Source organism: Oculina patagonica, chromosome 14, assembly GCF_052425735.1.
Source record: "Oculina patagonica isolate OP01 chromosome 14, crgOcupat, whole genome shotgun sequence".
Taxonomy (NCBI): domain Eukaryota; kingdom Metazoa; phylum Cnidaria; class Anthozoa; order Scleractinia; family Oculinidae; genus Oculina; species Oculina patagonica.
In genome coordinates this window covers 4887046-4959134 of record NC_135771.1, presented here as the reverse complement: position 1 = coordinate 4959134, position 72089 = coordinate 4887046, and the positions used below count along the sequence as shown (strand labels likewise).

Below are 72089 nucleotides of genomic sequence, written 5' to 3'. Positions count from 1 at the left end.
GGGTGTTAGTTTACTTACTTGTCACATATCATATGGGGGTATGGTACCATTTCTCTGTGTCTGCCGCCTTCATGCTGCCAGACACTGACCCAACCTCTCCTCTTCTTTTGCTCACCATTCTCTTGCAAGTATATTTCGGTCTACAAACACCTCTTCTCCAATTTGTTGTCCAGCCCAGCGCTACGGGACAATCATTTTCGTTCTCAAACTTGAACACATGTACGATCTCAATTGTCATTTACACCATTAAACAGTAACTCCTTTTTGTTTTTTTCCAATAGGTTCTTGCCGTACACGCTCGTCAACTGGTAACTGCTGTGTATTCCCGTTCATCTATCGTGGCAAACGATACAACCGCTGTACCAGAGTTAGGTCTAAACGCCCCTGGTGCGCCATTACTCCAAACTATGATCATGATAAACTGTATGGCTGGTGTGGAGGACGAAAACGTAAGAAAACATTTATCATATGTTTCTAAGAGGACACTACCGCAATTACTGCATTTATTATATGCTTCTTTTCATTTTGAAATAAAAAATCTCTAATTAACTTTGAGCTTTTTTTTTTTCGTTTACTCAGCGGTGCGTCCCATCAGAATTTCGACATCAATAACACGTAAGTATTTAAAATGTTTACATTTATTTTAAAATTTCTTTCTTTATCTTCATTAACTGACAGTGAGATTGTCAAAATTAGGCAAACGCACGTAAATTTACCAGACATGCTGTCCATGGATGCAGTCCAAAGAATTTGTAGCTACATGTAGAGATATATCGTACAGTGCTTCACAAAACATTTCTGTGTAAGAATTCGGAAAAAGTACCCAACTGCCTTTGTGAAAATCACTAGTGGTGCTGCTCAGTTGAAAATGTGAACTATATTGTTGAAAACCAAGTAAAAGTAATTTTTATTTTGGTAAATAAGATATTTACTGCTTTTTTATGCAATATAGGTAAACGTGTAAGGTCAATAATGGCTTTTCAACAAATTTGTATGTCTAATCTTACGTCAAAGTTCACCCAAGTCACGAAAGGCGCTAAAAAACTACTTTGGAGCGTTTGTACTGTAATGATGATAATAAATATTCTGATTAAACAAAAAAAACTATTTACAGCCACTACAAGAGGAAAAGAACAAACGATAAAACTGTTCCAATGTTTTTTTTTGTTAATCGGGGCACAACTAATTTTTCTTCTGATTTTTGTTTTCAGTCCAAAGAATCGGTTGCTTTAAAGACACCGCCCGCCGAGCCATCCCATTACTTGAAGGAAAAAATCCTTTCTTAAGAGGAAACTACAAGCGAAGAAAATTCGCCATCCAAAAATGTGCCTTGGTGGCTGTTAAACGTGGGTACACATATATAGGAGTCCAAGACGGCGGCCACTGTGCATCAGGACCGCGGGCGCCACGAACATATGCAAAGTATGGCCGATCAAACAGATGTAGGAACGGCAAAGGAGGACCATGGGCAAATGATGTCTACAGAGTGACAGGTGCTTAGACCACTCGGTTACATTCTTGTGTAATGTCTGTTTTAGCGGTCACACACCATTATCTTTTACACGAAGCATCCGAAGAGAACTACTTTAGGAATGGCGAATATTGTTGTTCGTAATCAGACCGTCCCAATTTTTTCAGGTCTAAACCATCTTTGTTCCTCTTTTACGTTTTACTACCTTCGTAAACTATTATGTTGAGGATTTTTTCAACTTAAAGATATTTTCTACAGCTTAAAATATAGCGTTAAATTGTATACTGTGACATAGCTCGTTTATTGAAGTCTTGATAAAGCGATCCTCAAGGTCTTAACAGAGTTGGGTGATTTTTGGTAAAAATATCCGAACCAGGGGGGGGGGGGAAGAAACTTCCCATACATTCTCTTATATGAAATCTGAGCGATGCTCTCACAACTTGCAAAGCAATCATCGGGGCGGTAGTCAGCGGATGTCTCTAAGGCGCATGAGCAGCTCCTTTCTTTGTGAACTTGCCAAAACAAAAACAACATGGGACCAGTGAGAGAGTTCGATTTTTTTATATATGTAGTAATAAAAAAGAATTTCTAAGTTTTGTCTTTAAAGCAGCGAAAATTTCTCCGGAAAGGTTCTTGGTGTCAATATGTGGTGTTTGTTATGAAATAAAACCATCACGGGAATGGTAATGAAAACGTGTCGATCGAATATTCCCGCGCTGGTCGGAGCTATTGTTCTTGCTCTATTGTTTGAGGTTGTTTGTTGACTTGGTCTTTCTTTGTTTTACTTCATTTACAATCCCCATGTGGGCCAGTTGAAAATCGTGGTACAAACATGTCAAACATTTGCATTTCAGCACTGAAAAGTAGCACGGCATCACAAAATTCTGCGACGATGACGAAATTTTCGGATTTAAACACGCTGCTTTTAGATTTTTAGTTAAGAGAATTGAACCCCTTTATAATAAGTGATTCCACGACAGCAGCTTCCATTTCGCGGGAAAAGATTGCCTGTTGCATCATCGTCCAAAAACCGCTGACTACATCGTGAATTGATCGCTTTGCAAGTTGTGAGAGCATCGCTACTCGGTCCCAGACCTCGTTTCTTCCCCCCCCCCCCCCCCCCCGATCCGAACTGTTTGTCAACGTTTTAAAGAAATTTGCATACAGTACTACGGTCGATTCGCATACTAATTTTTTTCCCTTTTTTTCAGGAAAATGCAAACAGCAAACAGTTCAAGGAAATTGCTGTGTGTTCCCGTTCAGGTATGGCGGCCGAACATACAGGTCGTGCACAGCGCGTGGAAGCCGATTGAGAAGGCCCTGGTGCGCAACCGTCCCAGGCTACCGCAAAGGACAGGCATGGGGTTACTGCAGAGGAAAACGATGTAAGGAATCAGTTCTCTCTTACGAATTTTGGTATAAATGGGAAGTAAAATGGACATACGTGAAATCAGGAACACTTTCACACGCATTTTGTAAAAAAATCTGGCTTGGGAAGATAGTTCTTCTGAAGACAAATCACGAGCTGTTTTTTGGTTTTGTTTTGTTTCGTTTTGGTTTTGATTTTTTTTGTTTTGCTGTTCTTTCACCGAGTTGCCTTGTCAACGAAACAGTATTAGGTTTCAGACTTGTTTTCAGGGTTGAATGGGTTTTCGCCTCCTCCTACGCTGTAATCGGTAAGGCCTACTCTGGGACCCAAAGTCGCCGTAACTTTGGGCGACTTTAGGCGACTTTAGGCGATTTTAGCTTATTTTGTCCAAAATTACGGGCGATTTTGGGCGATTTAAGGCGATTTTGGGCGACTTTAGGCGCTTTTGGGCGATTTTGAGCGACTTTAGGCAATTTTAGGTGACCTTTTAGGCAATTTTAGGTGACCGGCCTAAGTACAGTTGTGGTATACATGTACATGGGAATCGTCATGGTACACCATAAAGCATTGTTACAGAAAATATCTATACTATTTAAAGCGACTTAGAGCGACTTAAGGCGACTTAAGGCGATTTTGGGCGACTTTAGGCGATTTTGGGCGACTTTGGGTCCCAGAGTAGGCTTTCGGTACTTCAGAATTTGTTTGTGTACTTCACAAAATTCAAAGAAGAAAAAAGAAAAAAATGATTAACACACATCGCTTTCAGCCCTTTTAAGGCAAATAACTAGGAACATGAGAATTTCATGTGCAATATACAACAAAGTACCTTTTACACACTGATTGGACCTCTTTATTTATTTTCCAACAGCTCCAGCTATACGAATTACAAGTGGAGTAGCCAGTAAGTTATGCTTCCTGCTCGTTTCTTATTTATTTGTTTTGTTTTTTTCCTTAAAGGTACTGTGTCATGAATTTTGGCTAAATTTGGCTAAATTTAGACATACGAAAATGGCCATCAAATTGAGTGAAATTTAAAAATAACCACTCAAAACATCGAAGGAAAATTTTAATAACACTCCCACTAGAAAAGAAGGTACGGATGGACATAAATTCAAGAGATCGAAACGGATTGTGATATGGGTTTTTTGAAATTTTATTAGGCTGATTATAACGCTCGGTAGGCATATTTGTTCGTTATGAAGCTATGGTTTGTCATATAGGTACATAGGAGTGATTTTTTCGCCAACATTATGTTTTACAGCGAGTATTTGGCGAATCTTAATAAAAAAGAATAAACGTAGCCGTGACCCAGTCCCTTTAATGTAAAAATTTTTACTCGCTTTCCAAATATACCAGCTCGTCTCTCATTTACTTTTACTTACTTTACATCCTTCTCAACGAACTGTTTGTATTTTTATCTTTACAACTCACTTACAGTCAAACCAATTGGATGCTTCAAAGACACTGGTCGTCGAGCTATCCCAGGAGTTGATGGTCGTTACCCAATAGTTAAAGGATACTACCGAAGAAGAAAGGACGCCATTAAGAAATGTGCCCTGGTTGCCCTGATGCTTCGTGCCTCAGTGTTTGCTGTTCAACACCAGGGATGGTGTGCCACTGGTCGAAGAGCTCACGTGACTTACCGGAAGTATGGACGATCCAATCGATGTAGGAACGGCAAAGGAGGACCATGGGCAAATGACGTGTACAGAGTGCATGGTGAGTTAATTAGTTACTCTTTTCAATGACTGTTGACTCTTTGTTAAAGTAGAAGTATCACGGGGACCTTGTGTAATTTCAAAAACTAAGAAACATTTCAGTGTGTACGGAAACCTTTAAAGCTGATTTCCAGTCCGTACTGCGCAGACTCGGGGTTTGTTTTCGTTTTTGTTTTGAATTCGTTGAAACGTTACACTTCGGTGACAGCATACATGAAGTTTTTTAGTCCGCCATTACAGTTCGTTTCTTTCGCGATCAAGAATTCCCGATGAGCTGAAACGTCGGTTTGAAATAGCGTCAAGGTTCTTCTACTCGTTATTATTTGTTCTGCAAGGATATCTGGCGTAAATAATGAAGAAAAAGGTAAGTTTGTCACGGAATTTTAAGTTTTGCTTGTAAACATTACTTCGTGTGAGGCTCACAAACATTGCAGGCGGAGATTGCGCAGTACGGACTGGAATTCAACTTTAAATAATGGTCCAGGTTCATTATAAATTACCACCTAGCTAGTGTACTGAAACTGTCAAGGAGAATCTCTGGCCATAGATTGAATGGAAATGAATTACAACTTTAAAATTTCCGGAGGAAGTTTTCAAGTTCTTACATTTTTGTTTCCATAATACGCTAGAAACGATTATGATTTGTTCTCTTTTCAAGAAATCGGTTGATATATTTCTCTTGGTGTTCTAGGATTATTTTGCAAACCAATAGGGGTATTAAAACACAGTTTCGACGAAAAACAATGAAAATCCCCGTGCCATATTTTCCCTTAAGGCCAGACCAAATGAAGTCGCAAGTAGACGCGAGTTTTCTATTTGAGACTCCGTTTGGCCAAAACTTGCGAGCAGTTGCGATGACTTGCGTTCACGTTGGCCGAATTTTTTTTTTTTTTACTGTTAAGTTACCCATCGCAATTCAACGCAAGTTGATCGCACGTTGTTCGTTACGTCTTGGCCACGCGGGACTAAGCCCGTAGCCCGTAAATGGCTAATTTTTGCAACTAGCGTGCACTTGTGGCTAATGCCACCAAACGCAAGTCTGTACTCAAGTTAAGCGTGCAACTACTTGCGTCTCCGTCTGGCCAGGCCTTTACAGATACAGAGCGATCTTGTTGGACAAGCGCTGAATTGTGACAAGTTCGTTTTTTGGTCCACATGGGAATTTAGTTATGGCTATTTTTTGCTTACAGGTCGTTGCGGAGCAAAAACAACAAAAAGATATTGCTGTTCGCTTCCGTTCATCTACAAAGGCCGTCGTTATAACAGTTGTACAAGGACCCGTCACAATCGACCATGGTGTGCTCTTACACCCAACTTTGACCGAGACAAGAAGTGGGCCAACTGTGCTAGTAAGACAATGTTTAAGTATTTTCGCTAAGAAATAGTAACACTGAAAAGTGGTTTATAATTAGTGTTGCATTGATCAAGTTAATTTTTGTTTTCACTTTTCTTTGTAGCACGTAAACCTGTTCGCCCTGTCAAGCCTGTCGTCCGTCCTCCAAGAGGTCAGTTGTAAGCTTTTTGTGCTTTTGTAGAGCAAAGAACCAGCGGCTGTTATGACTGTTATGGGTTTGGAATACCCAGTTCTGGGGGGGTGGGGGCATGTTCTCCGTCTCCCCTCGCTCAATTTTCCTTCAAGCTTAAGGGAACGGGACCTCAATCATGATAATTGTTTGCCTTTGTAAAAGATCACAAAAGAAATAATAATAAACTAAATAAAAACAATGATGGATAATTTTGAGAAAGATTGAAACAGATTGTGAACTTCGAAATGTTATGAAATCTCTTCCTGTATAAGGTGCTCCCTCTGTGGCGTAGATCGTTAAACATTCATTTGAGAGGTGGCGCTCGACATGATATTTTCGAATTTCCTCCTGACTGACTGGTTTTTTCCCCTTTTTCTTTATTACAGCACGCGTTGTTCAAATCAGCATTGGATTGAAGGGTAAGTGTGACATATCAGTGAATATTAGATCTAGTTCTTCAGATGGTTACTGAACTTGATTTTGAAAAAAAAAAAAAACAATATTAAAAACCAAACCGTGAACATCGCTAAGGGTGTTCAGCCTAGATGCCTCAAGTTGATTGAGTCAAATTGCCAAAATGAATAAAGCAACAAGTATCTATTATTTATTGTTTGCCGTTTGGGGCTGGATGGAAAATAATTTATTTGTCAGTTACTGGCAGTTGACAATCAAGACATGTAGCATTTTGTCAGGATTTTGGGGCGTGGTATGGCATGTCTCGGCTCCCATAATGGTGCATCCAAAAATGAGATTTTTCTCCTGTGGGAAATTAGACCTTTTTCGACGCAATCTCTGTTATATTTTAGGGAATGTGTGGACGCCGTAAAAGCTAGTCAATACCACTGATTTAACTGTTTTATCCACTTCTAGCAATTCCCATCGGTTGCTACAGAGACACTGGCCGACGAGCCATATCAACCATGGAAGGCAGAAGTCGTCTTCTAAAAGGACACTACCGCCGAAGACGATATGCCATCCAGAAATGTGCCGTCGCTGCAAACAGACGAGGTTATAGAGTGTTCGCAGTGCAACATGGAGGATGGTGTGCGTCATCGAAATATGCTTATCGAACGTATCGAAAATACGGGAAGTCTAGGAAATGTAGGAACGGAAAGGGAGGACCTTGGGCCAATAGCGTTTATATTTTGAGAGGTAAGGATTTGCTTTGACCATGATGTTTTCATAACTTGTGGCCAGTTTTTTTGTCAGTGCAGTCTGGTTTGGCAAGTGATCTGTGCTATGGTACTTTGAATTAAGGTTATTTCTCTGTGGTATAGTTATCTTTTTAAAATGCCTGCGTACGATCCATTTTCTTTGACTGTAGTTGGAATGGGCAACTAAGAAAGGCCTTTGACGTTTATGTTCTGAGAAAAAATACCGTTTGAATACTGTTTGACTCATAATAACTCATAATGCACCGTTCAAAAGACTTGCACTTTCAGAATCACTGGGTTTAAAATACCTTCCAAGCGTCCTAAAGTTCTTTTTTACGGTGTAATAATTTTCTGAAGTTTATATTTTTGCTATTCAGCAGATCTTTTGTGTTATTTCATTTTCTGTTTTATTGTTTTCATGTTTGACTGTCTGCTGTAAATTTTCCTTAGATTATTCCTTTGGCTAAGAGTATCTACAATCGAGGGAAATTCTGAAGCCGGTTGTTGAGAAAAATTAACCACTGCAATAAATTTGAGAGCTGATATTTCGAGCTTTTTCTCTCCGTCTGTTCGAGATTGTCTGATATGAAATTACCTCTTTGATAATAAGCCTTATATTTGAAAGACATACGCTTGTGAAGTCCTCCTTGTCGATTGTTCCAAGTACACAAAACTCACCCCTATAACTATCAACTGAAGTTATTTGCTAAATGGCTGGACTATTTCATACCACTTCCGCAGGCTCCTGTCGTGCACGAACTACTCGCAACAACTGCTGTGTGTTCCCGTTCATCTATCGCGGCAGACGGTACACCAGCTGTACCACAGTGAGATCCAGAGGACGGCCGTGGTGTGCACTTACTCCAAACTATGATCAGGATAAACTGTGGGGTCGCTGCCGCGGAAAGGGAGGTGAGGAATAAACATTCCTAATAATAAGCCGGGCCCGGGGGGGGGTACTCCCTATAATGGCCTATACAGGAAGGCTCCGCCCGAAAGGGGTACCTTTTTCAGGCTTCAGGTATATAAAAGGGTAGGGACTTCACAAGTTTAGGTATACGAAAGGGTATAGAAATCTGTCATTTAGGTTTTTGAAAGAGCTTTTAATTTAAATATTTCGAACAGATGCAATTTATAGCTGTATTATTTCAATTTATTAAGCGCTACTTGAAAATGACAAGAAAACGTCATGTTTTAAGTCTATACCGTGACTTTCAGGTATATGAAAGGGGTACCTTTTTCATTAATAAGTATATGAAAGGAGTACAATTTCTGGCAAAATGGTATATAAAAGGGTAAGGGGTAAGAATTCGGGGCGGAGCCTCCCCCTACAAAACTTTTTTGAGTACTCCCCCCCCCCACCCCGGAAAGTCGGGCCACTAAAAAAGGACACTGTCACCAGTTTCACTTCAAAAACTCGAGAGCCTAAAGACATATGTAAACTACGAATAGTGGTCCAATTTTGTTACAAATCACCATCCAGCGATAAACAAGTGATATTATTGTGGTGCCATCAGGAACTTTAGATCTCATCTTGAAAAAGTCAGGCTGATTTTTTTAAGTTTTGTAATTGTGGACAGGAAAAACACCTAAAATTTTATTATGGCTCACTTCTTCCTTCAACAGTAATTTACTTGATATCTCCATCTTGATGTACTAGGTGCATTTCATGTACGAGAAGACCTATTCCCCCATTTTAGTACTTTTTACCGAAAAGCATTAAAATCCCCGTGACAGTTTAACGCCCATGGACGTGAGGAAATATATTTGTATTGTTTCGGCTGGTAGAAATGAGGACAGTTTTTTTTCTTTTTTGTGTTTTGTGAGCTGCAGTATTCACATCGCCTTGGCATCCTAAACGTTATACATTTTTTGTCAGGTTCATGTAGATCTACAGGGCCCCTCTTGGATACCAGCCAAGTTGCTGACTGGGCCACCCTGGCTAAATAAAGTTTACTCACTAACTGACTTGCTAACAAATACTTGCTACGAAAAATTAAAGACTAAGGAGTTTTTCTTTACATGTGTATTCTAAACATTTGTTTGTTTGTTTGTTTTGTTGTTTATAGCGCGTCCAATAAAGATCACTCCATCTATTCGCAGTAAGTATTGCTTCTGCTTGTTTGTCTGTTTTTGTGTACGCTCTTTAGTCCTGAAAAAGGAAGAAAAAAATCTTATAGAATTTTCCAGGCGTAATTTTTCTATTGGTCTAGTCTGTTCTTTTGATGAGTTTTTTTTCCAACGACATATTGGACGTTTTTGCCAATTTGCTTTTTGGCGAAAATATTTCATTTCATAAAGTAGTTGGGTGTCCCCTTTTAGCAGAGGGAGAACCCTCTGCTAGCTTTTTATATGCGAAAGCATTTTCAAAGGACCCGTTTAAAAAACGGTGTATGTGTTTTCTCGCAAATTTTCCTAGTTCAAAGAATCGGCTGTTTCAAGGATACATCTCGCAGAGCTATTAGACAACTGGATGGGAGATTGCCGCTTGTCAGAGGAAACTACCAACGACGAAGGCAAGCCATTGCTAAATGCGCATTGGCGGCCGCAAGATATGGTTATGCAGTGTTTGGTGTCCAACATGGCGGCTGGTGTGCATCAGGACCGCGGGCTCACAAAACGTATGCAAAGTATGGACGATCTAACAGATGCAGGAGAGGCAAGGGAGGACCATGGGCTAATGATGTCTACAGAGTGTCAGGTTTGATTTCGTTCTTTCTTTTGTGATTCTTCTTAGTTCCACGGTGAGTTGCAAATTTTAAATAACATGGAAGTAGTCGTTCACTAATATAATTAAATCTGACGACATAACGCAAAGCATTTATTCTGAACGTGGTAAACTTCGTTGTAATACAAGTGATCCAAAGTTTAGTTTAATACAAGCGAGTTTTTTTTTTAATTCCTATAGACCGAATGCATAAATGGCTGGCAATTTAAAATTCTTTTGTATGCATTTAAATTAGCCTGACTAACCTCGTTTTTGAGTTGATAATTCGAAAGAATTTTTGCTCTAGAGCGAGGTTAGTCAGGCTAATTTAAATGCATACAAAAGAATTTTAAATTGGCAGCCATTTATGCATTCGGTGTATAGCCTTTTAAGTAGAAGATATTGTGTAGTCATAGCAACTGGTTATAGAGGTGGTTCAATTTTACCCATGGTACAATCTGCAGCTAAGGAGGCGCGATGGCCTAATGGTTAGCGCGCTGGACTCCGGAGTCCGGATCAAGTGGTCCGGGTTCGATGCCTGGCCAGGGTCATCGTGTTGTGTTCTTGGGAAAGACAGTTTACTCTCATAAGGCCTCTCTCCACCCAGGTGTATAAATGTGTACCGGCGAATTTACTGCCGGGGGGGGGGGGGGTAACCCTGCGATGGACAAGCATCCCATTCAGGTGGACTATAAATATTCCTAGCCGCTTCAGTAATGCTACTGCCAACGAGGCTTCCCCAATCTGCAGCTGGTATCTACCATACATCAGAACAAAGCAAATTACTGAATTGTACCAAGGGTAAAATTGAACCACAACATAGCTCTTCCATCAATTCATATTGTCCATTCATATCCATTTCTGCTTCTTACACACGCTGTCGCCTTTTTAGGGAAATGCCGACTTCGCACTACAACCGGTTACTGCTGTGTACCGTTCACGTATCGCAGGCGCAGGTACAACGGCTGCGCCACGAATCGACGAGGCCAGAAATGGTGCGCGATCACTCCAGACTACAACAGGAACAAACTGTGGGGGTACTGCAGGGGAGGAAGCAGGCGTAAGTTAGATTAAATTTGTTTTCTTTCTGTCTGTCTGTCTACCTGTCGGTCTGTCTGTCTGTCCGTCTGTCCGTCTGTTTTTTTTTCTGTTTGACAGTCCGTCTGTTGCCTGTCTGTCTGTTCGTCCGTCTGTCCGTCTGTTGTATGTCTTTCTTTCTGTCTGATTGTCTGTCTGCCCCTTTGTTTATCAGTTTGTTTCTATTTCTGTCTGACCGTCAGTGTTTGTTCTTTCTTTTGCTTGTGGTTCTTTACTTTTATTGCGTTTTGTGATAAATTTTAAGCTTTTCAAAGTTGTATAAAATCTTCATTTTTTTTTTCAGCTAAGCCAATAAGAGTGACCACTGGAGTGATAGGTAAAGAATCTGAGTTTTTTATCATAACTAGCTCGTTATGGATAGTTGAGATAGTTGAACGGTCTCTCTCCGGTCTCTTACAAATATTAGCCAGATTCAATGCACCACTTCACGAAAATGAGCTTTGGCTATATAACGTCTCCGTCACTGAACGTCCCAGCTTTAACCCAAGTACCACGGAATGCCATGAATGTTAATAAAGCATTCAGTATGTAGAATAACTCGTATTTTCACGCAATATATCAAACACGAGAGACAGTGTTTCATCGGGATATTCAAACACCGAGAAGAGAAATGAAAATAATAATAATAATTTTTTTCTAGCGCAATACATTAAAAAATCTCAATGCTCTTACAAGAAATATATTTATATAAGGAAACAATAACGAAACAATATTAAGAGAAGTAGATAAGATATTTAAATTACAATAGGATAAAATAATAAATTCATTAAAATACTAAAACTCATTATAAAATTCTAAAGCGGAGTATATTTAACGAAATTCGAGTTGTTTGGATACCAAATAAACACTGTCTCGAGTGTTTGATATATCTTCTCAATCGGAACAAAACTACGGAGTAAACGGAGAAATAAAATCGTAAAAGTCTGTGCCCACAAGACCGAGTATCCAAACCTCCTTCACGGTTATGATTTTCTTTAGTTTAACTTGATGAAACATGAACATGCATAGAAACGAAGCTGCTATTCTTTAAGGAATAGAAAAAACGTGATCATAAGCTTTACTCCATCCTCAATGAGCTAATAAAAAAAGTGTATTGTACCTATTGGTGCGGATCAGGAGCTATCAGGCAAATAAAAATTAGTAAAAGAGTTGTGTCCGGTGTCCTCGAATCGTCACAGAGGTTATACAGAAAAACGGAAGTTTCATATCATGAGGTATATTAAATATATTTACTTGCATTCGTAGTCAAGTCCATTGGATGCTACCGGGACACTGGTCGTCGAGCCATTCCAGGAATTGATGGCAGAGACATCCTGCTTCGGGGTCAGTACCGAAGAAGAGTCGATGCTATTGATAAATGCGCTCTTGCTGCCATGAGGCGCGGTTACAGGGCGTTCGCTGTACAACATCAAGGGTGGTGTGCGACAGGCCCAAAAGCTCACGTGACCTACAGGAGGTATGGACGATCCAATCGATGTAAGAACGGCAAAGGAGGACCGTGGGCTAATGATGTTTATGTAATATCAGGTAAGGGAACCATTTGGACTATACTATTACGTGTCTTAATTAATCTGGCTTAAACAGTGGAGGTACAAAACGAAATTGTGATCACGGTAAATTTCCGATACAAACCCGATATAATGGCTCAGGTTAAGTCAGGTGACTTATTAGGCCTGCGCTTTGTCGATTTTCTTAGCACTAGGAGTATTTTTACTCCACTCCCCCTCCCCCCCTCCCTTGATGGGATGCTAGGCAGGGTTACCGCCAGTGATTAAATTCGCTGGTACCCACCTGGGTGGACAAAGGCACTGTGGAGTTGTGTCTTTCCCAAGAAGACAATACGATGACCCCGGTCAGGGCTCGAACCCGGACCGCTTTAGCTTCCTTCGAACCTTCCTGAGTCCAGCGTACTACCCAATTAGACCACCGCACCTCCGGATCAGACTCGTACCCAGTCGTTACTCTTTTTTCGTTTTCGCTACGTTCGAAGAGGATGATGGGAAGGACGTAGAAAGAGTAACGACGCTTCGCAAAATAAGTTCGTCCTTTCCTAGATGCCTTGCGCGCCGCTCAAAAAGCAAGAGAAGCGACTGGGTACGAGTCTGCCTCCAGATAGTTTTGTAGATGTGAAGTTTTCACATTGAAATATTCACTGAATACATCGGGCTGTGTGTGTTTTTTTTAATTGCCTTCTGTTTTCGTTTTATCTCGCTTCAAACAGGGAGGTGCCGAAAGAGAACGACTTCACGTTACTGCTGCAGGTTCCCGTTCATCTACAAAGGCCGCCGTTATAACAAATGCACCAAAAAGAACCACAAACGACCATGGTGCTCCTTGACAAGCAACTACGATCGAGACAAGAAATGGGGAACCTGCGCTGGTGAGAAATATACGAATAGTCATTTTGGTTTCAAAATCCACCATGTTAAAAATGAGGCAAACATACAGCGCCGCCCCCGAAGAAGCGCGGCATTTGGGACAAAAAAGTTATAAGCTCCGCCCCCGAACAAGCGCCGCAGTCCTGATGCAGCACTTTTTCGAGGAATTCCGTATAACAAATAGCACTACAAAACAACTCTAAAGCAAACCGATAGACGTTTCGTTCCATGAAAAGTGATGTTTTACAATTCAAAGTGATTGTTTTACCGCGCACCATTAGCTTTTCATCCAACATTCTTACAATACGTAGTTTTGTTAATGTTGTTGTCGTTGTAAAGGTCGCGAACGAAGGATTGTATGAATTTAGATTTTGGTGAATTATGGGTTACCTTTAGGTCTGATCATAAGAATTACTTTGCTTTCTTCTCTTCTAGGACGACGTCCAGTTCGACCTGTAAGACCAGTTCGACCTGTTAGACCTGTAAGACCAGTTCGTCCCGCCAGGCCAAGGTTACCAGCTGGCGGTAAGTTATTGTTTTCATTACCCTTCTCCCTCTAAAAAGCGCGCAAGCTCAAAATTCCAAATCTCATTTTGCAATAATGAAAATGAAACAGTACCACATATAAGTACAGCTCAAAAACTTTCATGAATGGTCACATACTAGGGTTTCATCCACAGCCTTTAAAGTAATAACCACTTTGCACTACATAATAAACAGTACCGCATAAACTTGAAGCAATACTCAGTAAGATTTTTTGAATGGTCAATCAAAAGGGGTTGTTGTCCATAAAGTTAGAACCGCCTTATTAAGCATGATAAACAGTACCACATAAATATACTTCATATACCCGCTAAAACAGCTTTCATTGCACACTCGGATTTCGAACACAGACTTTGAATTTTACCAAACTAGATAGGTTAGTTCCAACCAATACGACGTGATCTTAATAGCGAAGCGCGCGAGCTCTGAAAATAGAATGCAAATGATTATACCCCACGAGGCTCAGAAAACATCAGCGTGTTCTGTGAAAAATAGAGGGACTCTAGGCGAAGTTTTCGTTTTAATAAAGTGTTTTAGGAACACCGGAGGTTTTAGAAAGTGTTTTAGAAAAATCGGACGCCATTTTGGTTTGTTTTTCTGAGTCTTGTCTGAGTCATTACGTAACTTGCGTGCATCGCTATTATATATCCAGTGACGGCAAACAAGTAATTACTGACCAATGTCTAACCTCCAAATATCTCGTTATCTAACGTGCAGGCGTATCCCACATCCCCGTTACCGCTGACATTGCGTTCTTGATCGATGGCTCCCGCTACGTGGGTCGCCGTAACTTCCATCTTGAGAAGGCCTTCATCAAATCGATTGCCGGTCGCTTCACAATCGGCAAGCACCAGTCACACATCGGCGTTGCCACCTACGGCAGCCGTCCCCACCTGCGCATGCGTTTCAACCAGTACAGCTCTCTGGGACTGGTACTGAGGGGCTTGAATCACATCCGCTATCCAAACCAAGCCGGTAGACGCGTCGATCTGGGATTGCAATCTTCCTTGCGATACTTCTTCTCGAGGAGGAATATATACTCGTTCGTTCGCAAGATTTTGGTAGTGGTAGTCAGCGGAAGGCAGACGGGACGTTCGTCGTATATCATCAACAGGCTTCCGTCGCAGTTCCGTCGTCAAGGCGTGCTCGTTTTCATTGTTGGCGTTGGACGTGTTGACCACAGATACCTGCGACCACTCACCTACAGGAACAAACACGTGTACGTCGTACGCACGTACAGGAGCCTGGTCGCCAGAGCGGGTAGCGTTGCAAGGGCCATACACCAGGAGATGGTATGTTCGCAATAAGTTATCATTTGAGTCCTGCTACGTAAATTTATACCTCAGGCCCCAATTGTTCAAAAGTTGGATAAAGCTATCCACCAGATAAATTTCTATCCAGTGGATAGCGTAGTATGTTTTGTTAAGACTTATCAACTGGATAGCAATTTTTCCGGTGGATAGCATTATCCACCCTTTGACTGGTCCCTGGTAACAATATAGTCATGTTCTATTGTTGCTAGAGCTGAATGAGTGTTAATTTTCCCGTTCTATTGAGAATAACCATTTTCGATTAACTGGTTGAAAGTATTGTTGAATATTGCTCAATCTTTTCAACCGAAAATTGGTGCAAACGTCTTCTCCTACGAAAATCAATCGTTTCAGCCTAGTTCAATGTCGTTGAAAAAGTCGATTTATCAAACCCAAAAAATGCTACTTTTAAAACGAGAAGAACTCCGGGACGAATCTCATCTCGCAGTCGCTTGTGGGACAGTTATGGCGGGCTTCCTCGTCTTCTGTTTGCAATATAAGACTCTCCCCAGTTTATTTCTCGTATCTGAAGTGGCGACTGAAGAGAACACGATAAATCCAACAAACCTAAAATGGTCCATGCCATCTTCATTATCATATTTGTTTTACTCCTACCAATGTCATTTCGTATTCTTTTTATTTTCTATCACTTACAGAAAATCGAAAAGGAGCGATACAAGGATCAGCTGAGACGCCTCAACATTGATCTTGGCCGCCAAAATAGCACTGGCCTGGTGGTGGAAGGCGAGAGATACAAAAATGGAACGACAGAGCCCATACCAGAAATATGGAACGGAACAGAAGTTGTAAACGCGTTGTAGATAAACCAAGCAATCTTAATAAGGTTGAAGAAATTAAACACGTTGGCGCACTATAAAAGGGGCTAAGCCTTCTCTTTCTAAAAGTCTCCTTCGTAACTGTTACAGTATTTAGGTCACGTAATACTTTACAAGGAGCATTGCGTGACGTGACTGACACTTATTGGAGTCATCACACAACAGTTCGTGACAGGGGCGTTTTATGACAAACTAACTTATGTATTATGTGTGCGACAGAATCTGGTATTGCTTAAATTATTTCAACTAGAGTGTAAATCAAACTTTTTCTTGACAGCAACATGTTAATAAAATTTCTATTTCTAACTTGAACGAGATTTCAGTGCCGTAAACGTCACTTTTCTCAAAAAGCCCCTTTTATAGAACGCCTTCGTACGTATTAAACAGCATTCAAAGCTGAGAAAACGATGTATTTAGTTTAGAAGATGGAATAAAGTTCATTGATATTCAGTGTAAAAAAACTTGTGTTTGTTTCCTGCTTTGGGCGAGAGGGGTCAGCTTTGGGAGAAGTAGGGTATACAGCTGCATGTCACCCCCGTGTTCTGCAATGGCGTACAGTGAAGAGACTGAAGAGATTGATAAAATTGCAATTAAATTTTTTCCAGTCATCGTTTCTAAAGAATACAAGACCAACAATATTTTTCCCCCTCTAGCCTAGCTATCATATCGACACAAACCAACCCCCCCCCCCTCCCTCCCCTTTTAGGGTACATCTCCACTTCGCCCCCCTTTTAAGAAACCTTAATTTGGTTCTTATCTGAAGTTTAGGCTCAATTTGCATGAAAAAGTGGTCTTCATTTTAGAAATTGTCTTTTTTTTTCTTAACGTAGCTTACATTTTAACCACGGAGAAATAATTTCATTTGCCATTTTCAAGTTTCCAGTATTAAAAACGGCGTGACTTATCCCTTGTAACATGTCGTGACACAAGCGTGACCTAGCCACTTGTGGCTCGAAAAGGGACAACTTTGAACTCCAAACCAATTTATTGTGCTTGTTTTACTTTATTTTATTCTTGTAAATGGGCACATCCTTAAAATGAACACAGCCCAAGAGAAACAGGATTAAAAATCTTAGAAGCTTGTGATCGCAGGAACAAAACCGGGATGGTGGGCCTGTGACGTAAGAAGTGCAGCTGTTTTCGCGCCAAAACGCGGCTTGCTGCCACACGCGTGTCACCTCTCGGAATGGCCATTGGGAACATAAATGACTCGCAGTTGTTTCGACAAAGTAACATCCGAAAACTGAGAAATTTCACCGTCTTTTCGACTTATTCGCGTCAGGAATAAAAAAGAAGAGCATTTAAGGGTAAGTTGTTAAGAACTCTACCTAGAAGAATTCATTTTAAAACCAAAAACAATCAAAATAGACGTAAACATAACCACGAGGACGATCGGCGAGAAATATGTTTTGATGCGAGTGAAAAATGTTTACGTTTAAATATCAGACGACAGAATTTAAGTACGAAGCAGTCGAGCAGTTTTAAATTTGGTCAGCTCCGCCAAGTATCTTTCCTGTTTATTTGGAGCGACTGAAACTTTTCTAATCTACACCCGAAGCGCACCAAGATTGCTCAACAGATATTTGAATTTGCCTTGCTTTGTTTCATAGGTCGTCAACAACATTTTGAACGTGAATCTTTCTTAAATTGTTATTTCGACTGAAAGTTTTAAGTTTTGAGCAATTATTTTTGTTTTCAGCTTTAAGGTAATTTGTAATTGCAGTTGAAAATTCTAATTACGAAGAGTTGAATTTGGAAGTTCTTGTATTGCGCCGGCAAACTCCGTTCAAAAAGCCATTTCAGTGCAAAACTAATTTTAAAAAAATTTGTACGCGCATAATTTGCGTTGTTTTCACAAACTGAATTGGACAATTTAAAAGCTTTGCGGAAAAAAAAGAGAAGGTCACAGGTTGCAATTCTTCTTACGAACAAAGAAGGCAAGCGTTAAAATTATTTGCTCGTAAACTGTCCGCGCAAGCCAGTGTACGCCGAGAATTAAAAAAGCATGTGTCTCGCAAAGCGCTAGCTTTAAAGCATACATTACTGAGAACCTAGGGAACAGAAGTCCAGTTCCTGAACTTTCTCAACCCTACCCTAATCGAATCGGCTTCTGATTACATGGAACAGTTTTGGAACCGATCCAGGTGCTTACACGGGATCTTTTTGAAACCGGTCCAAAACGGATCCAAAACTGGACCTGCTAGTTCTGGTTCCGGAACCGTTCCGGTCCCGTGTAAACAGAAGTCCTATCCGGTCCGATGTTCAGACCAGACCAGTTAACCTGCGTAGCAGGCGTCTGTGTGTTTTTTTAGCGCGTGTAAAAGAGTCTGCGATCGCAAGAGGGCTACACGAGGAAAAATCGAGAAGATTTTTTCCTCGCGTGGCTCCCCTCGCGCCATACGCGCGCTCGAAACAACGGCGCCTGCTGCCCAGTTTAAGAACCATTTGGATCCGTTTCGAACCGGTTCTGTGTTAACACAGCCTTAGTTGGGCAACTTAAAAACTTCATAGCGAAGTTACATCGAGGATTTTGGATTTACTTTTGGATTAACTTGATTAAAGCGTAAAGGCCACAATGTTCTACAAGAAAAAACTTTAGTTACCTTCAGTTCTTGCTATTTTTCGCGATTTTCGCGATTTCAAAATAATCGCGAAATTTAGTACGCGTGAAAAAAAACATTGCGCGAAATTTAAACACGCGAAAATTAATACCATATTATATATCAAAACAATATTTTTTTAAATGTTTGGAAGTGCAACTATCTATCTTTAAAAAAATATTGATCCAGACCTTTGTGTATTTCCAGTGGTTCCTTGAAGGATCAGTCTTTGACGACTGATCGTTAAAACACTGACAAAATTGCGAAATTTAATACACTTTTCTCTATTTTTTTTGCAATCGCTAAAATTAATACTCGCGAAATTTGGCTCTCCAATTTTCGCGAAATTAAGTACGTGCGAAAATAAGTAAGAATAAGGTAGTTTAAATTAGCATCTGTAGTTATGGCTTTTACTGAATGACCGTAGACCTAATTTAGCGTGTGTGTTTTTTCTACTAAAAACTATGGTTTTCAATTCTTTTGTTAACCTTGTTGTAATGTGCAAGTGAGAACAATTGGCAATGTCGAAACGATTCTAAATTAAAAGGATTCTATATCAAGAAAATCGTCTGATCATAAAAGCATTTGATAAAGCTTTGTTGACCGACGGTCAGCAATCATTGGTGTTATTTTAATAAGTTATGAGTATTATGAATATTGTAACACATCCATATCGGTCAATCGGCAGGTACTTGCTCATTTTCACAGTAATTGCAAAAACAACATACCTGGAATTTCTAACTATAGAAAAGAAACACTGATATTTACAAAACACTATCTTGTTTTTGACTTTATAGGACTCTGTCAAAGTTTAATTATTTCTCAACCGTTGTTAGATTGAAGAAACAATTTTTCTCTTGGTTCTTGAGAAAGGTAGGAAACATATTAATCATCGATAATTTTGCATGGCTATAATCGAAAATGTTTTCAAATGTCACAATCTCAATTTGTGGTAACGTACTAATGAAATGTTCTTCAAGAAGTAAGTTAAACTAATTAAAATTTATCGACGTTATCAAGACGTTTTTGTTGTGTTAACCAGGAACGCTTCAATTCATAGGTTTTGACTTTTTCAGATTTTTTACGACACAATGTAAAGACTGTCCACTCGATACTCGGTTCTCGTTTCCCCTCCCTCTCCTACCCCTCTCCCTTGGCCTACAGGAATCGGCCTCACTCGATCCTTCGTATCATTCAAGTAAGCAAATATTGGTTGAAATATAAGGAGTATTTCAGATGTTTTCTTTTTGGTCTAGGCTCATGCGTTGTTATATTTTTCCTTTGATGGCTTGTAAATTCCTCAAAAGCTGTCAAAAATCAGTGAAAGCGAGAAAAGGGACCCATTTGCTTAGAAAACAAGCAAAAGGCAATTCATAAACATTGCTAACTTATTAATTAAGATTATTACTTACAAAAGCTGGTGTCTTGGCCGTGTTATCCGCCAGTTGCAGTAAAAGTTGTTGTGGTAAGATTCAAGTCAAGTTGAAAATGGAGCGGATTCAATTTCTGCTTTTATTCGTGTGTGTTCTTCAATTGTAAGTATCACATCTTAAACCCCTTTTTCCATTTTTTTTCCTTTTTATTTCCAACAAACTTAGGCTGACGATAAATAGATTTTATAAGTGATTATATAAATTAAATGTTTGTAATTTAAAGAAAGATAGCAAATGCAGCCCTACTACGACACTTCCTATCTACTGTGGTTGAGAAATCATCATGGTCTTACATTATTTTAGCTCTGAAATACTGAAACCCTTTCAAGCTTTTTTGTGGCATTCGTATCGGACCGCCCTGGTCAACTTTTCTTCCTTGCTGCTTTCCGGAAAGAAAAAAAAAGTTGAAGTTGACCAGGGCGCAGAAACGTCACAGAAAGAGTCACAAATATCAAATAGTCAATCCTGATATTTTTATTGATTGAAGTGTTAGCTTATCAAAAACTAGCAAAGTTGACTGGCGGCCAAGCTACCGTGGACTGGTTTTATCACCCATTTTTACCCAATGTAAGCTTATCAAATTCGTTATCTTTAAAGCTTCAAACTTTTTTTATCACTTAACTGTTTGTGAGGCAATTTAAAAAGTTTAATTATTTTAATTTAACCCATTTTAATGGAATTTTAGGGGGAGCAAAACATCTGCGAAAAATAAAAAGTCCGTGAGAAGTGCTGAAAAACGCGCGCGTAAGAAGCGAAAACCGCACAAGAATTTAAACAAAAATCCGCGAAAAACTAGAAGTCTGCGAGAAGTTAAACCTCCGAGCCTCCCTTTGTGTAACATAAAACGGGCGAGGAAAGAAAACGCGAGAGAAGCATTAAATCCACAACAACAAAAAAAAGGATACGGCTGAAACGGCAGCCTCCGAGAATTAGTAAACGACGGAACGAAAAGCGAAACATCGGCCTGCGGTAAATTGGTCCCCCTTTTTTACTTATTCTTCGATGATCAGTCCTTCAGGGAAAAAAGCGACTAAGAAAGTATGCACGAAGAAAGATGCTCCTATTCCTAAGAAGGATAAGTGTGATTTGCGCTGCCAATCGGTTAGTTATCTCATCTTGCTGATTTTATAGCACTGCGTATACAATTATAATCTCGCCAACATGACCAGAAAATCCCTGGCATAAATTTAATTATATTAAGTTAAAGTAGCTATATATACGTTACAATCTGTGAATCTAGAAAATGTCATCACTGTAAGTTTTGGCGTTTGGCTTCCTTAAGCGATAACTTTGCTCTTTTTTCTCAATTTTAAGAGAAGTTTTGTTCAAAGTGACTAAAGAAAGCATTTAGTTTTTCTTATTTAACTGACAGGTGTTTTGCCACCAGTGTTTAGAAGTTGCGCGATGGTCGTGACAGGTGAAATACAAACATCATTCAATCATAACTCTACCAGCGGCTCAATCTACAATTTATGTGAATTTCACGCTTCCTACAACTCTAGCTAGTTTCCTTGCGATCGATCCGGAATGTATTTCAAACGCGCGCGCTTTCTATCCATCTTACAAACGATAAAAAAGCAACATATTTATCCTCAAAAGTGGTAAAGTACTTTTGATATTAACAAAGGCTCACTGAAAGGTAGCACTATCAAAGGTTTGTACTACACTTTGTGGCATAGTCTGTGTTCGAGCTTATCTCGGTTTCAGTCGCATGAAGCGACTAGGAGAATTTCTACATCCCCTTGGATGGGAAGCTAGTCCATTGCAGGATAGCTCCAATCATTAAGTTTGCCGGTACCCATTTATATACCTGGGTGGAGAGAGGCATTGTGAGAGTTCAGTGAATTACCCAAGAACACAACGCAGTGATCCGGTCAGGGCTTGAACCCGGACAGCTCGATCCGGCGCCCAGCGCGCTACATTAGGCCACCACGCCTCCCACACGGCACCATATATAATTAAGAACAATCGTCCTTAAATTGATATCGCAGTTTATCGGTCTTTAATCGTTAATTCTCTATCAGGTACCAGTCAAGCGAGGTGAACGCAGCTGGGACTAAAAAGAAAGGTAAGTGATAACATGCGTTCTTAAGGTCATTGCCCTGAAAAAGAACTGAACATAGATTTTTAACCAAACTTTGCCTACTGGTTTATTGCTTTAAGAAACTTAAATTTTAAAATAACAAATGGGGGTCACCACATTCGTTTAGGAGCAGGAAGACCTTGTATTTTCCATATATTTCCTTTATAATTCCTCTGCGAGTACTGGCAAAGTACACGTTTTTAGCGATACAGTATTATTCAAACATAGGAATTGATCTGTTTTCATTTTGCAGAAAGAATTTGATCGCTACACCCAAAATATGAGAAAAAATTGATAGGTCACCATACTCGTTTACGAGAAAGCGACAATTTACTTCTCTCGCGGACTAAGCCGCATAGAAAAAAGCCGCCATTTTGTTTATGTGGGCGCGCTAATTACGCGGAAAATTCTGCGCAGTAAGGATGCGCAATGCAAGACAGGACAATGATCTTAAATTCTACCCAAATCACTATGAGACGCTTAGTGTCTTAAATACGTACGCTATATAAGCATTTTCTTCACGTTTACAACTCGTTGTGTTCATTACCTACCCACAAAAAGTACTGTCTTAGCCAAGTTTTTACACTTTTAGAAATATAAATCACCGTTTTTAAGCCCGTCAGGCAAAACGTTCAAAGTTAAGTCTATAAGGAAAGAGAACGTTTTCCAAACATGAGTCCATGGACTTTTCTTGACTGTCCCAAGCCATTTAATTACTATTTTCACTAACAAATGTTTTTTCCCGTTCTTTTTCACATCTTTAGGCATAAAACTGACTGCCACTAAAGTCTGGAGTATGTACATTTTTATTTCTACCGTTATGTTTGACATCCATAAACCACCTCGTGCTGTAAGAAGAGTAAGGTCCCTGGGAACAAGCTTGGCACCGGCGCGCTGGTTGGCACTTTGTGGCTTCATATATTGTGACATCATCATTTGTGATGTCATCGGTTGCTTTCGTCCTATTACAGCTAAGGGGCGGACCATTTAGTTTTTGGAGGCGGGAGAAGTGGTGGGGGCTTAATATCTTGAGTGAGATTTTTTTAGCATTGGTGTTTGCAAGAAATTGTTTGCCTTTTTTCCCCGTGCTTTCTTGAGCACGTTATTCTCCTACCTTCTTACTGCAAGAATTTTTTTCGCTATTGCCCAACTCCACCTCCTCCCAAAAAATAATCCGTACCTAAATCTCTCAAATGTGAACACCGTTGAGATAGTACGATTTAGTGCCTGTTTCGAAATTTGTCGGTTTCAATATTCAAGGACCGGAAGGATGAGTCACCTGCTCACAGATTTCTCGTGATAAGTGGCATACAATTAAAAAAGATGTAGTTTGATTTGGTAGCAGTGGATACCAGTGCTTGTTCACAAAATACTTTTTTTGCTGTTGATGTAATCCGCGCCACAAGTAAGTTTCCGCCGATATGTTTTCCCCGGAAACAAGGTTACCCTATTTTCTCGATAAAACGCTGCGCCCCGAACAAATACCGGGTCTACAAGGTGCAATTGTAAATGAGCCCGTTAAGCATTTGCAATTCGAGGTGTAATACGCTTTGGGATAAATGGCAACATAAATGGCTGTAAAACTGAATAATGAGTAAATACCCTTGCTTACACTGGGCTTGAATATACTGAAGGAGTAAATAAACGCCGGCCGAGTTTGAAAAAAAAAACACCGGGGGCGTTTAATCGAGAAAATAAGCACATGTTCTGTAGAAGGTACCCCTGGCCCGGGTTCAACTAACTCATACCCAGATGTCTACTTACCACGGTGAAAAGATCTGGGCACGAGATTAGGGTTCAGCTGTAGTTTGTAGAATTTCAAGTATTACGTTCACGCTTATTCAGTATAGCCGAACTTTATTACCTAATTGTTACCTAATTATTATTTCAGTTAAACCAATTGGCTGTTTTAGAGAACGAAATGAACACCGTGCCATCCCGAGTGTGGAGGACAGTGGTGATCGCATCATCCTGGACCCTTTTCGTAAACGGGAAGATGCGGTAGAAAAATGTGCCTTGGTTGCTATGAGACTTGGTTACAAAACCTTTGGAGTGCGGCGACAGGGATTGTGTGCTACAGGTCCAAGAGCTCACGAGACCTATAGCATACATGGACGGTCCAGTCGATGTAGCGATGGCAAGGGTGCTAAGTGGGCAAATTCTGTCTACACTGTGTCCGGTTAGTTTTTGGCAACTTCATAAGGCTAAAAAGTACTTACAATACAATACAATACAAGTGTAATATGTCCATACGTGGGACGAGGTCTCCCTCAATGTCCGAGCCAGAGGCTCATGTATAAAACGTAGGACTTAAAATTAAAACACACTAAAGTATATGCTATTAAAAGTATATAAAATTTCTCCCACCCATTAAAAATAGAATTATAAAAAGGACTAACACCACTCCCCTCCCCTTACCCCATACTGTATAATTAGTTTAAATCAATGGATCAAGCGATGAAGAATATAGAAAAACGCACAAGGATAAAAAGATAAAAATACATCAAAGGGTTAAAATATAAGTGGATCTAAGATAAACAATAGCTACACACTTGTTACAGTGATTGGGTCTCGTACGTTATGTGAAGTGGTACTGTGTATTTTCTGCTGGGGCAGTAGAGGATCGGGGACTTCGTTATTTCCCTTTAAGGTCATTGCTTAGTATTGCATTGCGCATCCTTACCTTGCAGAATTTTACGAATAATAAGCGTGCACACGGTAAACAAAATGAGGGCTATTTTCTATACAAAAAATACTTAGTTTAGCGTGGTCAAAAGTCAGCTTAGCAAACCTCCCAAGTGCATCCATAAAATAAATCAAATATATGATTCGAATACGCACGCATTGTGTTATTTTCCTTAGACATTAGAAATGAGACATACTCTATTTAAACACGTTTAAAAACAGTATAAAAAGACAATACAAGATCTAAAAAGACCGGTCTGAGAGTTTACCGTGTAAATGCCCGTTGAAGAATATAAATCATTTACCTGTATTCCCTTTCTGAACGTAACCTTGCAAGGGTTACTGGTTTACGTAATTCAGATGGCAGTCTATTCCAAAGAACAGTCCCGGAATAACCAAAACTGCGCTAAGGATAGTAAATTCTTGGTTTGGGTAATTGTTAGATGTTCTCAGAGTTCATCATTGTATCATCGTTGTCATAATTACAATAATGATTATTTGTAAGCTCACTCATTCATTCTCTTCTACTCACGATGAGGCACAAGGCCGAATTCGAAGAGACGCTAAAAGCGTGAGCCGAGAGTTTTCTGAGGCAAAAAGCAAAGATAACTCGTTAGACTTAATATTTGCTGTTGTGATCGGCCTTCGATCTGCCTGTTCTAAGTTAATTTTTCCGAAACTGAAGACGTTATGCATTATTAATTTCAGGTCGTTGCAGACGTCGAACGGGTGACGACCACTGCTGTGTGTTTCCTTTCACCTACCAAGGGGAAAACTATAACAGCTGTACAACGATTAACAGTAAACGTCGACCTTGGTGTGCAATAACACCTAACTTTCCTCGAGATAGGGAATGGGGCTATTGCAAACGTGAGTTTATTAGAAATACTATTTATACTGTGTTGCCACATAAGGGGTGTTGAATGGTAAGTGCGAGACTTTGCGTGACGGCGAGACTAATATCTTTTCTGCGAGCCCGAGACCTTTTTTAAAACGGCTCGGGCTCGCTTTCTTTAAAGTGCCACTATGATCAAATTTTCGATTTCCATTTTTTTACATTTTCGTGTACAATTAGACTTTCTTACTTACCTTGCCAATGTTCAATCCATAACGAACATCAGAAGTCGTTTTATTTTAACGTTAATTTCCAATAATTTACGGCCGCCATTAAAAAACCTTGTTCCAAGGCTTGGTTGCAAATAGGGAGAAAATGACGTCAAAGACTCCAAATACCTCACGGGTTGAAATTATAATAACAATCAGCATAGAACATTGCACGAAAAATAAGCCCAAAGTTTTTGTTGCTTTTTGCGTGATTTTCACTACATTTTTCTAAGACTCTATTTTATTCTATTCTATTCGTTAAAAGCTGTAGACTGGTAATCGAAAGCTTAGTGACTTTTTCAATTGTTTTTTCACCAGATAAGATTTCATTAATATTTTTTTCTTCCTGAAGGTGGGTAAGTGGGTATGGGGGCGGTGGCGGGGAGGGTGCGGAGGGCGGAGAGGGGTGTTGTTTCAAAGAGTAGTAGGTTACTAAAACATAACAAGTTAGCTTTAACTGAGTTTGGCGCTTGGTAATTTGAATATTCTAAAGCTAAAGGAAGAACATCTACTCCTTTCGACCTCATGATGATTTCTTCGCTTAGTCTTAAATACATAACTGCCTTTCTTGTTTACAGCGCAGACAACAAATATATCAACAGCGCAGGTGCCTCCCAGTCTCCCGCAACAAAGTGCGCGTTCGATCCAATAATGCCAAACTGTCCAAGCAGCTATAGAGTCATGCTTTATCCTTCAGTGGAATGGCACAGAAATCGTATGTTACCATATATATATTAATCCCTGTCAAGAAAGTTTGAAGCCATAACAGCCAGTGAATGATGTATTAGGCTTAGAAAATGAAATAAAGTTTCAATGCACAAAGATGCAGTGTAAGCCAACCCGGTGTTATCTTTTTCAACAAACAAACAAAATGGCTCTTACCCTAATGAACAGCAAAAACATGAAAAAAAAAACATGTAACAAATGTTGTGGCGAGTGCAGCAAACCAACTAACCAGAGGGAGCGCGGGAAAACATTTAACCAGTGGAAAGCGCGGAAAAATATTAACCAGGGGCCGGGAGTGGCAAGCGCAAAATAAAGTGAAACCGGTTTAACACGTTGGAAGGGCGGAAAAACGTAAACACTGGAAGGCGCGGGAAAGGTCATATTCCAAATTGCGACTGCTGTTGTGTCATGTGATTGGCCGAGCACTGTACTAATAGGATGCACAATTTTTATGTACCAACCAGCAAGCTCAGAAACGCATATTTGAAACAAATGCATAATTACTGTCGAGATACATTCACTGAAAAGTTGCCATTTTTAAAATGTCACAACAAAGCAATACTGGTATGTGGTGTGGGATATGGCAGGGCAGTACTGGCTCGCCACGCAAAACTTTCTTCGTTTTTTACACACTTTCCTTTTTACTTGCTCTGTAGAAAAACTTTGGGAAAGGGAAAAGGCCGCTCGCGGTCAAGAAAAAGTTCAGTCTACGTCTTTACAAATGGCCGGACTAGTAAGATTCGTTCGCTAATATCAGAATCAAAGGTCCTTTGCTATATTTTTGCATAAATAAAGTTGCTGTTCTTGCATGTAAACTAATAAGTATAGAACAAATTAGTGATTAGAATAGCACAACTTGCATGAATAGTTGTTGTTATGCACAATCGTTGTCATGCTGGTTAAAAAGAATAAATTCAGTCAAAGAAAGTCAAGATTACAAATATCTTGATTTATTGGCTTCACTTGACCATTACATAGTAATCAGCTTGTATAAATACTATTTTATAGTAGTTGAAAAATAATTCCACTTTATACAATCTAATGCACAGCACAATTCAACAAATACTTTTTAAAGTACCCGACCTCACGGGAAACCTAAAGCACTTCCCCCGGCCCTGCCCCACCCCTCCCCCTTCCATTTCCCAAATATGTCCCATCACTCAGGTGATATTAAAACATATTCTTGTTGTTTTTAAGCCCACGACCTCATATTGCGTAATCTCTACAGAGTCACTTGCTGTTTTCAATTTTTCATCCGTAAACCCTTTGTTATTTTAAGTGCGCGTGATGTCTGACCAACATAAACCAACATAAAAGTAGCGAAATCCCTCGCCACTAATAACTACCCTGCAAATTTTATTCACAGTCTGCGCCAACCGAATAGACAACAAGAAATATATGTTATTTGCCGGCTGGGAGGTCCGTATAGTGAAAAACTGTGACCGAGGTCTTGAAAATGCTGCCCGAGGCCGCAGGCCGAGGGCAGCATTTTCAAGGCCGAGGTCACAGTTTTTCACTATACGGACCGACCCTAAGCCGGTAAATAACTTATTTATTTTTATCCTACTTTAATGTGTTTGATTAAAAAACACCTAAAAAAACCTACAAAGACAGACTTTCTTGCCAAATGTGTTTGTATTTATATACGCGCGCATCCAATGTTGAGTCGATCGCCATAAATGAGCTACGGCAAGAGTAAATAATGATCTGTTTGTTATAAGAGCTTACTGCCAAACAAAATAAATTCACTAAAATGAACAGTACTCAAGGAAAATTTCATCTTAAAAAAAAAAAAAAGAAAAAAAGCATCTGAAATAATAGAAAAGCACAAAGCCACAATGTAGAACAGAGCAATCAGCGGGTTGCGAAACACTTTTAACTCCATTTCGGCTTGTGAGTTCTTTAGTTAATTAAACTTACTTTTCGGACTGGAAAGCACTTAGCTATTTACATTTGTATTTAACGAGTCAAAAACCTCTGTGTTGATTCCCACAGTATTCTGTTTTGACAAAAAGTTTGCGAAAGTGAAACTGAATGAAGCTGAAATGTGTAGTTTGGTCGCCTGCACAGTGACGGCACAATATTGCGAGAATTAATTTGACTGTTTTATAATAAAGCATCTCATTTTCTTGAATGGCGATAAGCAGTAGTATTCGGTTTTGGAGAAAAGTAGCAGAGAAGCAAGGTGTTTGAAAGGATAAATCGAGTCTGTAAACCGGCGACTTGCAGTTAACCGCAATGGCGTGAAAATCAGTGCGAATGCACAAACAACGATCGGCAAACCACGGCCATAAAACTATAACTTCATTTTGTCACTAAAGAGAATAAATACTCGCCTTTTGGAAAACTTCAAGGCCTTTAATTCCACTGCTATTTTTCCCTTTCAAATTTACAACGGTTGGTGAGCAACTACATCGATATAAATCATTTTGGGGAGCAAAACTGTCATGGGTTCGTTCGTCTCGCCGCGAAATGAAACTCACGAAAGCGTTACCGTGGCCCGTGGGCAGATATAGGAGAATCTTGCCCGCGCTAATAACCAATCAGATTGCAGGATTCGTTACCGTGCCCTCTTGGAAAAAAATAAACAAATGATATCGACCATCGTGGTTTTGTTATCCTCCCTTTCGCCAAAGGTTTTTCCGAAAGAATTGCAAACGTTCTTCGTGGCTTCAACATCAAGGTCGCCCATAAACCTATACGTACCATCTCGAACATACTGAAACAACCAAAAGACAGGATCGAGAAAGAGGATGCCAGAGGAATTGTATATAAGATCAAGTGTAACGATTGCGACTGTGTTTATGTTGGTCAGACATCACGCGCGCTTAAAACACGTATGAAAGAACACGCGAGGGCATTGGATAAAAACTCTTTGTTGGCAAAACACCATATGCTTAACGACCATTAAATAGATTTGGAGAGCGTCGAAATTGTTGACAGGTCAATGGTGTGGAAACAACGACTAATTCTTGAAGCTTGGCATTCTGTGCGAGATAGGAACGCTATAAACGAACACATAGCGCTACCAAACGTTTACAATAGCTCTAAGAATTCATGGGTGGGGGGAGGGGGTGGAGGTACTGATAGTTCCTGCTGTACATGGAGGCAAAATAAAAAACATTTATCAATAAAAGAACCTATCCTTTGCAGCCTCACTTCCACACTTGAACATTGAACTCGGTGTTATGTCCCGTGCTTCCCGGCAGTGCTGGGAGCCTAACTAGCAAGCGCGTTATAATAAAGTCAGCCACAGCTGTTGGAAACCAGACGTTTGATCCGAAGAAAAACCGCGCGTCAAAACCGACCAGATAGCGGTCACGTGGTGACTGTGACGTAAGCGCATCAACAACAGCGTCCACGAATCGCGAGCACTGTACTTTTAGAATAGAGTAATTTAGTGCACAATTTTCATGTACCAATTATCGAGCTCAGAAAAGCATCTTTAGAACAAATTCATAATTACATCGCTAAAAAGGTCCCCATTGTAAAGATGTCCAAATAAAACATTTTCCTCTGTAGTGTGGTGTGGGATATTGCCCCGTTGGGATACTCCCATATATGGGTTATATAGGTATGTGCCGCATAGGGTATGGTTTTTGAGGTTCTTGGTCCTTAAATAGGGTATCATTTTTGCTCCTTTTGGCATTTTGTTCCTGGTGTGATCCTTAGATAGGGTACCTAAATTCTATCAGCTTTAATAAACTCCCAGATAAACGAAAAAAGGTATTTAAAAACTGAACTATCCGTTCAAGTATTAGTAAAGCGATTTTATAAAGATTTGTGTTTGGCCGTGCGCGGTTAGCCGCTATTTGGGTCGCCACGGAACGCTTCTCCTTCCCTTGAATAGGGTGCCATTTTTCGGTTTGGGACCTTAAAAAGGGTATCAATTTTCGCTTTCTTTATCCTTAAATAGGGTAAGGGTTTAAGAACCTTTGCGGCACACCCCTACCCCTATCCCCTATCAGTGCAGTGCCTTCGCTTTTACCTTGCTTAGTAAAAAATCTTTTTGGAAAAGGGAAAAGACTGCTCCCGTTCTAGAAAATTTCAGTCTATGTCATAAAAAAATTCCCGGAGTAACAAGATTCGTTCACTATATCCGAGCCAAAGGTCCTTTGCTATAATATTCGCATAGATAAAGTTGCTGTTCTTGCATGTAAACTAATCAATAATTTGATCTATTTTTCCTAAAGAATAGCACGACTGACATGCATAGTCGCTTTCATGCTGGTTAAAAAAAAGAAGAAATCCAGACAAAGAGAAAGTCAGAAGAGATCCAAGATTGAATATTCTGATGTATTAGCTTCACTTGGTCTTCTACCAGCCTGTATAAATACTTTTTTTATAGTGGTTCAATAAATCGTTGCACTTAGCATCTAGGGCACAGCCCCATTTAAAAAAAAATAATGTTTAATGTACCCAACCCACGAGAAACCAAACTTTTGCCGTAAAATACCAGTTTTAAGCACTTTTCCCGGCTAGGCCTTTCTCGATTATGCTAGTAAAACTGGCATTTAATGCTACTAGAAATTCTCGCAAAAAGCCAAAAAAATGCTAAAATAATGCCTGATTTCCTTTAAAAATGCCACTTGAATTCCAAAAATGCCTTGTTTTATTTCAAACAAAACGTAAAAACTCTCACATTATATGCTCATACCAACAACAGGCGATACCTAATAATTGTTTGTTTATAAAAAAAAAAATAAAAAATAAATAAATAAAAAAATAAAAAAAACCCACACACACAAGTAACACAACGTACAAACAGTCGAAACAGACAGAAAACAATCAAATTGTGTAATCAAAATTGTGAAACTTTAGGATTATTTATCCTTTTGAGTTCTGAGTGCTGAAAATCTGGATCACAGTCATGAAAAATGACAGAAAATGCTAGCAATTTTTTTTTGAAGAAAAAACGAAAAAAATGCTCGTTTTCCCAAAAAATGCCGAAAAAAAAAAATGCTAGCATAATCGAGAAAGGCCTATTACCGGCCCGGCCCAGCCTTCTATTTCCCAAATATGGCCCCGTCACTCTGATGATAGTAAACATATCCTTATCCCTCCCTGCAGTTAAAACAAGATGTAACACCAATATTGTATAATCTATACGGAGGTATTTGCTATTGACGATTTCTCATCTAAAAGCCTTTTGGCCCCTAGTTAGTATTGAACACCTACTAATACAAACGCTAATAAAATAGTAAGCCACCTACGCTATGTGCTGTTAGTATTGATTACAAAGAGGAGGCAAATTGCTCACTCATTCACTTTATATTTTCGAAGCCTGTTCGATCTTTTTTTAAAATATCAAAGTCTAACTCTCCATTAATGTTAAGTTTTATCAAGATCTGTCGGTGAACAGAATCCTTCATTCACTTTCCCACCAGCCTCCAATGTAGTGATATCCAGTTCTAAAAATGAAAAAAAATATATAAAGTTGCTTGATAAGTAACAATAATTAACAGGTTATTATTCGTCGCAAAACTCTTACAGCAAAGTTAGAGTCACTGACCTGATCATATGCTCATATTTAAGATGTGAAAAAATTGAGGATTTCAAATGGCGTGCCATTTAATTTTTTTTTTTTGGGGGGGGGGGGGGGGGGGGTTTGAGCCTTAAAAAGGTACCAAAAATTTGGGTAGGGTTTAAGAGCCCTTGTGGTACACATCTATCCTGTCCAATAAATAAGTGACTTTATTTTGGACCATGGTGTGGGAAGTGGCCATAGTCGCCCGATCTACCTAGCCTGTGAACAGGCATGGGACGAAAAGACGTAAAAACGCTCTATACATCAACATACTAAATTGACAGGAATACCCCCTCGGGAGGTGGGGGGGGGGGGATTGCGAGGTTGGAAATAGATACTTGTAAATATGAGGTTTGCAGTTTCATGGTTTGGTTTAGTTTCCTTTCAGATGCCATTTGGCTATATTTTTTGGAAGCATTGAATTCCTTTTAAGGCGACTAACTGTCCGAGCGCATGTAGTACCGTGTTTGGTGAGAAATATAACTACGATTTCTCCATAAGTTTCATGGTTTCATCATATCAGCGTACAGTTTAATCGGTTAAAGAGACGAACGAGGATACGGCGTAGGCGGTTTCAAATCATTTGAAGGACAATGAAAGCACTTTAAGAGGAAATCCGCCAGGACTTCGAGTAGTTATTGGACAAAATTATGTACCAAAACTATTTACACCTGATTGCAAGCTTTTGTGTTACTGCTTTAAATATCTTATCGAAAGAAATCTTTTCTAACAACACCACACATCGAAAACACATTTTGAAGTTCCGCTGAATTCCACTGAATCGCTTAAAAGATGTAAGCTTTTGCCCATAGCTTGTGAACTTTAATATCATTTTCTCAGACTCTGATAAGAAATTGTTGTACCAGAATTATTTTCAGCTTATTGCAAACTTTTTTGTTACTGCTTCAAATATATATCTTATCAAAAGAAATCTTTTCTAACAACACCACACATCGAAAACACATTTTGAAGTTCCGCTGAATTCCACTGAATCGCTTAAGACGAATTTACAAAATGGCTACACGTGAGATTTTGCCCATACCTTATAAACTTTAAAATTCATTTTCTCAGACTCTGATAAGAAATTGTTGTTGGCGTTATCACGGATAATTACTTACATCTTTACCTTTTATTAAGGGTAGGAAATAACGCAATAGGATTTAAATTATTCTGGTACTTGATTTTTGTCCAACTTTAATAAATATTACTCGACTTCCTAGTGGATTCCGTCTTAATCAGTTGCTTAAGTACGTCCACGTGTTTACCCATAACTTCGACTACCTTTTGTGCCCTTGTAATTTGTTGCGGAAAAAAGTACGGTGCGGTAAGTTTACGTTCCTGTAAAAGTACGCTGCGCCTGGTCCCAGCGATTGGTGACAGAAGAACCAATACCGTATTTATTCGATTTAGCGCCCAACCTCGAATAAGCGCCCACCTCGAATAAGCGCCCACCCTGAAGGTAGAAAAAGTTAATAAGCGCCCAGCCTCGAATAACCGCCCACCCCCCACCCCTCAAAATTGAGGGCACAAGAGGAATTTTGATTATATATTGTTGAAGTTGAGATTAAAGTTGAGTCTAACTACTATTAAATGACTATCCCAAAAAACGAGTTTTTTAGCTTTTTTACTGAAACTTTTAATGAATATTTAATTTCAGCTTTCGTACACCTTCACATTTAGTTATTATAATTGTTGTTTTCTTGCAAAATAAACGTGCTGCTTGCTTAAAATGGTGAAAATTTGATAAGCGCCCAGCCTCGAATAAGCGCCCACCCTCAAAGTCCAAAAATTTAATAAGCGCCCAGGGCCGAGTTGTTCGAAGGGTGGATAATGCTATCCGCCGGATAAATCGTTATCCAGTGGATAAATGCTAACAAAACAAACTACGCTATCCACTGGATAGTGGTTTATCCGGTGAATAGCGTTATCCACCCTTCGAACAACTGGACCCAGGGCGGTAAATCGAATAAATACGGTATCTTAGTCAATACTTTCGTTATACGTTCGAGTAGCTTTTGAGTTACGGTGGATTTGGGGAGAGGGGCGAGGGAGCCGCAGCCCTGCCTTTTGTCTGGGACATTTAAAATATGCCACTTGCAACCTTTACTTTTTTGACACAAAAGCTCCCAGTGTCAGCAGATATTAGCATCTCAAAGAAGCAAAAGTTTAACTTCTCTAAGGGAGTATGCTTCGCTCCACCTTCCCTTCCCCCAAGTTGATGTGTCAACTGCTACGCCCTTGTGTTTCTGGATTTTGTGGATCCGCATGAAAGTTCAGCGTGTGCTGGCTGGACGCGGATTGTACCTTTAACTTTACCTTCAATTGGTAGAAGGAAATTCCTGCCGTGGTTACGTTTATCTAGTATTGATGGTCCGATACTGTTCTTGCTCAAATGACTATCTTCGTTGGGGTCCAGATGATGAGGTTGCGAAGGCAACACCATCTGCTCTGGGTGAATCTTGGAGGAGTGGAATGGCTCTGACGGAGTCACTCTGTTATTGTTCAATTGATGATCATCATCAGTGTCTGGACAATCTGCACGATGATCGGACTGCGAAGGCGACACTGTCTGCTCTAGGTGTACCCTGGAGGATTCGTATGGCGAAGGACCGATAAAGGAAAGTATCACAGGAAGATAGAATAGGCCATGGAATAATCCGTAAAAGACCACACAAAAAAATACCTGCAAGTTAACAACACACCAGGACTTGTGATGAATTAGCAATGAATTATCTCCTAACTTCTCTCTTATCAAAAAGAAAATGAAAAGTAAATAACCTCAACGCGCCGTAGCATGTTATAGAATGATGGAATGATCAACACGGGATATGCTCCGGCTCTGTGAGCGGCTTTGCCCTGGCGTAGACTTTACCTTTTCTGCTATTCCAATTTTGACAATGCGCGCGTGAAATTCTGTTTCCCAATTCACCCGCGCGTTATTATTTGAGATACAAATACTCGTTCTATCCTTTCTTCTCTTTCGTTCTATCCATACAGCTACTTACCTTAAAGAAGGTCATGGAGACATATGATTTCGAAAAGACCAAAAGTACCACTGCCAAGAATGTACTGAAGCCACCGTTCCATACCGCTGGCCCAATGTCACGTAGAGTAACGAGGGCTCGTTCTAAGTGTAAAGAATGTAAGAAAGGGAAAAATACAAATTTGGTCTGGGACCCCAAATACGGTATGGCTTTACTTTTAAAATAGAAATCGTTAATTAATGCGTTAAGGTAGTTACTCCGATAGAAAAAGTATCGAAAAAGAGTAAGTCAGTCATTTCCCCCCCAAAAAAAAACAAAGGATAAAAAATAAACCTCACCAAGTACCACAACTTTTTTCATTCTCTCGAAAATGCTCATTAAAATGAGCACAAAGACGTAGGCTTACCCAGTCGCGAGCCAGGTATTGTCATGAACATGTGTCCAATGTGAGAGGCATAATCCACAGACAGACCAACCGCCAACACAAGGAACATGGTGGTCACGATATCGATTGTCAGACCCCAGAAATGCATCGTCCCCATGATGTTAACCTGTTCATGGATAGCAAATGAACGGAAGGTAAATTAAAGGGCAATTTAAGAACTCGACTCAATACACATATCTTATTAACCACGCGCGAGGACCGTACTGGGCGAATATTGACCCGAGGTCTTGACAGTACGGCTCGAGCGCAGCGAGGTCCGTACAAAAAAGACCGAGGGCCAATAATCCACCGCCCAGTACGGTCCCGGGCAAGCTTGGTTAATAAGAGATTTATTAGACTGGAAACTTTGTGTAATGAGAATTGCTACCCGGCGGCAAACAATGTGCGGCAAAACTTTTACGCGCGCTATTAAAGGAGTTATAATTATTTCTGTGTTTAAGGTCATTTCATTTTTAAAGCAATAAAAACTCCGAAAAAATCTTCAAAAAAATCTTGCAAAAAATCTTGCGCTAAATCGCGCGGGAATTAACGCGGCATCATCCGGGACAAAACCCGGTCCGATACTTGGAAAATATCGGCCCTCGCGGGACCGGAAATAAAGTTATCTGATTGGCTGATTTAGTTATCGGCCCTCGGACCGCCTTAGTCGTGTAATAAATACACATACTGCTTTCACCAAATAACAAAGTTTTTATCTCCAATTATTGATTAACTTAGTTTCGAATTAAAATATATGTAATAGAGTAGTTTTATTAAGATTTAATAATTAAATCGTTTGTCCACAGACCCAAAGCCGGGTTTTTTAAAAAACGCACCGCCACGCTCCTGCCTTCGCGCTCATTTGACCTCCGCGGTTTTTTAATTTGCTCGTGCTTTCAACGATCTTAAGAGATAACAGAAGGTCTGTGAGCAAGCATAAGACTAAATTAACATTATTTTAGTAGCTATTTGCAAGAGATGCATAACATTCTACTCACCAATGTGAGACCTACACAAGTAAAGACCAGAAAGCATGTCCTCAAGTTTGTTAAGGCCACTGGAGTGACTAACATCACTGTTAAAAGTGCCAGGCCCATGTTACGAAACAGCTCTTTTGAGATAACCTAAGCGGGCAGGAAAAAAAATGGAGTTCGTTTATTACTTTCGCCAATCCAATTTGAAGTACGTTCGTGCTATAGCTTCTGCGCTTGATTGGTTATTGTTCTGGGAAACGCAAAGACGTATTGCAGACCTATTTTTTGACACAGTGTTATTAAAGCTCTATAGATGTGGTCGACACGAAACTAATCAAATTTTAGTGAAAAATAAAGATGGAAAATTTTAAGCTCGGTAATAAATAATGAAGATGAAGTGTTCAACATGACTCGAGCATGGGACAAAGAAAAATTCTGAGTCCCCGACGGGAATCGAACCCATGTCCTCCCAGATACCGGGAGTCATGTTGAACACTTCATCTTATTATTTATTACCGAGCTAAAAATTTACCATCTTTATTATTTACTACAAACTTGATGAATTCGACATTGCTGATCCTAGCAGTATGCAAGACGCGTGTCACTTATCAACCTAGTAAAATGGCCCAGCTCACAACGAGTCTCTCGTAGCTCAGTTGGTTAGAGCGCCCAACCGGTATCTGGGAGGCCATGGGTTCGATTCCCGTCGGGGACTCAGAATTTTTCTTTGTCCCATGCTCGAGTTATGTTGAACACTTCATCTTCATTAATCAAATTTTACCTTATTCGTTTCAAATGATAGGTAAAACGGCGAGAAAGGAAATGCCTGGCTGTCGTTGGGAAAAACACTTCCTACTCTGTCTCGCAACTTTTCCATGGCTTTCACCTCTTTTCGCGTAGAGTTAATGCTTTTGTGTCTTAAGTTCATCCGAGTTGCCTGTTGAGAGAACAAGATACTTAATGTACTCGTAAATCTTAGGTGTGTTAAAATTGTCTTTACGGGAATACATGTCAACAGTAACTGTTGACAGTATGCGTGAATGTACTGAGTTTCTCTCTGGTGCGCACGGAATTATTTGAGAAACTAGCTTGCAGTCTGTTTTTGCCCAAGCGCTTGAACGAACCCTCTGCGCGCTTCTCCTTAGTTTTTGCTTCCTCAAGCGCGCTCGTTCGCTCGCTAGTGCCCTTTTCGAATGTTCGTTTGTTCGCTCCGCGCCCTTAGAAAAGGAATCGACTGCTACGAAGGGTTGTTAGTGACCCATGCCTTAATTCTACTGATACTGCTGACAGCCTTCCTCTCGCTCTCTTGCTTGACCACGAGACTTGAATATCGAGTAACCCAATATCAATCCTTTGCTATCAATCCCGAACCTTCCCTCATTCACTCCATTAAAATATAGTGAATAATTTGTGACCTAAAGAAATACTGACATAACCTTAACACCCATAAAATTATTTGGGTTGTTTCCTTTTTCAATTATCGCATTCACGCTGATAGCTGCCTTTATTATTACCGTTATCTGGAATGGATGGTGGCCAGTTCCATTCTCGATCCTTATATTCCTTTGATAACTCATACCAGAAGTTTGAAGGAACTCACTCAGCCACAGATAGAACCACGTCTCGTTAGTAATTTTTCCTTGGTAAAGAAAAAAGAAATGAAACTAGTCAGAAGATTTGAAAAAAAAGTCCGGTTTTATGATCTTTTGGTGTTCTAAGAGGCATCCGACTTGGCATAAACATCGCACCCCAAAAATAGCTTTATTCATTGGCTTAAAGAAAGGTAGGTGGTATGTGTGTGTGTGTGTGTGGGGGGGGGGGGGTGGCGGCAGAGGAGGAAAATAATTAACAGTGAGAAATTTCGAATTCAAGCTTTGTACGAGCAAATGTGTCTAGAGGGCGAGTAGTCTAACTAGGGCAGGTTGTGTTATGGTTTAAAAGGACGTTACAAAGGATTGTAGTGAGAACCCTGTACAATGTTTCGGTATTTTTAAAAAAACGACCAGACTTCCATACAATGTGTGGGGCGGACTAAAACGGTGGGGTACGGATAGAATGAGCACCTAGCTGAAAAACGTTTTAAATCCTTCGAAGGGCATGTCTTAAGCGTTACGATGGTACTTCGGGCCAACTGCTAGCTATATTGCTCCACGTTGCAGTAAGATCGTGAATAAACAATGTGTTATAAGTGTTCATCTCAGGTACTTACTTTGTTTGATATATTGTTCAGGCTTCTCGTCAATGGCCCAGTCTATGAATTCCTCGTACCAACTATTTACAGAACTAGAAACTATATATTCTTCGTCACTGACTGCAATGTCGTGGAGTTTGTGAAGTTTGTCTTGTTCTTTAAAATAGTCAAACTTTCCTGTTAGGGGTAAGAAAAGAGTCACAAATAATTTAAACAGGTATGGATGTTCATCATTCACGTAAATTGTTTCGAAAGCAAACCCTGTTTATCCTGCTTATCTGGTCGTATTTGAGCTTTAGGTTCAAAAGAAAGCGGTTGTTATAACAAGATGAAAACAGGATCAACACAAACATCAAAACAACCGCAAGTAAAAGAACCAAGTGTCTGTATTTCCATTTTTCAATTTTTGCACCCGCGGGGGTACTCGAAAAAGTTTTGTACGGGGAGCCTCCGCCCGGAGATCCAACCCCTTACCCTTTTATATACCATTTTGATAGAAAAGGTACCCCTTTTGTATACCTTTTATTGCAAAAAGGCACCCCTTTCAAATACCTACACGACATCACATTTACCGAAAACGGGAAGTTTTCTTGTCATTTTTATGTAGCGCTTAATAAATTAAGACGATACAGCCAAAAGTTGCGTCTGCTCGAAATATTTAATGAAAAGGCCTTTTAAAATATTATGGCAGATTTCCCTACCCTTTCATATACCTAAATTTGTGAAATCCCTACCCTTTTATATACCTGGAGCCTGAAAAAGGTACCCCTTTCGGGCGGAGCCTCCCCGTATAGGCCATTATAGGGAGTACCCCCCGGGTTTTTGCATAGACTCTTGAGCTTGTGTTATACTTTGCGTTTATGTTTATGTTTGTTTTTGTTTTATTGTGTATGCTTTCGTCAAGCCAAGCCGATCCAAGCCTAAAAAATGCGTACATATGCGAGGTAACTCGAGGCAGACGCCTAGAAGTTGACCATCCAACCACAGCACGTAAAAATTCTACTCAGCGAACAACTTCAGTTCGTATTTCACAACATAATCATTACTTAGTTTTAAGCATTAGAGGCCGTTTTCAACTTCAGTGACCAATCACAAAGGGCACTGACTATCCAGTAAACCAATCACAACTCAAAGCAAATACATGTAACCGGCGTGAAGCGCGGGAAAACGTGCGCGAGCGAGTCTTGATTAGTTTTGGTTTTACTTCTCGAGTGAAAATCACTGTAAAATAAGATCTAGATAATAACATCATAGCAAGAAGCCTCGTCCATATGGAAAAAAAAGTTGGATTTCTCCTTTCTCACCGGTGATATAATGAGATCAGAACACTTTGTTACTTAATAAAAAGCTTTGGTTATCTCACCTGTGTATATATCTACAGGGGAACCATGCACGGGGAAATACTGCAATGCCACAAAAAATAATACATTTAGCAATTATACAAAAAAACATGGTCTTATATTAGCCTGAACTTTAGACGTAGTCTTATATGAGTTTATAAAGATGTTTTACAGTTTAAAGAATTGAGACAGACAGACAGACAGATAGACAGACAGACAGACAGAAATTTACCTTCGAATTAGCATGTGTATACTTGTATGTCATCGAATCAGGAGGCAGAACCCAATTTTGATCAAAATACTGTTCAAGCTGTAAAGTTCCGTACAAATTTACACCAAACATTGCTCCCGTAATGATAATCACAGTAACCTGCAAAATATAAGTATTGTATTGTCAACCATTAACAATGAGTGTTAACAAGACACTCATAGACAGTCTTATTAGGGACCTTCAGATTAGAGTACGTGTACGAGATTGAGTACCCTGGGGTGGTACTCCGGCTTGTAAGTGACGGGGATGATCGAAGGATTTTCATATGCAGTTTGAAATTTTCGATTCGGAGGAACTTTTTGGGATTGGAAGAACTTTGGCAGAAGTTTTCTTTTTTGGTGACTTGATTAAATATAGGGGAATTTTGGGGTATTAACCAAACGAACTAAAGTGCCTTAATGGGGCCTTGGCGTATTTAATGGTATGTTATGAATAAACACACAACAGCGTTCAATTTTATTGGGATTTTCTGTATGTTATTACTTATTGCCCCTCCTGGTAATTTAGGGGTAATTTGATAAGAAAGAAGATTTTATGGGGGTTATTTTCTGGTCAACAGGGATTTCTCTTTGGGTCCTGAGTATTGAACCTGACTAATCATCCTCGTACCTTTACAGGCCGTGAGTACCCCCTACTCCCCCCCCCCCCCCTGCCGGATTGAGTATGAGTATGAATTTCAAACCTGGTGCTTTTGTTTTCATATATCGTATTTCACATCAATCTCGTGCCGATAGTATCCTTCTTATCTGGGCAGAAACGGGGAGGAGTGAGGGCCCTGGGAACGTAACTGGATTGAAATTCGAAAGGTCGTACTCGATCTCGTACTCGTACTCCGATCTAAAGGTCGCTACTATCTTTCTGGAGGAGACAACATAATTAAGCCTTTTATATATTTTAACAAACAAACTAACGGCCAAGTATATAACACACAGGCGAATGAACAAAAATAAACGAAATTGGGATAAACGAACAAACAAAGGGTAAGCAAAGAACGGACAAATCAAACATTTTGTAGCAGTTCTCGTAAACTTGTAATTCTACTGGTCCTCTAGTGTAGCAGTTGCTATTGTTTTGTGGGCTGACCTTGCTAGAGGACAATTGAAAAAAAAACCTGAATGCACCATCAACTCCAATCCAATCAATCAACGAAGGAAGGAAGGAAGGAAGGAAGGAAGGAAGGAAGGGACGAACGAACGAACGCAAACACGCACGCACGCACGTTTGCACGCACGCACGCACGCACGCACGTTTAATAAGGCACTCATAACTTTTTACCTTTCCAGGGAGCGACAGCATCATTGGACCAATGTATTTATCCATAAACTCTTTAAGTAGATCCCTTTTTCCAAATGAACCTTCACTGTAATCATCAGGCAGCTTCATGCAACAGCAACAGCAGCCATCTCTTCTACTTTCCTGCCTGCACATTGAAGAAAGAGTAAGAATTCTGGATTTTATCAAGTAAACCAGATGTGCTTTAAGGTTGCTTTATTACGCTCTGTGATTGGTTTAAAGAAACACGTGCCACTTGTTCGATCAATCAGAAGGAAAATCAAAACCGGACGCGAGTCTGTCATGCGCAGCTTTCCGTCAGAGCGAAATCAGAAAAAGGGAAAAGGGTTTGATTTTTATTTTAACCCAGCCTAATCCCTGGGCGTTTTCTCTCGTTTCCGCGCGAAGACTGGGATGAAGTGGCTGAGACGTAATAGCTCAAAGTAGGGTCCAGGTTTGACCGAACCAGAATGCCTAGAGACAAAGCTGTTTTTTACCAACTTTACTTCTACAAAATTATTGTAATTATTATCCGCAAGGATGATACCTTCGTGCATCAATGGCCAGTAACGCTGTAAATAAAGTGGCCTGAAGAATGAAGTCTGCTAATATGCCTGAAAAGTGAAAAAAAATCTCCCGTGAGTAATTACCACGAATAAATTTGTACGTTTAGAATGTTAAGCAGCTTTAAAGACCCTTACCGTATTTAATCAAATAAGCGCCGCGGTGCTTATTAAAATTTTCCCGCCTCCAATGCGGTGCTTACTCGATGGCGGTGCTTATTCGAGGCCGGCGCTTATTTAAAATTTGGACGCCACAAAGAATTTAATCTTTTACAGTAATTGAAAATAGCATATTTTGATTGTCAGTCTTCGTCTCTTGCCGAAGAGAGAAGAAGTGCTTGCTGTCCTGGCAAAGTTCGCAGCCTTCACAACATTTACAGAACTTATTGTTGTAATGTTGGATACAAAACTAAAAGGTGAGCAGTTATATTATATTATAGCGTGACTTGAGATAAACGACATACTTTGTACGACACGCGGGAGCTAGCTTTTAAGCTGCGAGAAAGGTCAAACGGTCTCTTGCTCACAGCGGCCCTGTATCTTTTAAGAATTAGAAACTTCTGCCTACTAAATCTTGTAGATCCCATCATATAAAATTTAACCTCTTTCGTTTATACATTGTAGTGTTCCATTCTAACTGCACGGGAGTATTTTGCTTTTGTGCTCTACGCGGCGATTCCTTGTTTTTAAGTTAAACTTGATTTCTGTTCGATTGCGCTAAATGGATCCTGTCGATCGGGTGCCTGATTAAAGCGATGACGTCATCAGTTACACGTGATCGCTTAAAAAATCGTATTACAAAAGATTCACATGACGACAGAATTACATACCTATTGCAGCAAATATACAGAATGATCTCAATGCCGGTAAAATCTGCAAATCAAATACATTGCAACCACATCATTTGTAAGAATATTCTGGTTTACACGTCCGAAACGACATGATATATTTTTCATTCTTTTGTCCCGCCGGGGTACTCCCTGTAGGATCCTGTAGTGGACTATACGGGGAGGCTCCGCCCGAAAGATGTACCTTGTCATAGTCTATAGGCATTCTCGTCCCCATAGCCTTTTCGTTTCTCTTAGCCGGCTTGGCACGAGAAAACGGAGGGCTCTGGGGACATAGGATTTTTGAATAATTCGAATTTTTTTGATTGGCTGTTTGGAACAAAAAATTCCTAAACGGAAGTCGAAAAACAAACCACTCTCTTATACATTCTTTTGAAACGTCAGGACTGCATACATGAAGACCGGAAGTCCTAGAATCTAGGACTGGAAATTCTGTGTCCCCAGAGCCCTTCGTTTCCTCGTGCCAAGGCTCAGCCGGCTAAGAGAAACGAAAGGGCTATGGGAACGAAATGAGTCAGTAGGTAAATGAAAAGGCATGGATTTCACGAGTTTGAGTCTACAAAAGGGTCGGGAAAACAATCGTTTAGGTATTTAAAAAGGTTATGATTCAAAGTATCTTGAACAGACCCATCAACCAGTCGATTCGATTAAGTTCTTAGAGGGTCATTCAAGTGAAAATTAAGAAAAGAGATGTAGTAACCCTTCTGTGGGTATGTTCTAGGGGTAACCTTTTCTGTCAAAAATAGCACATCAAAGGGTAAGGGTTTAGACCTCGGGACGGAGCCTCGCCGTATAAATAAAAAAATTCGAGTAACTCCCGTACGTAGAAAACAACACAGTGACCCCGGCCAACTCTTAAATCCGGCCAAATCCTTTCCCCCGACCGGTCGATCCGTAAACAAATTCTCCTGACTGATCTCCGTACATTTTCTCATAATATTAGTTGAGAGAATTTGATCAAAGGTCAAAGCAATTTCCCTTAGGTGACCGTTTTGTTTATTCTCATAACCTTTTCTCTTGGTGAAGTATTGATATTGTGAGGAGAAATTTGATTTTGGCCACTCTTGTGACAACAAAATTATACAACTGCCCACTAACCGTGGATGATCCTATCAGGAAAGCAAGGAAATCTGTCAAAGATGTTATAGTAATGGAACATCCCTGCAAGAGAGGAAAGAAATTTCTAGTTAGGATAACCGAAATAATTTATTATATGATTGAAATTTGCTGTCGCAACTCAATACATGTCTCAATATTGTACGTAGAGTCTTTTCTGACGAGCCTCTCGTTTCGATAAATACGTAGTGTAGCAGTCATATAATGTTTTCTAGAAACAAACAAAAAAACAATTAAGATGAAGTGTTCAACATGACACGTGCATGGGACAAAGAAAAAGTCTGAGTCCCCGACGGGAATCGAACCCATGGACTCCCAGATAGCGGTTGGGCGCTCTATAAACCAACTGAGCTACGAGAGACTCGTTGTGAGTTGGGCCATTTACTAGGTTGATATGTGACACGCGTCCTGCATACTGCTAGGATTAGCAATGTCGAAGTCATCATCTGGGAGGTTTTCTTTGTCCCATGCTCGTGTCATGTTTTACACTTCATCTTCAATATTTATTACCGAGCTTACAATTTACCATCTTCATTATTTACTACAAAAAAAAACATGTCTCCAACCCTTCAATCAAATCACTCACAGCATGTTTCAGAGCAAGTCCGACACGTTCTGATATCGACTGGGTTTCGTGAATTTTTAACGGCAAGTTGCTCCACGCTTGTACAATAACAAACATGTCGTCGACTCCAATCCCTGTGAACAAACGCATAAACACCTCTATGATCAAAATACAGAAAATAGTCCTTCCACGGATAAAAATAGAATTAATTTGCAATCGAGAAAGAAAGATGTAAAGAAATTACAGAAGGCTTTCGACACACGTCTCTGAAATGAAAGAAAAATTACATGCCCCGAGCAGGATTCGAACCCGCGTCTCCCTAGTAAGGCGTGATATCCACTACACCATCGGGTCACCACGCTGGATACGTGGCAACTGGTATAGGTGTGTATTGGATCGAACACGGTCAATCCACAGGGCATTTTTCTTTCGAGACATACAGAAATTTTATGAAGCCATGAAAGCCTTAGAAACAGAAAGAAAGATTACAGAAGGCTTTCGACACACGTCTCTGAAATGAAAGAAAAATTACATGCCTCGTCTCCCTGTTACTAGTAAGGCGTGATATCCACTACACCATCGGGTCACCACGATACGTGGATACGTGGCAACTTATAGGTGATTGGATCGAAACAGAAAAGCAGACAATTTGCAATTGATCTAGCAGAATGTAAAACAGTCTCGTGCGGTTTTTCTCTCGACTGATATCTAGTACACACGCAACACGCGAAGATCCTTTTAGGCTGTTGCTTTGTCTTGTTTGTTTGTTTGCTTGTTGTTGTTATTTTTTTTGCAGTCTATTGGTCCAGCACCCAGTGGCTTCGAAGCTTAGTCACAGCATAGCGCAGTACTGGCAACACAGAGATCATGGGTTCAAATACCATTGAAGCCTGAATGTTTAATTTTTTTTTGTAACTTATGACGGTGCCTCTTTTTCCAGACGCTAAAACAGTACTAACGAAGGCGTGGTGTAAGCCACAATCTACGCCATAATTCCTTGAGACACTCATTTTAACAACTGTAACGTGACATTCTGTTACGAATTCTCAGAAATGGAGACCCCCCCCCCCCCCCTTCCCCAAAAGCAATGTTGCAAGATAGACGGCAACAAGAGGCATTGGTTTTTCAAGGTATACCACATTGTAATGTGGAAGGGGAGGAATTGCAAATTTTTTCCCTGTTTCAAGTGTAAAAAAAGGGCAAGTGTCTCAATAAATGTGGCGTGGATTGCAGTATTAAAATAATAGTCCAGCACACTTGTAACACACTTAGCGTGTGTAAATGCGCTCTACGTAACCTGCATCTATTCCATGTTGTAAAAGTACAATTTAGTCTCTATCTAGTTGTACAAACCTCAATTCAGGCAAATGAGCGAACTAGACTTAGACTTTGCTTCAATACTTGTCTCTAAGGCTCACTATCAACACTCGAAAAATCCACTGCGAATCGCTAAAATCCGGTCTCTAAATCCATCACATTTACTTAGAAGTGCTTTTACTAAAAAAAATAATAACTAATTTACTTTATAATATTAGCATCCTTACCAAGTAATAGAAAAGGAAGCGTAGAATGAACTGGACCATAGAAAATTCCACAGGCACTTGCGAGCCCAAATGACACAGCAATGGCTAAACCAACACAAAGAACTCCCAGTAACGCAAGCCAGACCTGACAGAGTTAAGAAAGGAATATTTATTATAAAGAGACTAGGACACCCTATTTTAGAAACTTGTTATCTTCTTGCCATTTTTCGTACTCATTTGATAACAATAACTGACAGAGTTCTCGCTCACTCATTGGTCAAGAGCTATCGTCGATGAGAGCGTCAATCATGAAAATGACGTAACCTGTACGTAACGCACTGTATAAGACAAAAAATTTCAAAAACTTGAAAAATTAATCTTACGTGCTGTAATACGCGGGCGACTTCAAACCGATTTTCAATCTAACTCCGTCAAATTCGCTGGTTATTGTTATTGTTATTGATCTGTATTCATTTTCTAGAAAGAATTTGATCACTACACTCAAAATACGAGAAAAAACTGATTGGTCACCGTACTCGTTTGCGAGAAAACGATGATTTATCTCTCTCGCGAGCTAAGCGAACAGAAAAAACCCGCCATTTTGTTTACGTGCGCGCGCTACTTACGTGTAAAATTCTGCGCAGTAAGGATGCGCAATGCAATACTGGGGGGTACGACATATACCACTTACCTTTATATTTAAACGGGTGAAGTTTCCAAGCGCTATCGAAACATAAACGATGATGAGAACATATCCCATAGAGAGGAGTTTAAGGTCACCTTGAATACTGCGATCTGCATCTTCCTGGTAACTATAAAACAAATGGAGTACAATTATGATAAATGAAATGGTGACTTGACTGAAAGTGAATGAAGACCAATAAATGAGGAAGTGGACTCACTCAGCTGAGATCTGTAAAATTTACTGATAACTGAGAAATGGGATGAAAATTTAACTGTTTTAACTTAAACACTACACCCAAAATATGAAAAAAAAAGAGATAGGTCACCCTACTCGTTTACGAGAAAGACGCGATTTATTTTTCTCGCGGACTTAGTCGCATAGAAAAAAGCCGCCATTTTGTTTATGTGCGCGCGCTAATTGCGCGTAAAATTCCACACAGTAAGGATGCGCAATGCAATGTCCACTTCATTTGTTCAGTTACCATAATACTAAGGGGAAATCGCGACAACCTAATTGGCTGATATTCGCGCAGGCGTATCACGTTTTATCACTCTTACCGCATAGTGGTAAGGTTAGCAACAACCGTAAAATTGATCTTGTTTACTGTCATAGGCTACTAGTAACATGAAGGTTTCAGGTCTGGATGTGACTAGTAAAGTAAAATGTAAAGTGTAACGTTCTTCGTGTAGTTCTGAAAATTAAATTCATACCGAACTTCTGTGATGTAGAAAAGCTCCACAGAGGTTGTCTCAGTCATGTCCATCAAGTTGTTAAATTCTGTTTCCCACTGCTCTACCACTTTATCTTCCTGTTGACAAAGTTTTGATACAAAATTTCATCAAGAACAAAAACTGAAATTGTCCTTAACCCTATTCAGACCGGGGGGGGTGGGCTTTTGAGGCCCGCGCTGACTTTGAGCTTTTATAACTTTTTAAAAGATTCAACCAAACGCTGAAAAACTTTCTGAGTTTTCCTAAAATTTATCTGGCAACAATTTGGTAGGGTTGGACGATGTGTCAGGAACTTGATATCACCATGGCAACTGCATTTTGACAGGCATGCTTTCCCAAATTTGTAATTTTGCATGTTTTTGTTAATAAAAATCAACTGAAATGGAATTTTTTACATTTTTTACGGGTTTAAAGCATGTTATTATTTATTTTGAGTACTTTGCAGTAATTTTGGGTGGTTTTCCGGCATTTTGGAAAAGTTTTGAAATCCAAGATGGCAGATCCAAGATGACGGCTGTTTTAACATCATGATGTAATTGTCACGTGATGTGACGTCACCATCCCACATGACGTATACCAAAAGACAGAGTTTCGGACACGCTATACATCCTATAAGTTTCATGGTAATTGCTTAAACATTCTGGAAATATCCTCCCCCCCCCCCCCCCCCGCTCCCGGTCTGAGAAGGTCCAAAAAAGCCCGGTCTGAATAGGGTTAAGTGAACGATATTTAATGAAGGGAGTGTGGCGGCCTAATAGCAAATTAAGTTTTTAAGGAGGCTCTGAGTGGGGTTTAAATCATAGCTGAGAATTGCCAACATTTTAACTATCAGCTGAGAAATTATATTACACGATTTTTAACTCAAAGCTGAGATGTTCGATTCAGTTGCAAAATTTACTAATAGCTGAGAAATTGCCAACAATCTAACTGGTTACTGAGATTTCAAGAACTGTGATTGTCCATGTCTTGTGTTTTTGGGCTCCCTGGTTAAGTTCATTCCCCTGAAATAGAACTGAACGTAGATTTTCATTCAAATTTTGTCTTTTGAGTTTACCTTAAGGGACATAAATTTTGAAATAAAAAAGAGGGGTCACGATATTCGTTTAGGAGCGGGAAGACCTTGTTTATACCACATAATTCCTTAAATCTTATTTATCAGCTTCCAGAAACGTTTTCGGTGGTAATTTATTTTTCTAACATAGAAATTGACCTGTATTCATTTTATAGAAAGAATTTGATCACTTCACTCAAAATACGATCGGTCACCGAACTCGTTTACGAGAAAATGACGATTTATCCTCTCGCGGCCCAAGCCGCATAGAAAAAAGCCGCCATTTTGTTTATGCCTGTATGCGCGCTAATTTCGAATAAATCTCCAATTCTGGGGAATGACCTTAATAACTAGATTTCGTCTAATTTCGGGGGTGGATCCAAGATTTTTCTTAGGAGGGGGTGTACGACTAAGGAATGGCGTAACTCAGGAATTTTTTAGAAGAATACCAGTTGTATTGGAAAGTCGCAAGGTCATCTCAGGGGGGGGGGGAGTACGCATCCCCTGCACCCTAGATCAGCCTCTGACTTGTTGGAGCAGGCTAACAGAAAACCTGCGATGTACTAGAATGACGACGAGGGAGAACAGCGATACTCTTATAGTCGCTTCATGCTTCGAAAACGCCAGCAACGATAAGCCAAATTCACCCATGATTTCTTGCCAGCTTGTGACGCGCTGCACCTCATGATCATCAAAGAGAAACTGTCTTGATAGAGCGGTTTTCACTTGAGTGTCGAAAGTAAATTGCGTTTGCTTTGGTTTTAAATTACTACGCTTAGTGATTGGCTTAAAAATCTCGCGCCACTTTCTTAGCCAATCAGAAGTAAAACCAAAACCAATCGTGACTAGCTCGCGCACGTTTTCCCGCGCTTCGTGCCAGCTACATGTATTTGCTTCCAGTTTTGATTGGTTCACTGGATTGTCTGTGTCCTTTGTGATTGGCCAGAGTAATTACTTTGGTTTTGGTTTTACGACACTTAATTGAAAACTGCTCTATGTCAACAAACTCTCTTAACTTATGTGAGACAATGCAAGGGGCACGAGTTAAGAGAATTGATATGTTCATATTGCCTTTTTAATAATGTAATGTTACTACTGTAACTTTTGTGGGAGGCGCGGTCGCCTATTGTTTAGCGGGTTTGGACTTCGAATCGAGCGGTCCGGGTTCCAGCCCGCGGGTTCGTTGCAATTGTGTTCTTGAGTAAGGACACTTTACTCTCATAGTGCGTCTCTTAACCCAGGTGTATAAATAGCTACCGGCGAATTTAATGCGGAAAGTAACCCTGCGATGGACTAGCATCCCATCCAGGGGGGGGGGGGGGGTAGAAATACTCCTAGTCGCTTTTAAGGGCATTGAGATTTTTAATGTAATGCACTATAAATAAATTATTATTATTATTCATGCTACGGAAACCGGGAAAAGCTCTGGCCTGACGTGCCACTAGTCTCGTTTGGAGACTTAACTTTATATTGTATCTTACCAGGCGGCCCTCGCTTGGATTCAGTTTTGCGTTGAATCTTACTCCATATAACAGAGTTGTAGCTTCGGCGCCCACTTTATGTCCTGTAGAGTTTCGCACGATCCCGCCAAGATATTTTGACAGAACAAACTTTTTACGAGTCATCGGACTAAAAATAATTAAATGAAAGAAAATATCTTTGGTAAGAAAAGTATAGATGAGAATATTCTATATTTCCTTTTAACTAATTAAAAAGGAAAGATAGGAAAATATAAACAATAACATAGTTATTATAAAATCATAATCTGTCAATAACTTCGAATTCATTGCAACTTTATTTTTTACCAGACCAGGAGCTAATAACAAGGAGCACTCATATACATGTTTATTATTCAACCCATGCGCGCGCTGCCCATATATGGTCAAAACGTTAACGTTATCTGTCATCCGTACATAACAGATATCCTGCGATATACGTAATATCCTCGATATACGTACGTACGTATTATTCAATAAATTGTCAACGAAACACATTTTTGCAGGAAGAAAAACTGTAATTATGCAGCGCTTTACAAGATTTCGGACGAATCTTCGCAACCTACATATATCGCAGGATATATGTTATGTACGGATGACAGATAACGTTAACATTTTGACCATATATGGGCAGCGCGCGCATGTGTTGAATAATAACCTGCGATATACGTAGGTTGCGAAGATTCGTCCGAAATCTTGTAAAGCGCTGCATAATTACAGTTTTTCTATCTGCAAAATTTGTTTTGTTGACAATTTTTTGAATAATAAAACAATTATCCTGCTCAATCTTGCGGAATATCGTCTGATTTTAGCCAACTCGGCCTACAGCCTCGTCGGCTAAGTATCAGGCGATATTCCGCGCGATTTCGCAGGATAATTGTTAAATACCCTAGCCGTGTTACAGCGTATACGCAGAATCAACTATTTTAAGCAAAATTTTACACTAACTGCGTTTCACTTAGGATAATGTCAGATCAAGCCCATTGTTTTTGTAGCCGTAGACATTCGGAGGAACTAAGTGCCAGTTGATGGCCAAGCCCGCGGTTTTCGTCCCAAAAGTTGCTAAGCACCATGACGTATTTACACGCGCGACGGCTTTCGGAGTACTCGTGAGCGCTCGCGCCTTCGAGTGCTTAACGAAGATTTGCCAGAACTGGCACTTATTCCTCCAACTTTTGAAAACGTATAAGCAAATATGGGCCACATTAATTTGAGTAGGACGAGGAAATATTGAGTCGATAAGCCATGCACAGGTGGTTGGTTGTTGTTGTTGTAGGTTCGAGGTTAATCTTGAAAAACCTATGCCCCCAAAGAAAAAAAAAAAAAAATGCCGAAATCTTCTTTAAACCAAAAAAATATTATATGGGGTAAATATATTTTTTATATTATAAAAAAATTATTTTTTAAAAAAAAAAAGTATTTAAAAAAAAAAAAAAAAAAGAAAAAAAAAAAAACAAAAAACCCCAAAAAAAAAAAAACTTTTCCAAAACCAAAAAAAAAAGGTTCTTATACGCGGGTTTTTACTGTACCTAGATTTTTTTCAGTCAGTTTTCACATAGTTAGTAGAGGGAGACTGGTAAGGAAACCCGGCAAACTTCAAAGGACAAAAACAATAGCGACCTTCTGATGTTGAGCATACCTGTCACGTGACATTTACCCTGCACACACAAAGCCAAGATGGCGTCCGCTTCAGGCGAACTCTAGGGAGTTTTAGCAAACCACGACGGCAACGTGAACGAGAACGTCACCAAACAAAAGGTTTAATTAGCAAAATAATAACTCTGCACGTGCGTTTTCAATCCTGGTACATTTCTTGGCCGTTCTTTGCGAAACAACCACGTGAAATGACCAAGTATTGTGTATATTGGAGAACGTGAACAATGACAGCTAATTCCGTATTTCTATTTGGGGATGGACGCTTTCTACACATTCAGCTTGGACTTGTTCCTAAACCAATAGACACACTGAATAACTCTGGATAATCGCGAGATTCTCGAGTAAAATACAAATTCATTTTGCACCAGGCGTTGTTCTCGGCGTCGCCGTCGTCATTGCTAAACTCCCTTCTATCTCTTTGGCGACGACTTCGACGCAGTTCTCGATATTTTAGAAGAAGATGACGCTTTGGGAGAGCATTTTGAAATTTCTGTATCTAATGTAAGTAGCACATGAGATCAAATGGTTCCATATTGGTTAGATTACGGCAAAATTGCTTCTTGAACTCCTAGGTCACAACGCGATCGACGGCTACGATTTTCTCTGTGATCGGAAACTATAAGTTTGCCTCGTTCTGTCATCAGTGTACCTAACATGCTACTCCACGATCGCCTATCCTTACCCTCTACTAACTATGGTTTTCATTTGCAATCCATCTCAATAACAACAATCCTTGTTCCTTTTAGTTTTAAAATAAGTGTTTATATGTTGGTAAACTTTTACCGTAACATAGCCCCTATAAGCCTAGTCAAATATTTTACAGTAAATACTTCAGAAAGACGTAAAGCTAACGTATTTTACCTTACTATAACTTTTTGATTTAACTTCTGCAAGATGTCTTCTTTGGTAAGCCGGTTTATGACAGCCTCGTCAAAAGACCAGAGCTCTAACAAACCACAAGCAAAACAAATTGTGCCGATCCTGGAACACAAAACAACATTATGTAAAAACTGTTACTAAAATATGTCACTCTATCAAGTTGGCGTTGCATGGTCTTCTGGGACCGCTTGGCTGGAGTCGGAAAAGTCGAAAATGGTGTTAACACGTACATGTGTACAGACAGAATCAATCGAGTATTTTTCTCGAGTTCTTAGCTTTTCGTTCTTTTCCTCGTTATTTGATGGTGTTATCATCAACTTTGCATTCTTTTCATCAAGTCAGAAAAGGAGGCAAATTTTCAACCATTTGAAATTAATAAAACGACTGAGAAAATATCAAAGAAAAGACTTGTACAACAATAATGGCAGCTTTTTCTCTCAATTTTAAACAATAGAAATGTTGACTTTGTGCATTGGTATAGAGCAGTTTTCAATTGAGTGTCGTAAAACCAAAACCAAAGTTATTACTCTGGCCAATCGCAAAGGACACAGACAATCCAGTTAACCAATCAAAACTCAAAGCAGATACATGTAGCTGACGCGAAGCGCGGGAAAACGTGCGCGAGCGAGTCGCAATTGGTTTTGGTTTTAATTCTGATTGGTCGAGAAAGTGGCGCGAGATTTTTAAACCAATTACTAAGCGTAGTAATGCAAAACCAAAGCAAACGCAAATTACTTTCGACACTCAAGTGAAAACCGCTCTACATTCTAAATACGTGATTAGCCAACTCTCGCTCTCTCTCTCTCTCGCTCTCTAGATATTGGCTGACACTTTTGTTGCAAATAGTCAGAAAACCGTAAAAGAACACATCAAAAAACAAATGATGATACATACAGGTTATCTACGTAACCGGATTCACTTTTGATTTCATCTTTATTCCTTACCTGAAACAAACGTTTCCCCAAGAAAGTTCGGTCTCTTGAGCGATTTGTGTTACCCTCCTGTGAACCATTAAAGCCTGCAGCAAAGTGTTAGTATAAAACAATTTTAGAAATAACATCCCAACTAAGGTGGAACTTAATCTACAGAGTAGAGAGGAAAAATCTACGGAAGAATCCCGATTACTAGAACCAAAAGTCGATTCCCTTCTCTCGGTCTATTTTTTAAACAAATCTTGGTTTTCCTTGGGTTCGCGAAATCGAGATTTCACTGTATTTTAATACTGAAAATAAAATAAATAGATAGGTTTATTAAAACAATTTAATGGCAGCCAGCAGGCTGAATTGCTTAATTATTTACAATATGTTATTAAAAAAGATAAATATTTATTATAAGATCTATTTACAATTTTATTTATACTACTATTAAAGATATTATATTGATACTACTATATTGACTATATTGATACTACTGTTAAAGATAATGTCATGTAAAAGAAGGGGGAATCTACTAAACAATTCTACTGTTTGAACAATGCCATTGCAGTATTATCACTTATTAAAGGTCATTCATTAAACGGTGACCCAAGGATGTCCACCTATGGTAGGATTGATTCTGAATACGCCAAACAAGAAATTTGGTCCGCGAGCACCCTTTTTAGAACTATTTGGTTACGCGCGCTTGTAGTTGTTTAAAATGGCGACTGACAAAGACAAAAATTTACGTCTGATTCTTATCTTATATCTTCAAGGATCTGGTAACAAATTTGTATTAAAACTGACTACGTATCAGTTGATGTCAAGGTTTTTTTGGAAGAACTTTGGTTGCGTACCGTTTTCATTGTTTCAGGAGTAAGGACATTCTTTGCCACAAGAAGCACAGTCGAGACGCGCACTTCAGCTGGGAAGTTTTCTTGCACCCATTCCTTGTGCCGCTGGGCTATCGAGTCCTCAGGAGTCCACAACTTATCAGCTCGATTCTCCTGCGTAAACTTTAGAGCGCCTATTATGCACCCTCCACTTACGACTAGTGAAATCAAGATAGTAATCCAAGGACTTCCTCCTACGGCCTTTCCCAGGCTGAAGACAAATCAATAGCTTTAGTTACCTCTAAAGGCCTGGCCAAACGGAGACGCAAGTGGACGCAATTTGAAAACTTGCGTTTACTTGCATCTCTGTTTGGCCTGGATTTGCGTGCACTTGCGTTGAATTGCGTTCACTTTGGTCGAAGTCAAATTTTTGCACGCGAGTTTTTTACCGTTTCGCCACCCAACGCAAGTCAACGAAAGTCTTGCTGTTTGCTTCAAATTCTTAATTGCAGCGCGCGCAGTTGCTTTAAAATGGCGTTTTTGACAACTTGCGTGCACTTGCGAGTAAACTTGCGTCTCCGTTTGGCCACCTAACGCAAGATTGTACGTAAGTTCAACTTGCAACTACTTGCGTCCACTTGCGTTACCGTTTGGCCAGGGCTTAATATCGATAAACTTTTGCTCATTCACCATTGAAACATGGCAAACTCGTCAGGAAACGTGACGAAATCGCTATCTTCACATGTGAAAGATATCATATCTTTTACAGTGTAAAGATTTGATTTGCACCAATAAAATGCACCACAAAATCAAGGCAGAAATTACCGGCAAAATAAGGCAGAAATTGCTTATCCGTATACAGCAAAATCTTTTCTTGTCGAGGCGGGTAACGTTAATGAAATTTCATTGAGAATAAGGGCTCAAGTCTGCGTAGTTTCGAGCGCGCGTATGGGAAACGCGAAAGGCGAGAGACGGCCACGCGAGGAAGAGGGGAGCTGGTCCCAGGGGGGGGGGGGGGGGGGTACTCCGACTTGTAAATGACGAGGATGATCGAATGAAGGCAAAACCCAGGACCCAAAAAAAAACCCAAGTCCTCTGACATTACCCAAAAAAATCCCTGGACCAAAAATACCCCCCCCCCCTAAAAATCCCTTATCTAATTACCCCTAAATTGCCAGGAGGGGCAATAATGCTCGAGTGTTTGATTATTCATTATACCATAAATACGCCAAGGCCGCGCCAAGGCACTTAATTTTGTTTCTAATACCCAAAAAAATCCCCTATTTGAATCAAGTCACCCAAAAAATACTTGCCAAATCTTCCAACCCAAAAAAATCCCGGAATCGAAAATTTCAAACCCAAAAAAATCCTTTCGATCATCCCCGTCATCTACAAGCCGGAGTACCCCCCTGGGGAGCTGGTCATTTGTCCTTGTCCTTAAAAACACAATTCAAGTTAACTCACCGGTAAAAACCTTTTTCCAGTGAAGAGGTAATAAAATTACTCAGTTCCCTTGGACCTTTACAAGCTGAATTGTTCTGTCGAGCTTCAGGTATTGATGACAGCTCCATCGATGAAGTACGTACTAAACGTTAGGTAAAGGGGTCTTCTTTGTTATTACTTTTGCAACCTCGCTTTGTTATTACTTTTGCAACATCGAGCCCAAACATCTACTGTGGACAGAGAAAAAAACGTTTTATGTCATAAGAGATGGAGAGGGTTGTCTTGTCGTTAGACCTTGCTACGGGAGTGATTTTTCCAATGATTTTTCAAGTTTTATTGTAGTTCAGTTTTGTGTCTTCTGTTTTTTTCTTTAGTCAAATCCAGATGTTTATAGATGAAAGGCCCACACATCGCTTTTGCAACACGCACTGACTTTTAATATCGGAGGCAAGTCGAGTTCTAGTTTACCTTATTACAGGAAATTAACGCTTCATGAAATTAACGCGAATTTCAATAATTCGCGTTAATTAAAGTCGCGTTAATTTTTGTTAACGTTTATTTCCGCGCCGTTAATTGGAGCGTTAATTTCCATGACCTTAAAGTGGTACTATGATCAAAATTTTACCTTCCCTTTTCTCTTCGGTTTTTGAAAGTACTTACATTTAATAGTAACCTTGCCAAATTTTAAGTTCAAATTCGAATTGGAAGACCACTTATTTCACGCGTAAACTTCGGCTTTGGCTTGCCGCCATTACTAGATTCAAAAATGTCCGAGGACCAAATAGAGATCTGGAACTAGTTGGGGCGAGAGCATGCTGACGTCATATGCGCATCAACAAAATGGCTTCTTCGAAGGCTGGAGTGACCGATCTGGAAAAACATTGGTTTTCTTTTTAATCTGTAGTGATGTAGAAGCCGTATCTACTGCGCAAATGTTTTTTAAACATACTTCAAGGCATCTCCAGGTCACTTTTGCACAACATAGTGGCAGAAAACATTTCAAGAGGCGGAATTTCGTGACATCTTAACTCGCCCGAACCACGCAAGATGAATAATAGATCGTCTGATAACTTTGAGGGAAACTTGTACTCTTGGAAATGCTTTATAGATATTTCTCCCTGCAACCATTGTAAGGTTAACTTCTTCAACTATCCAAGGGAAGTGAATAGAATAGAACGCTTCGAATTATCTACAGTGAGTTTACTGTATTCGCTCCTTTTTAGAAGCAAAACATTGGGTGAGTGGCGTAATTTACTTCTGTTGCTCAAGCTCTCGTGTTCTAGAATAGTCATTTTTAAATTTATTGTAAATACTTCATATCAAAAAGGTAATTTTGGGGCAAATCGGCCTGTATGTTCCTGAATTATATCCTCAATTGTACAAATAAACTTAAATAAATTCGCACGAGGCGGTACATTATGTGAAAGTACATACAGAGGATGCAAAGCTTAGCAATATCTTTTTACTGATTATATGTACTGAAAATGTTTCCATTGTAGTCCTCTGTATACACTGTAGTCTTAATAAACTCACCAGCACGTCTTCAGTGTTGGTCACTTGTTTATTTCTGCCATGCAATATAAAACACTACAGTAGGACTGTACTTCATTGTGCACTTATAGTATTTGAGAAGTAATCTCAGGATAGAACAGTGTTAGCCTGTCTCAGAGACATAATGCCATCCGGATTTTACTCAGTATATCTTTATTATATTTAAGTACAACAGGGGCCATGAGCTATAATTATGACCTGTGCCAATCACTCATGCTGTGTGCAACAGAGCACCGTTGAAATCCTAGCTACTCTTTATTTTAAGTTTGCAATATATTTATTTTTGGCATGCTCTTTTTGTTCATAAGTTGAGAATGTAGTAGCCAACAATAAATCATGTGAATGTGCCAGAGAACCCCTGAGCTGCTGATCCATCATAATTTCTAACACAAGTACAGTCAAATCTGTACCATAAATAAAAATGTTGTATTGATTGAGGTGAGGTGGCCTAAGTGTAAGTTGTCAGACTCCGGATCAAGTGGTTCAGGTGTGGACTCTTACTGGTGTCATTGTGCTGTGTTCTTGGGCAAGACTACTCTCATGGTGCCTCCTCTCCAAGTGTAGAATGGGAACTGGCAAATTGATGGTGTGACTAGGGCATGCAAGTCTAGTTGCTTGGTAGGCAACTAGACTTGCATGCAGACCTTGCCTTTTTGTAACAAGGGGGCAATTTTGAGGTCACACAGGACCCTTGCAACCATTATATATGTATTTATTTAAAGAGTATACACGAACTGCGAAGCCGACAACAAATACAGTCAAACCTGTACCATAAATAAAAATGTTGCATAGCAATGGGGTTGTCGTTTTGATTTAGGTGCGGTGACCTAATGGTCAGTGCGCAAGACTCTGAATCAAGCTGTTCAGGTGTGAGCCCAGACCAGTGACATTACATGTATGTGGGGGGAGTGGGGAGGTTAAACCTGTGATGCAATTGTACTTCCATCTCATCCAGGTTGCTTAATCCTACTTAAACCAAGATATGCTTTGGCCTGATGGGCAAGCAGGCTTGCATGCAGACTTTGCCTTTTTGCATCAAGGGAGCAATTTATTTAGGGTGGTACACGGAGCTGGCTTGTTTACAGTCACATTAAGTTGACACAAGATTAGTCCCAAAATTGAACTCTCAATTACATACACATACTGCAGATGCACAATGTACTGCCAGTGATATTCTCTAGAAAGAGCCACTGTCATATTGCATATAATACCATAAAAAAATATTTTCTTGAGTAGATGCCAGACCCCGACTCAACGCAGGCTTCATTTAAATGCCGGTTCAAAACTGGAAACGTTTGATCAAGGTCCCAGTGTTTGTTTGAGGTCCAGGTGTTCCGGTTTATCATCAAAAAATCACGAGGCCAAGAAGAAAACAAATGGGTGAAATAAATAAGAAAAACTACTCCTACCCAGTTTTGCTGCTACTTGTGGGCCAGTTTCATAACATTATCGGTAAATAGAGTGAAGGACTCTATACAGCATTCAAATGGTTTTCTTATTTTAAGAAACAGGAATACTGAATGCTGGCTGAAGCTGGATGTCTGAAGTGTTATTACCCATTAAAACACTTAGTTTTAAAAAGGTTTATTACCTGTATTGTAGTCAAGGAAGGTAAAGCTGTATAAAACTCAAGGAGCTAAATCCATTGATCACCTGCACCATCTTGTTGACTTTAATTTTTCTGTATAAATTTTACATTATTTCATGTTTATAAAGCTTTATTCGGAATAAACAGCTGAGATAGATTTTATGTCCATGGCGTGTATGATAGATTACAAGAATGAAAACAACAGTAAAGATCATTTCAATACTTCGCAAACGGCAATAGCAACCTAGATGTATATATATGCAGAGCTCTCTATTAAATTTATATTCAAACATTGCAGACATTTTATCCTAACTATTCAATGTCGTTCTCATCATACCATGTATTCAAACGTATGTAGTCCATGAATCGCCGTTCCTCTTCGTTCCTTGAGGCTTCTTCGATTGGACAAGAAGACGGCAGCTTCGTTGTAGGCATACAGCGCCAAAACCTCATCGAATGAAATAAATATTGAAGTATTTGCATACAAACATTACCCTTTAGACCGACGTCAAACGGCTTTAAATTCTCATTATAAGAAACGATACCGCTAAATTGCAATGTCTCTTCGTTGCAGCTCTCTTGGGTTTCGCCACCGGGCAAACTAGACGAAGAATTTGTCGAAGAAATATCTTTTATAACCCTGTTAATTCTCAGTATATTCTCTCTTGGAACACTCGAAGCTCGAAGCGACGATGCGCATATGACGTCACGGACCAACTCATGCGTAAATCCGCTTTTCAGTACAGTCGCTGGCTCACTTTAGACGTCCGAGTAATGGCGGACGGGTTTTCCACGATTTTCGACAAGCTATTTCAAGGCTTATATTGCTCGCAACGTTCTAAATTCTAGCGCGCTAGTTAAATATAGACCTATTGAACAAATTGACTTTAGAAAAAGACGAAAAGAAAAACAAAAATTTTGGTCATAGTAGCACTTTAATTTCCATTATTTTGGCCCCAATTTCTCGATACAGTCCAGCCGTTCTTGACTCCTAGAAAAAGGCATTATTTCATCAGGGTGGAAATCTGGCGGTTTTACTGAAACTGTGATTGAAGAACGCTCGAGGCGGTCTGATTCCTTCGCTTAATCCCAACGTTCAGGATTATATGCCTGGTGTTGAAATAAAGTTGTTTCTCAGTGTTTTCTCAACAAGATTTTATTATTTGTGTACGTCGCGTTAATTTCTTTCATTTTTAAATGTTACCCACTCTTTCGCGTTAATTTCCTTTATTGGAAAGTATTTTTCCTTCAATTCGCGTTAATTTCAAATACCTTAATTAATTTCACATTCTCCCTTCGCGCGCGTCTCATGCAACTGACTTGAATCACGTAAGTCCGATATGCACTTTGTTATGCACGTCAGACCTTATTTAAGACATAAGTGGCAATGATCTTCCATGTTAAAAACATCGGCCGGCTTGAACAAAAGAAGGGTCTCAATTCTGCCTGACTGAACTCTGAAGGTGTTTACTTCCGCAAGAAAATTTTTGTTCCTATCGGTCTGGAAACAGGTCAGTGGTCTTAATAAAACCCAGGGGCACTCAACGGGAAAAGTTTACTCTAGGTGTCGGGACATCGTTTTTACGTAATAAGTGTCGTTTTCGTGCGATTCAAAGCATTGTTCTTGAACGCAAAGAAAAGTGTATCTCTTCGGATTCGCTAGCTGAACTTTCAATCTTCAGAAAATTTTAGGAAACGAAATATAATTACCCGAAATTACGAGCCGCTATTGCCTTCTCGAAAATCGTAGCTGGCCTTTTTTTTGTACCGAAAACGACATTTTTCTCTCTCCGAAAACAACAGACATTACTTTTCCCATGTCACGAAAGTTGGACCTGGAAAAAATTCCAGATTTTTCGTCCCACTGACTTTAATCTGAAAATCGCAGGCGATCATAAGTCTTCCGAACAGATATTCACCAAAACGGTCTTTTGGGCATTTTGCAGATTAATTTAAAAGCCGTAATAATATTTTGAAATGAATAGAAATCAAATTCAATTTTAAGGCAAAATGATAAACCTGGCGAAGTTTGATGAAAGCGGTTCTGATGCGGTGCGCTTGGGGCAATAATCGAACGCGGAAATGCCTCGTATATAAATTAAACGTGATGAAAAAGTGAAAAAGTGATAGATTGTCCTTTTGCAGAATAAACATGCAGGGTATATTGGACGTTTTTTAAAGTAATGTTCATTGGTATACTATTACCATTTAATTCGAACGTAACCTACTGACGTGCGAGCAGAATCACCTTTCGGCTCGCGTCCCTCGCCCACTCGGGTCCTTTGCGCGGCTTAAACGCTCAATGATAATAACATAGAAATGAAACGTGATCCGGAGATCATTAACCACTAAGTTAGTCACTAGGTTCAGTGATTTGCTAAGAAATTACTGTTTCGGGTCAAAAAATGCTAAGAATTACAGACTAAGCATGGTTCTTTTTTTTAGATTTGGCAGGCAGCGAGGCACTAATATATGCATGATTACGAGTCGTTCGGGTGACAGATGAAAAATTTTAAGACATTTCACTGCAAAACGAAGTTTTCCAGCTTTTTCCCAAGTTTGCCACATCCGTTCCCCTTCCTTCGGTTTTAACTAGAGGACAGTCGCACCAGAGGCCTGATTGGAAAGGAATACAGTATATTCCAAAGTATATTCAAAAGAATTAAGGCAATGGTCAACGTACAATGCTCAGTTTACATAGTTTGCGAATTGAGAGCTAAATACCTTAATTCTATTTCTACCCCTATCGAGTTGGTCACTGGAAACTGGAAATATGCTGCGATGTTTATTTTTTCGCGCATTCAAATGTCAATAGTTGTAATTTGTCAAGTTTGTTTCTAAACGTAGTTTCCATCTTGAACCGGCATGCTTAAAGTTTTTCTTCATCTTGAGACCCACGAATATGCATATTCTGTTGAGGGTTGAAATGTGTGCTCAGATTGTTTGCTCAAAAATTTCAACTTTTGGTACTTTTTGCTATCTTTTAAAAAAAAAACATTTACCTGAATTGAATTACTAATTTCACCCGGGACTGTGGAAATCGACAACTCATTCAGGTCATTCAGACGACTGCGACGTTGCAAAAAGCATATATAATAAGGGTGACCCGTGACAGTAACTAGAGTTACTGATAAACTTGCGGCCCTCAGCTAATGCTTAAAATAATAAGGAACTGAATTGAATTGGTTATAAAGTTCATCGTCTACTCCAGCTTGAACTATTCCTACCTGCAAAAGCTTTGAAGTCCCGACGCATTTACGGTTATATCTTAAAACTACCATATTAGCCCGAGGAGCGAAAACTTTTTTAAGAACATCACATTTCCGCTGGGCAACGCTATCAGCCGATAGTTTCCCGACAGACACCTATTGTTTAAATAAACATAGCCTAAATGTATTTTAGTACCTTTATGAATGTAAACAACTCCCAAAAGTCACTCAAAAAAGTCTAAGCGACAGATGGTTTTCAGAAAAGACAATGCTTTGGATAAATCGGATTGATTACGCACAAGCTATGAAGGTCGCTGAAGGTCGAGGCCAAGCGTAGACAAGTAAAAACGATATGTCTGAAACAAATTTTTTTTTGTTCCTTTTCAGGTGATTGATGCGCAGAGTAGGCCGGAAGAAATTAACAAACACGTTCGGAATTTGTAACTGTGCGAATTCATGGTGCATTTCATAGAACCTTCTCGATGTCTTGCCTATAATTCGACGATAAAGCACTGAATAACATTTAGCGAGTTTATTTTTATATTTTTTTGACTTACACGAAAATATAGGTTGGATAATTTGCGCCCAGACCGCACACGAGGAAACAAATCGAACCTAAAACTGAAAACAATCTACTCCCCTCGGATGATAGAACTAATTAGCACTAATTTTAATTTAGACATAAAAAATCTCCTTACTCGTCTCTAACAATTTCTTCTGGTACTAGTAAAGAGAATTTGATACCAGCTGAGAATTACCTAAACGGAAGGCAAGTTGCGTTCGATTGTGAATCCATGCAGTTGAGAAAAACGTTTTCGGAAATTATCGAGTACCTACAATGTCAAAGGAAATGAATTCTCTATTCCCGTTTGGAACGGAAACGGCGCCGGGACTTAAGTTCTGTACCATCCCGTTACAACTTTCAAAATAACTGCAAAGGATAGTAAATCCCAATAACATCATTTCTTTATAAAACTGTTCTATACTGGTACTTACTCAGTGAATTTCAAACGCAAATGCTCTTGAGCTGGGAAAAGGTTGAATACGTTTTGACCTCAGTAGATATCTTCCAAAGTACACTATATGAACGACGAATGTGATTTTGGGCCGGAAAGTTTTGTCCCAAACAGGAACATGAAATATTATCCTATGCGCTATAGCGGGGTCAAAAAGTTGTCCAGTTCCGGGATTCTGACCGTGCTTGTAAGGCCTGAACCAATAAAACTGAATTTGGTGTGACACTTTATTTTTAGGACTTATGTCGGATCGGATTGATGTAAATTACCATCAAGGAAGTAGACCGGACGGGAAATTCATTAAAAAAAGATTCGTTTTCCGATACCTTTTATTCACGCAAGAGACTAAATTTTACCCGGATTTTACAAATTCACAAGACTATCTGGGATTTTTTTTTAAGGAAAACGTTGTTTTGTTTTGTAAAAACATTTTTCGACAGCCAGCAACGCCTGTCATCTAGAATCCAGCAATAAAAGCCCGTCTTTGGGCAGTTCGACAGCCGGATATACTACGTCTGCGTTCACAGACTATGGGCAGCCATGTGTGAGACTGCTTTAACGGGGAAATAACTCGGGAGCTGAAGGAGGTACCAAGACTCTGTCCGTTTTCAGAACTTTAATCTTCGTCTGCTTCTATAGTACAGCTATGCATTAACTAACTTAAGCGAAAAACTAGCCCTTCTAATATAGGTAAAATGTAGACATGTTTGGGTTCAAAAACTCTCTGACTTTGAAAAACTTGAGACATCCCCTAGACTGTCCACAGCCTCTCGATTTTTCAACGCAAAAAAGCAAAAGGAAGCGAGCGCGCGCCGCCCCCCCCCCCCCCGCCCCCACCCCCTTGCTTCTTCCGTTTTGCGCTGGCGTCCAGTTCTCTCGCCGTTCTCACCGCGCGCTCATCGATCGAAAAAACACGAAAAAATAGAGGGCTGTGGACAGTCTAGACATCCCCAGGACCGACTTAAGAAAACAAATACAAACAAACCTACATGAAAAACCAAAATAAAGAGTAAACGGCCAATGATAAATCAAGACGCTCAAAAACTAGACCAAAACAGGAACCTTTACGGAGGTTTCCACGGTAGTTCTTCTACCGTGGGAACGGAACCTTCAAATACAAACACTTGACAAGATAACCAACACAACCTAAAGTTAGAAACTCTTAGTGTGAGATAGACCTTGAACAACCTTGGGCTTTAAACTTGAATAACAAAATAACCAAAGCTTCGAGGCACCAACCCAAACATGACCACTGGGAAAGAATACAGATAGATAAACAACGTAAAACATTGGTGTGGGCAATCAGGCCCTTAATACAATCAAGACTTGAACGGAAGCAACAAAATGACAAATAACCGACAGAGAATAAAAACAATTAAATTCCAAAAACAGCTATTAAGCTTCACAACACATGCATAACATCGAGGGTCTAGTTCCTAACTAGACTGTCCACATCCTCTCGATTTTTCGCGCGCTTATCGATCGAAAAAACACGAAAAAAATAGAGGGCTGTGGACAGTCTAGTTCCTAACAGGAACACGAAATAATATCTTATGCGCTACAGCTACAGATTACTAGGCGAGTCTGACGATAAATGGAAGGTAATCCCCAATTACTACCTTCGAAAGTATGGTGGTTTATTATTTCTCCTTAAATGCAATTATGATGTAAAATTCTTGAATACAGGTCTACCCCACTTTTATCGAGAACTTCTTCAGTATTTTCAGGATCTCAAAAATACAACCAACATCTTTCCAAATGGCGAACTCTTTCTTTGGAATAACAATTTGATAACTATAGACAACGCAACTCTGTTTTGGAAATCTTGGTTTGAACGCGGAATCGTGTCAGTAAAGAATGTGTTAAACTCTGAGGGCAAATTTTTATCGTACAAAGAGTTTAGCGACAAATTTAATATCACCACAAATTATATGCACTACTTTCAGCTAATTTCAGCCATTCCATCAGAGTTAAAAAGAAGAGCAGCTCAAACTTCTATTCCTGCAGCTGATCTTTCCTCGACCTCCGCATCCATTCTTTCAAACAAAATTTTAATTAATCTGACTGAAGCACGTTGCAAAAACTATTACCAATTGTTCAACGACCATGATCCTATTGTCCCGAGTGGTGTAAAAAAGTGGCAGAGTAAATTCCCTGAAAAACTTGGTGAATGGACTAGAAGTTTTCAAGATACAGTATGGGGCCCAGTTCTCGGCCACTTTTGGCGTTAACTTGTATTTCTTACCTCAGAAGAACCGCAGGAACTTAAAATTTCGCCCAGAGTATTCTACATTATTCAGCTTTTTGTTGTGAAGCTATCGACCGGTCAATAATTAATTTGCCCGAGCAATAATAAAAATAAAAGCTCCGTTTGTGGGCCCAGTTCTCGGCCACCCGGACCCAGTTTTCGGCCACCAAAAAGCTTGTGCGTAATTTTCTGTATAAAAAGGCTCAATAAATTTCCACAGTCATAAAATCACTCTGTAAACTTATTTATGTTATGTCGATCTCAAATTATTTTATGAGACTTTGTTTCACTTTGGAAAAGAAGGTTTTTAACGCGCCTAGTTGTTTGCCTATGTGCAGGGTCTGGCAAACCCGCAGAACTACGTTGTGTGACCAATGCATTTAAATGGTTTACTTTGCAGTGAAAAGGTCTTGAAAGAGTTAGGGCCTGTTTACATGATTCCGGAATGACTTTCATTCCGGAACGAGTTCATTCCATCCCCATACATTTCTTTGTATCTGTTTACATGATACCGAGACGAAAGTCAAGTCATTCCGGAATGAGTTCATTCCGGTTTTCATTCCGGAATGAAAGTTTCGTTCTGGAATGACATTTCATTCTGGTATCATGTAAACCCAGAACGAATTTCGTTCCGAGATGAAATCGCAACTCATGAAACCGCATACGGACTCCACCGTTTGAATTCAGAGCGAAAAAACGTAATAGCATTTACTGTTTAGCCTAAAGAAGCAGCTTTATGGTCAAATTACTCGTTAAAATTGCAGATACGGCCATTAATGGGCACAAAAACATGTTTGTGCGAAACATGCGCCATCTTGTTTTGATCTCGCGCGAAACACACGCACGTGAAAACGCCTTTGGTTGAACCGAACGACTATGTCATGTGAATGCAGAACGAAGTTCATTCCAGAACGAAACTCGTTCCGGAATGAAAGTCATTCCGGAATCATGTAAACAGGCCCTTAGTTGTTGTAGAAATAATAGAAAAGACAAAAGTCAGCTCAAAACTTGGATATTTAATTGAACTTTATTTTTAATACATTTCTTTCTTTCATTATTGCTTCAGCAGATGAAATTATATTAAAAACAAAAGCACTAAACTGTGATAGCGAGCAGGGTGGCCGAGAACTGGCAAATACGCAGAAGTCCCATGAAAAAATTTCGAAGTAAATTAAGACCAAAATATACAACGGTTCAACAAAAAGGTAACTTAAGCAGAAAGCTGAATTATTCTACGTTTCACATGCCAAAAATTAGCTCGTATGGTAGGGGCTCACGGACAAAATACGAATTTAACTACATCCATGAATTTTAAGGAGCCGTAAACAAACAAGTTTTCGAAAAAACAAATTCACCTACCTTCGCATAAACTCGACCGTGTGAGCTTTCTATAGCGAGTTGAAAGATCAAACTCAAGATACTAAGAGCACAAGAATCAGTCTATCGTTTGAAGGAAATACCTTTTTCTTTTAATTCAACTGTGGCGTAAAAAAACGCGTTGAACGCAAAGTGGCCGAGAACTGGGCCCCATACTGTAGTCATTAAAGTGATTCCACTGAAATAGAAGGAGTATTAAAAATTTTCTGAAACTTGGTCCAGGTTACAATTATGTTATGAGCATTAAAAAAATGAAATAAAAAATGGGGGTCACCGCGCTAGTTTTTGTGTGAAATGGATGGACATTATAGCAAATATACGACCCGCGAGATATATATTAGGAACCCTAGTAATCCAAATGGGGATCGCTATTATTTCCAGAAAAAACATTTTGCATTAAAGAATTAGTCTAGTTCAACAAAATAGACTTTGATCTTATATTAAAAACTATTCTTATTGTACAGGAATTATGATAAGGAAAGAAATTTAAGATTTTGCTTCGTGCGCACGTTAACGGCACTACCTAAAAACGTGTTTTTTACGGCATTAAAATTAAAATATCTCAATGTAGAATTTTAAACTTTTTTTAAAATCGCGATATATTGTAGACAACCGTATGACATTTAAATTAATGCATTAAAAAATTGGGGTCACCGTGCTCGTTTAAGAGAAAATGACCATTTATTTCCTTACCGAGCTTAGCCTGAAGGGAATCTTGTAGTGTTCTGTGTGCGCGCGCTTTCGTGCGCGCGCTAAATGACGCGAAAACTTATGCGCAGAAAGGATGCACAATGCAATACCGTGGAATCACCTTAACCGCTCAGTTAGTTACTAGGTTCAGTGATTTGCTAAGAAATTACTGTTGCGGGTCAAAAAATTATAGAAGTTACAGACTTAGCATTGTTCTCTTTTAGATTTGGCAGGCAGCGGGGCACTAATGAGACCCTACCAGGGGGGGTTCCCGTGTCGCTTGTCTAAATTTAAATATGTGCCATGTCGCTGTTTTATCGCTCTTCATGTCGCTGTCGGTAATTAAATTGAAGGAAAATTGCTTGTCCTTGTCGGAATTTAAGTTTTTTCCATAAGGATTGTCGTTTGTCGCAATTTTATTAGTATGCTGTCGCTACTTTTTGGGCCATGTCGCTTGTCGGAATTTACCCTGGCAGGGCCTCACTAATATATGCACAATTATGAGTTGTCCGTGGGTAGTTGTTAAATATGAAGACCGTCTTACTGCAAAACAAATGTTTCCAAAGTTTGCCATATCCGTCCCCCTTCCTTCGTTTACAACTAGGGGACAGTCGCTCCAGTAGCCTGCGAACACAGACGCATAGTGCACAAGTACAATAGGCCTTATCACGGTTTTTGACGCCATCTTGACGAGTAGGCAAAGCGGGTAGAAATTACAGTTGACTCCCGGTAACTCGAACCTTCAAGGGAAATTGAAAATGGTTCGAGTTATCGGGAGTTCGAATTTATCGGGAGTTGAAAACAAATTACCGAAAATAAGGTAAAAACGGTGTTTACTGATTTTTTAATCATGAACAATATAGACCAGTGTACATTTTAAATAAACAAATTTAATTAGAGTATAGATAAGCCGGAAGAGAAAGGAACAACATATTTCTAAATCACTGTCAGGTATGCATCAAAACGTAACGTAAAACAAAGCAAATTTAAAAAGCTGCGAACTTTGCAGGTTTCAAAGAGAACGACGCTAATGGTCGCTTATGCTATAGGCTACTTCTACAGAGTTTATGCGATTTACTTTTCGAGAAATAGTCAGTTAATTCGTCCTGGCGATCGATAATCCTTTGAAGTTTTCTATTAGGTCGGATTTGGAAGAATCGGTATCAACCTCCACACCCGGGCCTCCACAAACGAACTGAACGTCTGTAGCACGTCAATGGCGTGGCACAGTTCGTGTTTTGAGAGGCGTTCTAACTCATGTACGTTTTTATTTCAAAATAATTTCAACGTTTTGGACTACAGCACGCTGTTTGTTTTGACTTGTCACGTATTGACAGACATGGTTCGAGTTATCGAGGGTAAAATTATATAGACAATGACCTGAAGATAAACGAAAGTTGGTTCGAGTTAACGGGAGATTCGAGTTATCGAGGGTTCGAGTAGCCTCCTACGCAGACGTTTTAAGGGCTCGGCACGCGTGCCGAGTTACGAGTTACCGAGGGTAAAATAACGGAAATCCAGGGGAAATCGATTTTGGTTCGAGTTAGCGCGAGGTTCGAGTTAGCGAGGGTTCGAGTTATCGGGAGTCGACTGTACAGTGTTTGTATGGGAATCCGACGGCAAATATCTTTTCCAAAAATTGAATTCTGGACAACTTATGAATTGTAAAGTTAAGATAATAGGCAAAAGTTTTTATTTTCCGAGTTTGAAGGATGTAGCTGGGCTAGAAAGCGTTTAGTTACGCTTTTAATTTCCCCATACATTTGTCTGTATTTTTTTCCGCATGATTGACGCTGTTCGCGGGAAAAATTTGTTAAATTTCGGCTTTCAAATCTTTCCTCCAAAAAGGTAAAAAAAATTCAATATGTTCGTTTTTGAATTGGCGCACGGAAGAAAATTTAGTGTGTTTCTGTCTTGGAACTAACGGTCTGACAGTTCCCCCCTTGGAAATTTAGTAAATTTGATGTTCTTAAAACTAGCATATTAGCCCGAAGAGCGAAAACTTTTTTTAAGAACATCACATTTCCGCTGGGCAACGCTATCAGCCGATAGTTTCCCGACAGACACACTCTATTGTTTAAATAGGAATCTAAAGTCCTTCAAACATAGCCTAAATGTATTTAAGTACCTTTATGAATGTAAACAACTCCCAAAAGTCACTCAAAAAAGTTTAAGCGACAGATGGTTTTCAGAAAAGACAATGCTTTGGATAAATCGGATTGATTACGCACAAGCTTTGAAGGTCGCTGAAGGTCGAGGCCAAGCGTAGACAAGTAAAAACGATATGTCTGAAACAAATTTTTCTTTGTTCCTTTTCAGGTGATCGATGCGCAAAGTAGGCCGGAAGAAATAAACAAACACGTTCGGAATTTGTAACTGTGCGAATTCATGGTGCATTTCATAGAACCTTCTCGATGTCTTGCCGACAATGCGGTGATCAAGCACTGAAACAGGCACTGAATAATGTGAATGCGAATTTATTTTGAGTTGAGTTTTACGAAAATATAATCGGACAATTTGCACCCGGACCGCACGCGAGGAAACAAATCGAACCTAAAACTGAAAACAATCTGACTCCCCTCGGATGATAGAACTAATAAGCACTAGTTTTAATTTAGACATAGAAGTTCTGCTTACTCGTCTCTAACAATTTCTTCTGGTACTCGTAAAGAGAATTTGATACCAGCTGAGAATTACCTATACGGAAGGCAAGTTACGTTCGATTGTGAATCCATGCAGTTAAGAAAAACGTTTTCGGAAATTATCGAGTACCTACAACTGATGTCAAAGGAAATTAATTATCTATTCCCGTTTGGAACGGAAACGGCGCCGGGACTTTAGTTCTGCACCATCCCGTTACAACTTTCAAAATAACTGCAAAGGATAGTAAATCCCAATAACATCATTTCTTTATAAAACTGTTCTATACTGGTACTTACTCAGTGAATTTCAAATGCAAATGCTCTTGAGCCGGGAGAAGGTTGAATGCGTTTTGTCCTAGATATCTTCCAAAGTAACACTATATGAACGACGAATGTGATTTTGGGCCGGAAAGTTTTGTCCCAAACAGGAACATGAAATATTATCCCATGCGCTATAGTGGGGTCAAAAAGTTGTCCAGTTCCGGGATTCTGAGCGTGCTTGTCAGGCCTGAACCAATAAAACTGAATTTGGTGTGACACTTTATTTTCAGGGCTTATGTCGGATCGGATTGATGTAAATTACCATCAAGGAAGTAGACCGGTCGGGAAATTCATAAAAAAAAAATTCGTTTTCCGATACCTTTTATTCACGCAAGGGACTAAATTTTACCCTGATTTTACAAATTCACAAGACTATCTGGGATTTTTTTTAAAGGAAAACGTTTTGTTTTGTAAAAACATTTTTCGACAGCCAGCAACGCCTGTCATCTAGGATCCAGCAATAATTCAACTTAATCTTAAAATGAAAATGTTCTTATTTACCTGCGTTCCGGTGTCTTTTTTTAATTGCCGGTTTAGGGGCGATCTGAATCAGAGCGAAGGCGGTTTACGTTGCGAGTTTCAACACAGGCAGACCACCCTATGTGTTCGTGGTTAATAATTGTTGACATGAGGTTTAATATGTTGAAATCAATGGCGCATATAGAAGATATATAGAGAAACATTACGTCGGCTTCGATTTACTACAAAATATAAAATTTACTCTAAATGATTCAATAAAAGTTAAGATGAAATGCTGAATGTGTCTTGTGTCGTGTCTTTTTGCCGCCCCGAGCCCTTTAAGACGTTTATTTTGCGAGATCATTTAGCGACCGTTAGAAGAGAGAGAGAAGAGAGAGTTCATGTTCTCTCTCTCTCTTCTAACGGTCGCTAAATGATTTCGCAAAATAAACGTCTTAAAGGGCTCGGGGCGGCAAAAAAACACGACACAAGACACATTCAGCATTTCATATTAACTTTTATTGAATCATTTAGAGTAAATTTTATATTTTGTAGTAAATCGAAGCCGACGTAATGTTTCTCTATATATCTTCTATATGCGCCATTGATTTCAACATAACCTTATGTCAACAATTATTAACCACGAACACATAGGGTGGTCTGCCTGTGGTTTCAAACGTTAATATTATAATCGGTCTGTCGCAATGTCAATACGACGCGTCTCAAGTTTTCATTCATTTATTGTTATTGTTATTAATAAATAATGGTGTAAGTTACTTGAGTTACTAACACCATTAACTATTCAGTTAATAATAACTGAAACTTGAGGCGCGTCGTGTTGACATAACCACAACACAGTAAACCACCATAGGCTAACCACAACACAGTAACCACAACACAGTGAACCACCACAGAATAACCACAACACAGTAACCACAACACAGTGAACCACCACAGAATA

General features: G+C 39.6%; 2 protein-coding genes across 29 annotated transcripts in view; one reads left to right on the top strand and one right to left on the bottom strand.

Moving 5' to 3' along the window:
* The window catches only part of LOC144638083 (uncharacterized), an 85027-nt gene extending 68456 nt beyond the window's left edge, over positions 1-16571 (top strand). For 24 of the 26 annotated variants that reach the window (XM_078497190.1, XM_078497188.1, XM_078497191.1 and 21 more), the window contains 20 exons: positions 282-449; positions 580-615; positions 1212-1493; positions 2683-2856; positions 3709-3741; positions 4278-4559; positions 5749-5907; positions 6016-6063; positions 6471-6503; positions 6955-7236; positions 7980-8150; positions 9308-9340; positions 9658-9939; positions 10838-11005; positions 11327-11359; positions 12289-12570; positions 13265-13423; positions 13857-13946; positions 14682-15256; positions 15931-16571. In XM_078497190.1, coding sequence (XP_078353316.1) covers positions 282-449; positions 580-615; positions 1212-1493; positions 2683-2856; positions 3709-3741; positions 4278-4559; positions 5749-5907; positions 6016-6063; positions 6471-6503; positions 6955-7236; positions 7980-8150; positions 9308-9340; positions 9658-9939; positions 10838-11005; positions 11327-11359; positions 12289-12570; positions 13265-13423; positions 13857-13946; positions 14682-15256; positions 15931-16095 — 3455 coding nt within the window. In that variant the 3' untranslated portion in view covers positions 16096-16571. The remainder of the gene's footprint in view (positions 1-281; positions 450-579; positions 616-1211; positions 1494-2682; positions 2857-3708; positions 3742-4277; positions 4560-5748; positions 5908-6015; positions 6064-6470; positions 6504-6954; positions 7237-7979; positions 8151-9307; positions 9341-9657; positions 9940-10837; positions 11006-11326; positions 11360-12288; positions 12571-13264; positions 13424-13856; positions 13947-14681; positions 15257-15930) is intronic. The other 2 variants (XM_078497189.1, XM_078497201.1) reach the window with 2 other exon arrangements.
* Positions 16572-31735: 15164 nt separating this feature from the next.
* On the bottom strand, positions 31736-70806 carry LOC144638128 (patched domain-containing protein 3-like). Of its 3 annotated transcripts, XM_078497314.1 has the most exons (24): positions 70646-70806; positions 56049-56257; positions 54609-54855; positions 53782-53855; positions 52820-52939; positions 50288-50435; positions 47735-47832; positions 47031-47151; positions 46361-46484; positions 44838-44950; positions 44234-44296; positions 43118-43160; positions 42272-42338; positions 41728-41872; positions 40414-40551; positions 40205-40244; positions 38860-39018; positions 38165-38289; positions 37432-37587; positions 36675-36800; positions 35659-35803; positions 35274-35395; positions 34585-34951; positions 31736-32152 (listed from the first exon to the last, which is right to left on the bottom strand). In XM_078497314.1, exons 2-24 carry the CDS (start codon positions 56153-56155, stop codon positions 32073-32075), a joined length of 2928 nt encoding a protein of 975 aa, XP_078353440.1. In that variant the 5' UTR covers positions 56156-56257; positions 70646-70806; the 3' UTR covers positions 31736-32072. The 3 variants fall into 3 exon arrangements, with proteins under 3 accessions (XP_078353440.1, XP_078353439.1, XP_078353441.1); XM_078497313.1 differs by lacking the exon at positions 70646-70806 and having other exon boundaries at positions 56049-56570; XM_078497315.1 differs by lacking the exons at positions 44234-44296; positions 44838-44950; positions 46361-46484; ... (1 more) ...; positions 47735-47832; positions 70646-70806 and having other exon boundaries at positions 56049-56568.
* Between the last annotated feature and the right edge of the window lie 1283 nt (positions 70807-72089).

Bases quoted from the DNA above. Each gene is read 5' to 3' on its own strand.
- LOC144638128 (XM_078497314.1), bottom strand. From the start codon at position 56,155: ATGGAGCTGTCATCAATACCTGAAGCTCGACAGAACAATTCAGCTTGT. The intron at 37,588-38,164 runs GTAATAATAAAG...TTCTCTCAACAG, and splicing joins ACCATCCATTCCAGATAACG to GCAACTCGGATGAACTTAAG. The intron at 35,804-36,674 runs GTGAGTAGAATG...ATCCATGAACAG, and splicing joins CTTGTGTAGGTCTCACATTG to GTTAACATCATGGGGACGAT.